At 31.7% G+C, this 60948-nt stretch overlaps 12 protein-coding genes and 2 long non-coding RNA genes across 21 annotated transcripts; 7 read left to right on the top strand and 7 right to left on the bottom strand.

Annotated features, from left to right (window-relative positions):
• Positions 1-2778: 2778 nt before the first annotated feature.
• LOC143190303 (succinate dehydrogenase cytochrome b560 subunit, mitochondrial) lies at positions 2779-3723 on the bottom strand. The gene is made up of 3 exons (XM_076394516.1): positions 3568-3723; positions 3263-3471; positions 2779-3170 (listed from the first exon to the last, which is right to left on the bottom strand). Exons 1-3 carry the CDS (start codon positions 3582-3584, stop codon positions 2884-2886), a joined length of 513 nt encoding a protein of 170 aa, XP_076250631.1. The 5' UTR covers positions 3585-3723; the 3' UTR covers positions 2779-2883.
• Positions 3724-3853: 130 nt separating this feature from the next.
• DNApol-theta (DNA polymerase theta) lies at positions 3854-11388 on the top strand. Of its 4 annotated transcripts, none has more exons than XM_076394506.1 (7): positions 3862-4274; positions 4398-8674; positions 8732-8957; positions 9012-9200; positions 10121-10578; positions 10630-10894; positions 10959-11388. In XM_076394506.1, the coding sequence occupies exons 1-7, from the start codon at positions 3905-3907 to the stop codon at positions 11261-11263; spliced, it is 6090 nt and encodes a 2029-aa protein (XP_076250621.1). In that variant the 5' UTR covers positions 3862-3904; the 3' UTR covers positions 11264-11388. The 4 variants fall into 4 exon arrangements, with proteins under 4 accessions (XP_076250623.1, XP_076250620.1, XP_076250621.1 ...); XM_076394507.1 differs by lacking the exon at positions 3862-4274 and having other exon boundaries at positions 4442-4573; positions 4632-8674; XM_076394505.1 differs by having other exon boundaries at positions 3861-8674.
• A 10-nt stretch (positions 11389-11398) lies between these two features.
• Cdc5 (cell division cycle protein 21) lies at positions 11399-15500 on the bottom strand. Its single transcript, XM_076394513.1, has 13 exons — positions 15320-15500; positions 14976-15226; positions 14728-14921; positions 14469-14668; positions 14238-14413; positions 13987-14184; positions 13785-13902; positions 13550-13729; positions 13338-13497; positions 12961-13285; positions 12132-12326; positions 11834-12074; positions 11399-11779 (listed from the first exon to the last, which is right to left on the bottom strand). Exons 1-13 carry the CDS (start codon positions 15362-15364, stop codon positions 11495-11497), a joined length of 2568 nt encoding a protein of 855 aa, XP_076250628.1. The 5' UTR covers positions 15365-15500; the 3' UTR covers positions 11399-11494.
• Positions 15501-19307: 3807 nt separating this feature from the next.
• LOC143190302 (lysosomal aspartic protease) lies at positions 19308-22849 on the top strand. Its single transcript, XM_076394515.1, has 8 exons — positions 19308-19543; positions 19887-20013; positions 21157-21280; positions 21490-21608; positions 21743-21942; positions 21997-22178; positions 22238-22419; positions 22519-22849. The coding sequence occupies exons 1-8, from the start codon at positions 19476-19478 to the stop codon at positions 22684-22686; spliced, it is 1170 nt and encodes a 389-aa protein (XP_076250630.1). The 5' UTR covers positions 19308-19475; the 3' UTR covers positions 22687-22849.
• A 1058-nt stretch (positions 22850-23907) lies between these two features.
• LOC143190298 (uncharacterized) lies at positions 23908-32258 on the bottom strand. The gene is made up of 9 exons (XM_076394509.1): positions 31805-32258; positions 31385-31606; positions 31203-31328; positions 31046-31146; positions 30836-30993; positions 30584-30782; positions 24608-29399; positions 24417-24545; positions 23908-24353 (listed from the first exon to the last, which is right to left on the bottom strand). Exons 1-9 carry the CDS (start codon positions 32018-32020, stop codon positions 24225-24227), a joined length of 6072 nt encoding a protein of 2023 aa, XP_076250624.1. The 5' UTR covers positions 32021-32258; the 3' UTR covers positions 23908-24224.
• A 49-nt stretch (positions 32259-32307) lies between these two features.
• LOC143190304 (small ribosomal subunit protein uS15) lies at positions 32308-33153 on the top strand. Its single transcript, XM_076394517.1, has 3 exons — positions 32308-32454; positions 32617-32744; positions 32798-33153. The coding sequence occupies exons 1-3, from the start codon at positions 32432-32434 to the stop codon at positions 33100-33102; spliced, it is 456 nt and encodes a 151-aa protein (XP_076250632.1). The 5' UTR covers positions 32308-32431; the 3' UTR covers positions 33103-33153.
• Positions 33150-37579, bottom strand: LOC143190300 (leucine-rich PPR motif-containing protein, mitochondrial). Of its 3 annotated transcripts, none has more exons than XM_076394510.1 (15): positions 37339-37579; positions 37145-37290; positions 36708-37086; positions 36432-36654; positions 36184-36372; positions 35935-36136; positions 35670-35882; positions 35136-35365; positions 34910-35074; positions 34673-34830; positions 34408-34620; positions 34166-34333; positions 33883-34114; positions 33667-33829; positions 33150-33615 (listed from the first exon to the last, which is right to left on the bottom strand). In XM_076394510.1, exons 1-15 carry the CDS (start codon positions 37422-37424, stop codon positions 33488-33490), a joined length of 2895 nt encoding a protein of 964 aa, XP_076250625.1. In that variant the 5' UTR covers positions 37425-37579; the 3' UTR covers positions 33150-33487. The 3 variants fall into 3 exon arrangements, with proteins under 3 accessions (XP_076250625.1, XP_076250627.1, XP_076250626.1); XM_076394512.1 differs by having other exon boundaries at positions 35136-35353; XM_076394511.1 differs by having other exon boundaries at positions 37145-37284; positions 37339-37533.
• Positions 37580-38069: 490 nt separating this feature from the next.
• On the top strand, positions 38070-38904 carry LOC143190294 (60S ribosome subunit biogenesis protein NIP7 homolog). Its single transcript, XM_076394504.1, has 3 exons — positions 38070-38263; positions 38318-38543; positions 38595-38904. Exons 1-3 carry the CDS (start codon positions 38208-38210, stop codon positions 38853-38855), a joined length of 543 nt encoding a protein of 180 aa, XP_076250619.1. The 5' UTR covers positions 38070-38207; the 3' UTR covers positions 38856-38904.
• On the bottom strand, positions 38893-41233 carry mus81 (mus81 structure-specific endonuclease subunit). The gene is made up of 7 exons (XM_076394498.1): positions 40933-41233; positions 40663-40881; positions 39945-40587; positions 39705-39890; positions 39413-39641; positions 39239-39352; positions 38893-39183 (listed from the first exon to the last, which is right to left on the bottom strand). Exons 1-7 carry the CDS (start codon positions 41033-41035, stop codon positions 38938-38940), a joined length of 1740 nt encoding a protein of 579 aa, XP_076250613.1. The 5' UTR covers positions 41036-41233; the 3' UTR covers positions 38893-38937.
• Positions 41234-41620: 387 nt separating this feature from the next.
• On the top strand, positions 41621-43351 carry Smyd5 (SET and MYND domain containing, class 5). 2 transcript variants are annotated; one of them, XM_076394499.1, is made up of 6 exons: positions 41621-41924; positions 41977-42104; positions 42156-42398; positions 42455-42735; positions 42787-43033; positions 43105-43351. In XM_076394499.1, exons 1-6 carry the CDS (start codon positions 41889-41891, stop codon positions 43319-43321), a joined length of 1152 nt encoding a protein of 383 aa, XP_076250614.1. In that variant the 5' UTR covers positions 41621-41888; the 3' UTR covers positions 43322-43351. The 2 variants fall into 2 exon arrangements, with proteins under 2 accessions (XP_076250614.1, XP_076250615.1); XM_076394500.1 differs by having other exon boundaries at positions 41763-41924; positions 43127-43351.
• Positions 42095-44665, bottom strand: Ddrgk1 (DDRGK domain containing 1). Its single transcript, XM_076394501.1, has 6 exons — positions 44387-44665; positions 44219-44320; positions 44008-44167; positions 43766-43947; positions 43372-43717; positions 42095-42238 (listed from the first exon to the last, which is right to left on the bottom strand). The coding sequence occupies exons 1-5, from the start codon at positions 44478-44480 to the stop codon at positions 43407-43409; spliced, it is 849 nt and encodes a 282-aa protein (XP_076250616.1). The 5' UTR covers positions 44481-44665; the 3' UTR covers positions 42095-42238; positions 43372-43406.
• Positions 44666-44953: 288 nt separating this feature from the next.
• LOC143190296 (uncharacterized) lies at positions 44954-45304 on the bottom strand. Its single transcript, XR_013004205.1, has 2 exons — positions 45165-45304; positions 44954-45108 (listed from the first exon to the last, which is right to left on the bottom strand). It is a non-coding gene; the product is annotated as an uncharacterized LOC143190296 (long non-coding RNA).
• A 1423-nt stretch (positions 45305-46727) lies between these two features.
• LOC143190289 (uncharacterized) lies at positions 46728-52268 on the top strand. 2 transcript variants are annotated; one of them, XM_076394497.1, is made up of 10 exons: positions 46728-46970; positions 47028-47337; positions 47392-47470; positions 47759-47933; positions 47991-48586; positions 48650-48783; positions 51262-51533; positions 51642-51703; positions 51858-52046; positions 52101-52268. In XM_076394497.1, the coding sequence occupies exons 1-10, from the start codon at positions 46886-46888 to the stop codon at positions 52191-52193; spliced, it is 1995 nt and encodes a 664-aa protein (XP_076250612.1). In that variant the 5' UTR covers positions 46728-46885; the 3' UTR covers positions 52194-52268. The 2 variants fall into 2 exon arrangements, with proteins under 2 accessions (XP_076250612.1, XP_076250611.1); XM_076394496.1 differs by having other exon boundaries at positions 51606-51703.
• On the top strand, positions 48814-50678 carry LOC143190295 (uncharacterized). Its single transcript, XR_013004204.1, has 2 exons — positions 48814-48952; positions 50648-50678. It is a non-coding gene; the product is annotated as an uncharacterized LOC143190295 (long non-coding RNA).
• Positions 52269-60948: the final 8680 nt, after the last annotated feature.

Raw genomic sequence — 60948 nt, 5'->3', positions numbered from 1 at the left:
CGAAGTTTTGCTTCAAGGTATATTCCAAGATATTTAGAGTTGCTATATGGAATGATAATATTATTTATCGTTATTGGTGCTTGTACGGTCTGATTGTAGGTGAACTGCACATGCACAGATTTACTTTCGTTAATGTTTATTTTCCAAGTTATTTACATTGTCACTTGCCAATCACTATATATGTTGTTATATTGTTGTTATCTCGGACAACAAGAATCGCAGTATCATCAGCAAATGTAGCTATCGTGATATTTTCTATTTATGGTACATCAGATGTGTAGAGCAGGAAAAGATATGGCCCAAATACACTTTCTTGTGGGACACCTACTTTAGCTTATTTTATTGTAGAGTAAGCTTCCTCATGTTTGACTCTCAAACATCTCTGGCTGTAATGTAAGATTTCAATAGCCCAGTGTATTATTTCGGTAACATTTTCTTTAGCTTATGAACCAAGCCGTCATGACATAGCTTATCTAAGGCTTTTACCACACCTAAGAATATAGCTGAACACACCTTTTTACGTTCATAGGCATTTTCACTATACACCTGATCAATGGTCGAAAGTTTGTTAACAAATCCAAACTGATGTGTAGGTATTAAGTTTTTTCTCTCTATTATAGATTTTATCCTTTTCAACAGGAATTTTTCAAATTAACAATTGATAAACATTAATAGAAAATACAAAATTGCAATAAAAGTTATTGTATCAAAATTTTCGCATCAGACGAGATAAAAATAAATTAAACTACTTTATTTTTTGTTCTCGTGGTTCCATAGCTAATTTCACTGCTACGTGACCCATAAATAAATGATTTTTAAGCACAACTATGTGGACCACAAACAAAAAACAATACCAAGGTTCCTGTTAACCATTAGCCATTAGCTCAAGCGCACGGAGCGTTACTGCTATTCGCCCATTCAGCTAATTACAATTATATATTGCATATTATAATTTGTATAAAATGCTCTTATTTTATCACACTGTTAGTATTAATCATTAAGGTAAATATTAGGATTTTTGGGAAAAAAGTTAAATTTTATTTTCTTATTATGAGATAAACATCTTCAAGATCATTAACATTATGCTCCCATCTGCTCTTATTATGAAATAGTGTATTTACCTTTTCACATCTGACAAACGATGAACTTAGTCCATAAAATTTGACTAAAGAAAGTTGATTTAGATTCAAAAAGTATTATTATTATTGAGTCGAAACCATGCTAATTTGGATGAGTGTAAAGCCAAAAAATCAGATCTTTTTTGAGATATGAATACAATTAAGGAATAAAAATAATAAATAAAATTAAATAAATTTAATATTAATTAAATAAAATAAATTATTAAATTCATAGGGGTGCGCCTGCGTCTTAATACGATGCTGCAGTCACCATCTCGTTACTTCCATCCAAACGGTCGATTTTGTCAGAGAAGTTAGTGAAGAATTAGCTCACCTTTCATTCGGAAGATATGGTCAAACCATTGCAATCTAATGAATGTGATCAAAATACAAATTACAAAATACTGTCTCCATGTATTTAAAATATGGATTACAAAATGTTGTTAAATCGTGTATTTGAAATATAAAATACAAAGTACAGTATTTTAACTATTTTTATTTAAAATAGAAATTAAAAAATACAGTCAGATATTAGATTATGTTTACATCTGAATAGTATAATAACTATTCCAACCCAACCTATTAATCCCGATAAAGTCCCTATCCCCTGGCTCAGAAAGTATCATACCTCGGTCTCCAGTTCGACCGCAGGTTCCAATGGTCAGCCCAAATCCAGCACGCTATCTGCAAAGGCAATGGCGTGTACAGTCTTCCCTTCCCACTTCTCTGCAGAAAAAGTAAACTCCCAATCCCCCAGAAAGCGACTCTGCATAAATTGCTAGTCCGTTCAGTCTGCCTCTATGGAGCACAGGTGTGGTACAGGTATGTTTCTGAGAGACATCTTGAACTACTCCAAGTATTTCAATCCAAAAAAGTCCGCGCGTTACTCATTACCCCATGGTTTATGAGGAATGTCACCACTCACCTCGAATCAGGCATTCCGTTCGTGAAGAGTTTCACGAACATGCTCAGTGTAAGATTCTCCCTAGTCGCCTTAGAACACGACAACACCTTGATAAAATCCCTACCCATCCACAAACCTCGGTAGATAACCAAATACGGCAATCCCAGTCGTAACCCAGGGTCTCTGTCGCCCATAAAACACTTCACTATTCCGAACCCGAAGCGACATCAGCAAAAGACCATTTGGTTCCAGCTGGTCATCTTGGAACAGGAAAAAAAACCTATTACTCAGTAAAAGATGAATTTCCTTTCTAATATACTAATATTATCAGAAACTTACTCTGATGTAACAAGAAAAAACAAACAGCTTTTTAAAGGCATTTAATGTGTCTAGAGCTTTTATTTAATTCTATTTCACCTGTTAATAAATCTTTTAAAAAAAACTACAAAAAAACAATCATGGGTGAGTTTACCTATTGCCTCATATTACATCATTCTTAAAGTCTATGCATCAACTTTTCTGACATTAAATATATTATTTATAAAAATTATTTGCATATGTTGCATGGTTTAAAGTTCATATGCTTATTATATTAAAATAATAATGTACAAAATATCACTTTTAGCATTATTAAAATTACATATTTTTTAAATTTCTATATTTATCTATGTCTTTTTACTACTGCATACTTTTATTTTTGTAACTAATTCAATTGTATAAAAATGTGGGTTTTCTAGACAAAAAGAAAAACATATATAACAGATAAGAAATATAATTTTTTACACAGCAAAATTTATACAATAGTTATAAATAATTCTATCAAAATTATAACAAAAATTTCCCAGATAATGTATAAGCAAATTAACAGCTGGATAAAACAATAGCTGATGCAATTGCAACAGCTAGCATAGACCATCCAGTAAGATAAACTTCTTTAATAGATAGAAATCTTCCAGAGTCCCAAAGCAAGTGCCTAATTCCATTCCAAAAGTGATAAGTCAATGGAAATGCTAGAGTAAACTTCATGCCAAATAGACAAGCTGGACCTACTTCTGCACATTGAAGTTGTTCAATGTAATATTCCAATGGACACTCCAAACCTACTGCTGCAGCTCCAAACATCATAGCATATCCTGCTAGAATTATTCCTGGAAATATGTTTAATTCTCATTATGTCCAAATTATGTTTAAAAATATATAAATAACATTAATATTAAAATTCGTATACCACTTGATTTACCTGTTGTTCTATGGGATATTGACAGCATAGATGTTAATTGGGGCTTATAGATTGTTAGATGAGGTGATTGTGGTCTTCCAAGTTTCATGTTTCGTTCATCATGGCCTTCTTTTACTGGTTCAACATACTGGGATGGTTGCAAAGTAACTGGGCGTACAAATTTGTATAATCCATCATTTTGCGATCTTAAAATTTGCCTGCCAGCTAACCTAAAAACATTATATAATATTGAATGATCGAAAATATACTTATTATTTTTAAAATAAATCTTTATAATAAGGTGATAATATTACTTATGTAATTACCTAAATAGAAGTGCCATTTTTAACTTTATTTTTAAATCTTATCACCCAAAAAAATTAACTTTGACAACTGAATCGGCCGATATTCTTCTTAACATATATGCGTACAGCTAGATACTATTTTACAGTTATAGATAATAATAACTATTTCCATAGACATTTTCAGTTATAAATAAGATTAGCTAATAAGTTATCTTTTTTCATATAGAACATCTCGATATTTCTTTAAAATTTAAAAAGAAATTCTATTTAATTCTAACTTCACGTTTATTTATAAAAATTTAAAAGAAACGGTATTTATGAATGTAATTGTAGTGAGTTATTGTAAGAAATATATAAAATGAATGAATCAAGTTTTTCTATGAATGATACTTTTGACAATTTTACATTTAATGAAACAAAAATAGAAGAAAAGAAACAGAAAAATCAAATATTAAAAGAAGCCCAGAAGCAAATCAAAAATTTAAATAAAAAAGAAATAGGAAAACACAATTTAAAGGTTTCAATAAATTGTTCAATTAAGGAAAAATATTCACCCGTTGCCACTGCTAGAGATATTGGCGATAAGAAAAAAAATAAAATTAAGTATGATGCAGATTGTAATTTATATACAGGTCCGAAAAAGAAAAAAATGCATAAGGAATATCAAAAAGATCCTTTAAAAGTTACACAAGAGAAAGATAACCTTTTAGATATAAATCTACATTCAAGTAAGTTAACTATTAATAAAAATAATCACAACTTATCTAAATCTGAGGATTTGGAAAAAAATCAAAAATTACCAGATCATATATATAATTTATCTTCATGGGGTTTACCAGAAAGTATTTTAGAAAAATACAGGTCAAGAAAAGTTGAGAGAATGTTTCAGTGGCAAGTAGATTGTTTGTATAACAAAAAAATTTTGAATGAATTAAGAAATTTAATCTATTCAGCACCAACATCAGCTGGTAAGACCCTTGTAGCAGAGATCTTAGGTTTAAAGACCATTTTTGAAAGAAATAAAAAGGTAATTTTTATTCTGCCGTTTGTATCAATTGTCAGAGAAAAGATGTATTATTTTCAAGATTTGCTAGAAAGTAGTGGTTTTCGAGCTGATGGATTTATGGGTTCATATAATCCACCAGGAGGTATTAATTCTGTTCATATGGCAATTTGTACAATTGAGAAAGCTAACAGTCTTGTAAATAGATTTTTAGAAGAGAACAGAATATCAGAGATAGGTGCTATTATTGTTGATGAAATGCATTTGCTTGGTGATCCTAGTAGAGGTTATTTATTAGAGCTATTGTTAACAAAATTAATATATATTTCAGCTAGAGATAAAAGTGTTCAAATACAAATAGTAGGTATGTCTGCCACTCTACCTAATTTAAGTGATTTAGCTAAATGGCTAGAAGCAGATTTGTTTACAACTATTTTTAGGCCTGTCCCATTAAGTGAACAAGCTATAGTGTGTGGAGATGTTTATGATAATAATATGAAATTAATTAGAAAACTTGAAACAATTCCTGATCTAGGAACTGATACAGATAATATTCTTCAGTTATGTTTGGAAACCATTGAAACTTCATCATCAGTTTTGATTTTTTGTCCTAGCAAGAATTGGTGTGAAAGCTTAGCCCAGCAGTTATCTCTGGCACTTTACAGAATTAGCAATCAAAACAACAAATATGGAGACATTTTAAGAAAAGAAATAAGTGGAAGTCCCATTTTAGAAGTTTTGGAACAATTGAAGTATTGTCCTGTAGGCCTTGACCAAATCTTATATAAAGTTATTTCATTTGGAGTTGCTTTTCACCATGCTGGTTTGACACTTGATGAAAGGGACATAATTGAAAATGCTTTTCGAAGTGGAGTTGTTAGAATTCTTTTAGCGACATCTACATTATCATCTGGAGTTAACTTGCCAGCCAGAAGAGTAATAATAAGAAGTCCAAATTTCTGTGGAAAACCTATTGATTCATTAACATATCGCCAGATGATAGGAAGGGCGGGGAGAATGGGTAAAGACACAATAGGTGAAAGTTTTTTAGTATGCCAAAAAAACGATTATCAAACTGCATTAGAATTGATGTCAGGCAATATTCCTCCAGTTGAAAGTTGTTTAGAAGGGTCAGGAAAGTTAAAGAGAGCTATTCTAGAAGTAATATCCAGTGGTGTGGCGTCAACATTGACAGATGTGCAATTATTTACAAATTGTACTCTTCTGTCTATAACGCGATCAAAAGGAAACAACTTAGAAAATCCTATAGAAGAAGCAGTAAACTTTTTGGTTACTAATGAATTCATCAAACTATATAAAACTGCAGATGGACAAGAAAAATACATGGCTACGTCGTTAGGAAAAGCATGTTTATCATCATCAATTGCACCAGATGAAGGTCTCTCATTGTTTACTGAATTAGAGAAAGCCCGAAGGTGTTTTGTGCTTGAGTCAGAACTTCACATCATTTATCTTGTTACTCCTTACAGCGCGTGCAATTCATGGACTCAAATCGATTGGATGTTTTATTTGGATTTATGGGATAAATTAATTCCTGCTATGAAAAAAGTTGGAGAGCTCGTTGGTGTAAAAGAATCTTATATTGTTAGTTGTACAAGAGGAAAAATTGAAACGAACACCTCTAGGGCTTTTCACCAGTTAATGGTTCACAAACGGTTTTTTGTCGCATTAGTACTGCAAGATCTTGTCAATGAGAAGCCATTAAATGAAGTATGCAACAAATATAACTGTAATAGAGGCATGTTACAGTCTTTACAACAATCTGCTGCAACTTTCGCTGGGATGGTAACGTCATTCAGTCGTCAGTTAGGATGGTCCAGTATTGAACTGTTAGTTTCTCAATTTCAAGATAGGATGCAGTTCGGCGTTAGCAGAGATTTACTTGATCTGATGCGACTTCATTACCTTAATGGAAAAATTGCTAGAATTTTGTACAACGCTGGCATCGAGACTTTAGTAGACTTGGCTAATTCTGATATAGAGACTATAGAGAATATATTTCACAAAGCTGCGCCTTTTGAAAGTACCAAAAAACGGGAGGAAGAAACAAATCACGAAAGTGAAAAACGAAAAAAATTACGAAATGTATGGATTGCGGGTAAGGAGGGGCTTACTGAAAAAGAAGCTGGTGAATTATTACTACAGGGAGCTAGAGATTATCTACAAAAGGAAATAGGTTTGAAGGAAGCTAAATGGAAAACCGATGATAAAAACAGTAAAAACAATATTCATACTTTAATTAATACAACTAAGGAACAATTATCAACTAAGTCTGATAATATTAAAAAGACAAATATAGAGAATAATGAAATAACCAGCGAAAATAATTATATCTCAGAAAAAATCCCAAATACATATAATGATTCTAAATCTTCAAAGGCTATCAATTCGATGAGCACAACGGAAGACATCGATGAAAATATAAGTTTGTCTTTCTCATCATTAGACCTAGAAAAGTCAAATCAGAACCCGATAGAAACAAATGAAACATTTATAGATAAAAGTCACTGTGATAATCAATTAGAACCTAATAGCCAAAATGTATCCAAAAATGTTAATATATCAAATACAAATATAAATATCTCATGTTTTACCAATAACATTGACTCTATAAATGCTACAAAAGAAAATATATTTGGTGAAACCATGTATAAGGAAACTATTTTAACTACCCAGGCAGTAGTTGAGAATATCAGTAAATCAATTAAAATATCAAAAAGCCAAGATATAGATATCAATATATCCGAAGATATAGCTGGTCTTGATGAGCAGATTAATATGTCCTTATCTTCCTTAAATTTAGACGAGTCTTTTAATATCATACAAGAAAATATTAAACAACCTAAAGATAATCTAAACGAAAAAACAATCAGTGTTAAAAATATTAATGAAAACGATAAAACTGATCTAGGAATGAAAATTACTGAAAATACAAATACTACGGATAGCATTTGTTTGGATAGTATCATGGCTAATTACAATGAGTGTATGAACATGTCTCTGTCTCCATTTAAGTTGGATGTTTCCAATAAAGAGATATCTAGTTCACAATCTAAAGATAACATATCAGAATCAAATAATAAAATAGAAGTTGATCTAAAAGTTAGTCAAGAATTATTTCATAATGTAGATTCATCAAATAATTTTTCTGACATCAATTTCACGTCTATTGAAAAAAATCTTGACATTGAAGATACCGAAGCTAAGAAAATAGATGAAGAAAAGCTTGAAATGACATATATAAAGCATTGCTCTGTCGCCAATTTGTCTTTAAGTATACAGGACTTAGCTGATAATATCGATAAATCTGCTGGTGGGAAAGTTCAAGAAGCTGATTACTCAAACATTTTAGAATTACGTTCGCCTAAAATCAATCCAAAAATATTTTTAAGTTCTGAAAATAAACCTGAGAGGGTAAAGTATAATTTATCATTTCGGTTAAGTGATGAGTCAACTCATGAAACAGAACCTATGACAAAGGCAGAAGAGATAGATGGTGATAACCATTCTATCTCTAGTTCGGATAGTTCTTTATTTGATGGAACACCAACGAAGAAGTCAGTTATTTTAGAAATGTTAAATACCCCTTATGTATCCAATATTCCGAAAACATCTTTAAATTGTAACATCAGTAATAACAAAACATCTGAGTTTAGCTTAGCCAACATTGTCTCTATAGATCTTAAAGCGTTAGAACAATTCTTAGAGAATTTACAAAAGCAACGCATTCTTTCATTTAGTTTAGTATGCAGTAAAAGTCCCGTTGTGAAGAAGATAATAGGTGCCGATATAATGGATTTACATAATAACTCGGAGAGACCAAAAAATAATGGAATAAAAATGATAGGAATCGGAATTTATTGGGGTAACAAGAGCATATATTATTTACCTATGGATGAAAAGAACCTCTCCCGTAAAATCTTAAAAGCATTTAAAATAATATTTGAAAATAAAGACGTGACTATAAGAATGTTCAACTCGAAAGAACAAATCAAACTACTGAAGACTTGTTTTAAGATGCCCTTTTTGTGTAAAATTGAAGATCCCAAGATAACGGATTGGTTATTGGATCCAGAAGGCAGAGAAAAGAGCTTAAGTACAATGGTCTGTAACCTAATAAATATAGAGAATGTTTTATTTCTATAATTGATTTTATTACAGGTTGAATTATATACCAATGAATTTGTTTATACATTGCAACTGTTTGAAAATTCTAAAATATTGGGTACTATTTTCTGTGATATTAGAAATTTAGGTTTAGCAAAAAATAGAACAGCTGTTGAAGCTTTTTTAATATGGAACTTAGCAATTTTATTAAAAACAAAGTTGGACAAATGCGTGTGTTCTGGCGGTATTCAGATTCATTCATCATTTCCAACAATTTATGGTAACATTTAATGAATATGTAAATGCTATTATACAATAGTTTAAACATTTTCAGAACTTGAAATGAGAACAGTCTTGTGCTTGGCCAATTTAGAAATATCTGGCATGACGGCTAGTAAGGCAGCACTCCAAGATTTGGTGGACGTCTTGCGAAAACATCAATCTACGATAGAGAAAAAAGCATACTCTCTGGCCGGCAGGCGGTTTAATTTTTCGTCATCTGCTGACGTAGCTAAAGCAATTGGTAAGATAGTATATTTATAGGGTTTTGTAACAAGGGCAAATTGATGGTGAAAAATTAAATGAAACAAACTGGGTTTAAGGTCAATAACGAAATTCTTTTTTCATTTAAAAGAGACGACGCGACGCTACACATTCAAGTGATCCAATTTACGAGTCTGTTGCATTGACCTAGCTGAATATTTAAAGTTCTTAGACCTGTGCTTTTACAAAACACCGTACATCTAATTAAGTCAAATCGCACCATCTTGATAATAAATTTATGTAACCTCTACGAGAAATTACCATACTCCAAATGGTTTATGCAGAATGTTGATCGTGGCGACAACTGTGGATCACCAATCGTCGTCTTGCTGGAACTTCAGATCGTCCACGTTTATTTGGAGAGATGGTCTCACCAGCCTAGTTTTTGAAATGTTACGAACCAAATACTAACAGGTATTGTTACTTGGTAAATCTCGTGTGGGTTAGCTTCAATCCATACACGACAATTATCCTTTTTGGTAAAAAAATCATTTTTTTGCTAAAATTGAGGTATTTCTTCAAATGCTCGGAAGCCCAGTCACCGAACAAACTGGGTCTATAGTGATAATCTTTAAGCACTTAGGTCAGGCCTAACTGATTAATATCTTGTATGAGTTCAGGCCCAAAATTTGCAAAATGTCAAATTGATTTGTTTTAAAAATATTTGAAAATTTTTACATTTTACGTGCAACTCATTCATGTAACTTGTCATGGTGATTTGACGTCAGTAACTCAGTAATAAACAGCAGGTTAAACGTACGCAGCCCAAACAATATACTGCAATCTATCAATATCAACTAGTCCCAATTAAAAAATCCTCTATAAAGTCGTTCATTATATCACATAATAGTATTCCAATAATTAATAAAATATTGTCTACTGAATAGTGTGATATTACAGGCATCTACAAAGGAAAGAGAGTAAGCACAAGAAAAGTAATTCTAGAACAACATGAACATCCGATATCCGAATTGGTTCTTCAATGGCGGAAAATAAATTTCACACAAACAAATATGATAATTCCTTTAATAAGATCTTGTGAAAATAACAGAATATTTGGAACTTACAACAGTCATACCGCTACAGGAAGATTAACTATGCATGAACCTAATATCCAAATGGTTACTAAGGACTTTACCATAGTAAATCCCATAACCAACGAAGTATCAATTATAAGTTGTCGGAGTGCGTTTGTTGCACCGGAGGGCTGTTTACTGATTTCCGCTGATTATTGTCAATTAGAACTAAGGATTTTAACATATTTGTCGGAAGATAAATTATTGTTAGATATTATGAAAAAACCCGGTGACGTATTTAAATACATTGCTGCTCAATGGAACCAGGTTTCGGAAGAAACGGTAAGATATTTTTTTCGAAGTAACTATTTATTTAAGGATGATTAATTTTAGGTTAATGATGAAACTAGAGCACATGCGAAACAAATTTGTTATGGTATTATTTATGGTATGGGAGCCAAAACCTTAGCGGATCAACTGGGGGTTAGTGAAGATGATGCTTTCTATTTCATGGAGACTTTTAGGAATACTTATGAAGGCATTAAACAGTTCACCAAAAGAACCATAGATGATTGCAAAAGAAAGGGCTATGTTGAAACAATCACTGGAAGAAGGAGATATTTACCTAATATTAATAACAATGATTCTTCTATGAGATGCAAGTAGTATCTTATTATTATTTTGATAAAAGTGTAATTAATTCCTAAATTTAATTATATCAGGTCAAGCAGAAAGGCAAGCAGTTAATACGTCTATTCAAGGATCCGCCGCGGATATAGTAAAACACGCCATGGTTGTAATAGAAGATAAACTAAATATTCTCTTCAAGAAATCAAGGCATAAACCTATTCTAACTTTACATTTACATGATGAATTAATTTATGAAGTCCCCGAAAAATATGTGGTCAAAGTAATAAGTATTGTCAAGGAGGGCATGGAAAGTTCAGCACAGACTTTTGGTCATTTCCCAATTAAGATTAAAACCGGGAAAAGCTGGGGGGAAATGAAAGAATATACATCTTTATGACACTGGAATTAGTGTTTAATTTTAGCATATTGTGATCTTATATTTGAACTTTATTGTAATTGGCATTGGTCATTATATATTTGTCATTATGGTCCTTTATATTTTTAATATATATTTTAAATAAACTCAGCATACTTTTAATGAAACCATATACTATGATATTTATTTCCTTATATGAAACAAAGAGGAAATGACAATAAAAATTTCATATTTCCTTAGTAATACAGAAGATTAATTCATTTCCACATCCCCATTTTCATCTGCTTGATTTTCTATACCATTTTCACCCAGTCCATTAATTGTAGAACTACTAACGACATTCTGGTCATCAGTTGCTGATCCTTGAATGGCATCATTGTTATCTAGAGCTTTGTCCATATTTAATTCAACTAACTGATTTTCTTCCAGGTTTTTGTATTTTTCATGCAAATCCCTAATTTGATTCTGAAGATCATTATATCGATTTTGTAAGGACTTTTCGCGTTCCATCTGCCTGCTAACATCTTCGGTCAAAGACTAAAAACTTTGATAAATAAAACTGAAAGATTATTAATAGTTTTTAACACTTACCTGTATTCTTCGAGGTAATGCACTCTTTTCTTGCTCTTGTAAAAATTTAAATGTATTAGATTCCAAATAAGCCTGATCAATACTCTCATATGTATCTTGCAACTGTTTAATAAGAACTTGTGCTTTAGACTGATATCCACCAGTTAGAATTTTTAGTTTTTTCTCCATTTTCGCGGCTCTCTTGGCTTCTTTGGCCATATGGGCACGATTCTGCTCTAAACGTTTCTCAGCAGATTCTAGTCTGATGATGGATCAACATGTTAACCATATATCACTCTATTTATAGCTGTATACTAACCTGTCCTTCTTATTAGCTAAGTTAACTCTAGTATACCTATTCTGGTTGGGTAAAAATAGTACCTCTCTTAAACATTCTTCCCACACTTGAGTGTATGCTTCTATAGGCAGTTCTCCGTGATTCATGCCTGTTTTTACTATCTCCATTTCGTTTTTCAACATACTTCTCGCTATTTCCAGTTCATCTGTACCAAAACTTAAAAGCCCAAAAGCATTAGTTTTATATTGACGAGTATAGAGGGGTTTTCAAATAGGACGGGTCGATGTTGATAGCCTGTGGCGGTCATGTTATTTAAATCCACTTATTAATTAACCACTGATGCTAAATCACCATGGCAAATTACACTATTGAATATTCGTCATGAGGAGTATGGCAGACACGATGGCCTTACAAAGTTGATAACGTCGCTATCAAGCATAATTGCCGCGTATAAAACATCGGTAACACTCAAATGTAATACGTTCAAATGAAATAGAAGACGGAAAACAGTTCAACAGGATGGCACTACGTGACTCACTGCGAACGTCACGATAGTCTACTTCACAAAACGATTGTACGATTTGACGTAGTAGATCTATCGGCAAATACTATTAAATTCAACATAACCACTGAAACTCAGCGTGATATATTAGGCACTAATTAGAAATTGGCCCGATGGCATGAGTAACAGCGGCAGATGTTATATTTCATACATAATAGCACATATGGCCTTTCAAATAAAAGGGTAAATAGTTCACATGCAGCTTCATTCCTGTTTAACATTAACCTACCCTTATTGAAAAACCCTATAGTAATGTGATATATATTATAGCAACTTATATATATCTACCTTTCATATGGATGTTCCTCCAAAAACGCTAATTGTTGTGCTTGCGATTTTGCAGACTGCTTTATAGGATTAAGAATGGGATTTTTCAAATTGTCATATTGCAGCATTGTAGCCATTTCACACTTTATTAATTCTTCAGCTTTTTGAAGTTCTGTTAATGCATAGTTCTCATTAAGTGGTCTTAACATCGTCAAATTTACTTCAAGAGGTCTAGGAAAATCTCTTTGAATAACTTTAGATCTCATTGCAAGCTCTTTCGCCGCTTTCGCTTTCAGTTCTTCTTGATACCTCTTATCTATATCGGACTGATCCTCAATCATCTGGTCTAAAGAGTAAAAAACACAATAAACACTATCTCCAGGTAACATTTGTCTTACCTTGAGCTTGTTCAGGCATTTCTTGGTCAATTTGCTCTGGAACAACTATTTCATAATCATTCTTTGGTTGTGGAAGGCTGCTTAAACCCATTTTCAATTGTTCTTTCAAAGATGTTTGAAACATTCTATGTTGGGCAGGTGTTTCAGCTACCTCAAGTCCCTGAAATTACCTGCACTTAATATAAAGTCCTTTCAAAAAATTAGTATATCACCTCTTCTGGATTAATATTAAGTTTATCTCTTACAGAAGGAGTAAAATTACCACTTTGTCCACCTACTGGTACCAATGCACCACTACGTGGTGTTGAAAAAGTTGTACCAGGAGTAGCACCTCCATCACTTCTTGTAGACCTAAATGGAGTTGCTAAAACTGTATTTGGTGTTGCTACAACCTACAAATATTATTACTTACTATATATTAATTATAAAAAATGGTTAGATAATTACTTGAGCTTGAGGTACAACACCACTAAAATCTGAGTTATGCAGTGGGGTATTTAAACCACCTTTAAGTGGTGTGTCCACATGAGTTAGAGCCATCACATTCTGAGCTTCTTGAAGAATCCTAAAACAAAAAAACAAGTTTTCCTCTTCATTTGCAGTTTTTTTTATCAAAAAATTGTGTTAAAAATAGATTAATAAAGTTTACCGATCTGTCATTGGAGCGGGGGTTCTTGGTGTAGCAGCTGCTTGTGGAGTCACCGTATAGTCATTGAGAAGAGTATCAGTACTATCAATTCCACTCTCTGCAGCTACCTCTCTGGCAACTTCACTTGCTTTCCCTAATTTTACTACTTGATGTAACTCTTGATCAGAAATTTGTGGCTCAGGCAGTACCAGCTTTGACCTGAAATTATAATTTATGAAGTTATACGTAGTTATCCATCTTTTAATAGTTACCTTTTCTTGGCAGGTTCTTGATTTTGCAACATTGCTTGTGGTATATCATTCTCTTTCCTCTGCTTTAGTTTTTGTTTATCCTTCTTCCTTTCCTTTTCTTCCTGTTCACTTCTTATTTCACCATCCAAGGCTTGCTGTGTCATTTTAGAGAAATCCGGTGCCATGGGATCAAGAACCTATAAAATTTAATATTCATACAAAAATAAAAATTCAAATTCAAACATAACATGCCTCATTTGAAGTATCATAAAAGCCAATTGCAGGTCTTTTTTCAAAAGGAATCTCTGCATTGTAATCTACTCCACGTTTCTTCCTTCTTCTGGGATTAACCTCAATTCCAGCAGCACGAAGTTCCCTCCTTTTTTGTAAAGCAGCAAGACGTCTTGCTTCTTCTAACTGCTTTTCACGAGCTTTCCTTTTAGCTTTTTTACCTAAAAATTATGCTTTATAATATATAAATTCCCTTTAGCTTAGCTCATAAAGTATTTGCCTTGAGTATTAGCTAAACGAGCACGAGCTTCAGATAACATTTCAAGTTCATCTTCATCCATATCTTTTGGATCAGGTCTAGCAGGTTTAGTTTCAGGATTAGGATCAATTTCTCCAGGTTTAAGTTTCCTTGGATCATCTGCAGTATCCTCTCCATCTTCTTTTTTCTGAGCTTGATCAAGCAAATATTCATATCTATAGATGTTAATGTTGTTTAATTGTTTATAATATTCAATATGTGTCAAATACCTCTCTAAACATTGAGCAGCTGTACGTCCAATAATTGGTGCAATAGTTCTCCATTGAGTAGGCATCAACTTTGCTAAATGAAGCAATTTCTCATCTTCTTCCCTAGACCATTCTGTCTTTTTTATACTTGGATCTAACCACTCAAACCAACGCGCTTTACACTGCTTTGCAGATTTTCTATGTAACAGTGATGCGATCCTTGACCATTGATTTTTGCCATATTTCATAACAGCCGCTTTAAGAATTTCATCCTGTAATTTAAATTATAACAATATTTATTAGTAGCTCATATAATTTTCATATATATTTATTTCTTTTTACATAAATTTATAACAAGATCTTACTTCGGTGTTTCGCCAAACACCACCTTTTATCATTACACGCGGCATGATTTATTATTGTGATTAAAATTTACTATCTAAAAAGAACAATAAATTGAAGATGGATAATTTACAGCAATTTCCATAAATATTCTATCAGTCAATTTGCCGTTTATAAACTAACAAACATAACCTATAATGACATTTTTGACACATTTAATGTTGCTTATAGCGACATGAAAGCGACCAGGGGTGTGCAACTACAATGCTAAGTGGTGGGGCAAAATCTTGTTTAGTCCAATCATTGGTGGCGCTGACAACGTGAATTTGATTGGTTAGTTTAAAAATATTATATAGAATCCTGTAAGGAAAATAATATGCTTTGATTGGTCAGCCATTTCACGTGACTATTTTATGACGTCACATTCGCTGGCCAATAATATTTGAATGAAAATCGAATTTAATTTAAAAAACTAATTTATTAAAATAAAATCCTATACAAATATACATAAATGTAAATAATATAAATAATAATAAAAAACAACAGAAATATACATAATTGCAAAAAGCAAAAATAAATAAACTACAAAAATGTAAATAAAAAAAATTAAAAGCCCCATACTCCAGACAAAATAATTAAAATACTCTTCTATAACGCCTGCTCCCTTTTTCGTATTTGTTTAGTGCCATCAATTTTATAGGATCTATTAGAGTTCTATCTTGTATTTGTGCTATACTGAAGGTAAACTTTAAGTCCTTCCCTGTTAATATTGAATTAACTTGTTTAACCCAAAAATACAATGAACATTTGACAATAAGATTTAAAATGTGGTCTTCAAAATCGCTATGGACTGGGCAGTTGAAACGTTTAAAATTTATGTGTTTTTTTAAGACATCTCTCAGAATAACAGATATGCTATTTTTATGACAAAATCTAGGTATTAAATAAAAGAGATAGCTTAAAGATCTACAAACAGTATAGTAAAACAGTCTTGATGGAGTTGTTAATTTGGGTCTACGCGGCTGCATCGCTTCTATAAAATCAGTATCGAGTTTTTGATCTGTGGAACTACTTAATGTAGAATGTAGACAGATATTGCACGTTGTCTTTTTTCTCAGAAGTTTTATCAAATAGCCTGAAATATAGACTAACGTGCAACGTTCCACTCTTGTTTTCATCAGAGCAAAGTTCTCTGGAACTGAAAATATAGACTCAACTGGTGATTCTACAACCTCTGGTGATGCTACATCTCCAGTTAAAAAATAATGTAAGTTATCTAAAGCGCCAACATGTTCATCTTCTTCACAATTTGCTCCGGGCGAATGATGTGAAAAAAATGAAGTGATGATAAGTGCTTTAAAAGATTTCTCAAACATACTAGGCGAAGGATGTATGTTTCTAACTCCATGACTTCTAATAGATCCAAAAAAATTTTCTAAGGAATCTTGGTTAAGATTCCTTAAACAAATGTGATTATTTTTAAATTTAGACAAAACTGATTTCTTTAAGGAAATAAATCCCCTTAAAGTAGCAATTAAGTTTTTGATTGATGGCACAGTAACAAATACTTTCTTAACAGGGCAATAAAATTTGGCACTGTTTAAACACATAATAGCTCTACTCCAAAATTCCTCATGTGGTGAGCTTAAGGATAAGGCTTCAAGGAGAGGCCTGAATTCTGGCGCTGTTTTGCTGCTGGAATTGCAACTATCGAATAAACTATCCAAAAAGGCTATAACAGCACCTGTTTGTTCAGCATCGTTCGGAAGATTATCTTCTGAAAACAAGACAAAATTATAATTATTATTAATACATGATATATTTCAGCATACTTACTCCACTTTGAGAAAGTCACCAAATGTGAGGCCACTGTATAGCTGAACACTTGTGTACAAATCTTGACTTTCATCTTGTTTATTTTGCCTGGAATTACATGTTGTTCTGTTAATCTTGGGCATATCCTCATAGGCGCATCTCTATCGATGTAGTACAGATCTATAATATGCTCCCATTTTGCAATGTTTAGTTTGTTATCAAGTTTAATGTATAATTTTTTTTTTAACAAATTGTTCCGAATTCCTTTAAATAAATGAGGGATATCGTAAAGTGGAATTATCTTTTCCCCATTTACTTGAAATTCAGAACAACTTCTTGACTGGGTCAGCAAACTATTAATGGCAGCCTGATTAGCAGACCCTTGGTCGCAAACTGTGCAAAGGACCTTTAAACCTATCTCCCGACATTTTCCAATAACTTTAACAATCAAATGTTTTAATAATGTCGATTTAATTGGTCCTTTTGAATATGTGAAGGAGATAGGTTGTTTCCATTTTCTAAATAATCCTTTCACCATAAACACATTTACATAGTCTGCTATGGCTGCCCTTTTATAGCTCCCTGTATTCTCCAAGCCATCGATACAGTCTTCTTTAATATTATATTGCAAATTGGGAGCCAGGCTCATCTCGTCAAACATCACAATACAGGATCTATTTGCTCATTTAGCCCTGCTCGCATTGGGATTTGCCTAAGCAATGCTAAACAAGTACTCTTTGAGGGAAAAGCAAATATTTTTGACAATAATTTATAGGTCTTGCCGCTTGATTTTAAAAGAGCAATAGCAAAAACTTTTTCCTGAATTGTGAAACGTGTAGATTTAGGTGTCTTCGGTTGATTTGCCAATTGAGAAAAAAAGAAATCTACTGTTGGCTTATTAACATGTTCAAATAAGTTTTTTAGTAATTCTGCACGCAAACTTGAACTAATATTTGCAAATCTGCTTTTGAATGAGGCAACTAATCTCTTATTTCTTGTGACATGTTTATAAGACGTTACTACTTTGTTATAAATATCTTTAACTTCATCTGACAAATATGTTTGACGAGAGGAACCAAATTTCCTTATAATGCCACTGTAGCTTTTACGTGCTAAAAAAAAGCCCTAGTATTAACTATACAAATTATGTATCAAAAGTATTACCTTTTCGTGGAGTTTCTTTTATTGAACATTGCGATTGTTGTTCTAAAAAGTTAAAGATGTGTATAAGAACTACAAATATTTTAAAGATATTCTAAAATTAAATGGTTTTTATTAGTACCTTCTGGCAAGACTTCTTTATTTGGAGATATCACATTGACAGCACTCGAACAACTTGGAAGATTATTTAAATTAATGTTCTCATTGTTACCATTAACGTCTTTATAAATAAGTTGACTTTCTGTAAACAAACAATAAATAAACAAACATATAATAGATATATAGATAATTTTATATGTACCTGATAAAAACAATGTTGGATATGCATTTGCCCTAATACCTGTTCGTGAAGGAAGGGTTACCCTAAATTCTTCACTAAAATGTCTGTGACACACACGATGCCGGTGGTATATTTGCATTGTGGTTAATCCAGATAGTTTACTACTATTAACTTGATCGATCCATTTTTGGAAAAGAGCGGGATCATTCTTCGGGAACCGATGTCTGATTTCGGTAGTAGATTTACACCCAGGTACACTGCATCTTTTACTACACGGATGCATAGTAATAAATTTTTATATTACTCAATAACAATTAATGTAAAACAGAATATATAAACAACGTGAAACGAAGTTATCTTGACTTTAACAAACACCTAAACTTCAAACAACAATGGATGCCCGAAAATGATGGCCTCGCACAATTTGACCGAACCAATCACATTCCGTTTTAGTGGCGGTTCCAACAATTTAAAAACTAGCCAATCACAATTTGCGATCGCAGCGCTAAGGTTGATTGGACTAAACAAAACATTTCCCCAAGGTCGCCTATACCGTGAAATTTCTATTTTTTCTATGAAAGCGACCATAGAAATAAGTAGCGAGTAAATTTAAGTAAATAAATAATAAAATGATTTTAATGTGAATTAATAAAAGGTATGTTTAATGAAATCTGTGGTTAGCAAATATACTAATAATAAGAATTATTTATTGAATGATTAGTTTTAGAGTGTTTATTCGGTTGCATAAGCTGTACACAAAACCATTTATAAAATCATATGTCATTGTGAACATATATATATACATTTTCAATTAATCCTATTAGATCGACAATGAGTTTTGCCGGTTGAGGTACGAGTAATCAGATAACAGTTTTAATAATTATCGGTATTTTGTTGATATTAATTTTGTTTTTTCAATAATAATGGCACGTTTTACTTCATTGCTCTTTATTTGCTTGTTTGCAGCAGTAAATTGCAAAGACTTTGTTAGGTAGGTATTATTAAATATTTCGTTTAGTATAAATTATGAGTAATGCAATACATTTGTTATAGATAATCTAGAATCGAATTTATACATTTTCTTTGTAATGGATTTTTAGCTTTTGACGTGATAGATTGGTTATTCTTATTTCATGAATAATTTGCAACATCATTTCTGTATTTTTATATAAAAACAATGAAAGCAATTATTTTATTACAATTAATGTAGTAGTTGTACATTTGTCTTATCATTGATTACGACTTAAGTCAAGGGTCAAGAATCTATAGATTGTATTTATCCATATAATTACGTTAAATATTTTAATATGTACTTTTACTGGTGATTTTCGTAGGATTCCTCTAACAAAGGGCAAAACAGTAAGAAATAGTTTAAGAGAAGTGGGTACTCATGTCCAGCAAGTTAGATTGAGGTATTCATCTCTTAGTGCAACACCAGAACCACTAACTAACTATTTGGATGTAAGTTTTATTTTTCAAATTATAAATGTTGAAAACAATATCTATTTTTAGTTTTTTTTTGCGGAGTATTTTACATTTTAATTTTAAAGTTTACTTGACTATTAGTAAATATGATTCATTTGAATAGCATTTAACATATTTAACAATGTTTTGGAATTCAAATAACATTCATTTTGGAATATTTATATTGTAAAATTGGCTCATGTCCATATTTTATTTTTATCATATATGCAAGCAATTTGTTTAATAAACAACACCTTTTAATTTTGTCAGTAAGCGTTTTTTAAGCAAACACAAGAGTTCATTATTCTTTTTATTAATTAGGTGTTAATATTTTATTATAATTCCTTGAAGTTAATAAAAAATCATTTTACACTTTTACTTTTCATAAAATGATTTTTTAGCTACAAAATTTATTTTGCAACCTACTAAATGACAAATAAGTGTTCTTAATTTTCCTCCTTGATTATTTGATGTTACACTAATTTGACAATAACTAGATTATAATTGCTTAAAACTTGGTACTAATCTAGAAGTTCCTAAATGAATAATTTGTGTTCGCATATTAATTCCCGTTTTATTAATTATACTATTAAATTAATTTCACTACATAAACGGTTTAGTTTACTTTTTTGTCTGTACTATTTGGAGTTACAGTACTTTAATATTAAAATGGGAGTATGTCATAATGTCTTGTTATGAATCTGGATTTCTTCAATGATTGTCGAAGCATTCAAAGGTCTCGGTGTAAATAATCATTCCGGTAATATCTTGATGTGTTCAGGATACATCTTATTAGCACTTTATTTTGGAATATTTATACTAATATTATAGAGATTTCCTTCTGACTGAACAATTATTTGTCCATATTTCAAGTTGAATAGTTTTGTTGCCTTTTTATACCCATTCAGCTGAATTTTTCGTTAAGATTTAAGAGTTATAAGATTTTAAAGATTTTTACCATTATTACTACATGGGATCATCATTATGTATTTATAGATCTATAACACTTGTGTGTTGTAGTTTTTTAGTTACTTCTTGACTATTGTCTCCAATAGCCAAGTATGGCAGTGTCATCGGCTAATTTAGCCGTAGTAATTACTACCGTATTGCCAAGCACCTATTTTTATTTTTTTATTTCAGGCTCAATATTATGGACCTATATCTATTGGTACGCCACCACAAACATTCAATGTTATTTTTGATACTGGTTCATCTAACTTGTGGGTACCTTCTAAACACTGCAGTCTATTAAATATTGCATGCTGTAAGTATTTATAATTTATCTTTTTTAATCAATTGCAATATTGATGTTGATGTTTTATATATTTACATAAGCATTCTTAGTTTTTTTAATGAAAAGTAATTTGTCTTGTTTGGTTTATTTATTACCCCAAAAAGCAAAGTAAATAATGGTAGATTAATGTATAATACGGATTTAATATTCACTAATTTTTAATATGTTCTATATAATAGTACTGCATAACAAATATGATGCTGAGAAGTCATCAACTTACAAAGCTAATGGTACCGTATTAACCATCACTTATGGATCGGGTAGCCTTTCCGGTTACTTATCTACAGATACCGTTAACGTAAGTATATATATTAGATGATGGAAACAGTATTCAATAATTATATAATATTCGGTTTAAGTAAATTAAATATATACGGACACGTACCGTTTTCTGTTTTTCTACCCGAATGACTATATTTCCTTGTAATGCAGTTAGGAGGTGCTGTTGTGAAGAGTCAAACTTTCGGAGAAGCAATTAACGAACCAGGGCTCACATTTATCGCCGCTAAATTCGATGGTATTCTCGGAATGGCGTACCCCAAAATTGCCGTAGACGGTGTCGTTCCAGTGTTCAACAATATGATTGCTCAGGGTGTAGTTTCTGAGCCGGTTTTCAGTTTTTATCTCAACAGGTACGTGGTTCTATTTGAGTTTTATGAACCTCTATCCTAAATCCATTATTTCAGAGACCCTAATGGAAATGTTGGCGGTGAACTTATTTTGGGAGGTTCCGATCCTAATTATTACGAAGGAGATTTCACCTACCTCAATGTTGATAGGCAAGCCTATTGGCAGTTTAAAATGGACGGCGTGGAAATTAATGGAACAACCTTTTGTAAGGGTGGATGTGAAGCTATAGCTGATACTGGTTAGTGATAATTTAAATTTAGCATATCTGTAATTATGTAACAATTGTGTTTTATTTAGGTACCAGCTTAATTGTTGGCCCCTCTGAAGAAATTGCAGGCATTAATAAGGCTATTGGAGCTACAGCCATAATAAATGGTGAATACTTTGTAGATTGCAAACTCATTCCTTCATTACCAAAGATTGAATTTACTCTAGCTGGTAAAAAGTTTGTTCTGGAAGGAAAAGACTATGTTTTGCAGGTAATACTGTCATTATCATAACATTTATGATTTCAAAAAACCTTTCGCTTTTATATGTAGTATCAATTCCTATTCTATCAATATTTTATTATTTTTAAGGTAAGTGAATTAGGACAGACAGCCTGCATATCAGGCTTCCTTGGTATGGATATACCTGCACCTGCAGGGCCTTTATGGATCTTGGGGGATGTCTTTATTGGGAAATATTATACCGAGTTCGACTTTGGAAACAACCGCGTCGGATTCGCCACCAGCAAATCAAAGTAGATGCTATTTCTAATAATTTTCAATTTTGCTAAATTATAGAACATAAGAATAATTAGAAAACGTTTTTTAATTCTATACCTAGTGATGTACAATTTCCAATATTGCTATGATTCATATAGAATATATACTATAAAATATAATAATTATACAGTATAAGAGTAAATATATAGATGTTTTATTCCATACCTAATGACTATTGGTTACAATTTTAGATAGATTATTTAAAAAAACAAATTATTTTTATATGTAAAGTAACATTGAAAAATATAATCCATATCAATCAACCAATAATTTATTTAAAAATTACTGAAATAAAAATGTATTCTAGAAGTTAGCTATGGCCAGAAGATATGTTTAAATTACTTAAGCTTATTAAACTCAGTTAAAAAATCTTGGAGATAACTTTTTTTTTTCACGCTTTACGACAGAAAGAAACATGTCGATTGAGTGTTACCTAAATAGTTTCGATAATGTATTATAATAATAATGAATTATCTTCTTTCTATTGGATAACATCCATAATGGACGATATGATGGAGTGAAAAAGCAGAAAATAGAAATTGTTTACCATTTTTGGAAAATGTGTTTCCTTAAAGCTAACAAATATATAACGGTCAATTGATGTTTGAAACATAAAGTTTTTCAATTAGGACGAGTCGATCGATGTTGATAGCTTGGTATAGCCATGTGATAACAACGTCTTTTTAACCTGTTGTTTATTATGTAGTTAGTTACTGGTGCTAAATCACCATGGCAAGTTTTACGAATCTACGATAAATAACAAGCGCTACAGAAGGCTGATAATCAATTTTCTTTTCGTCCAACCATAGCACACGGTTCCAACAGGAGGTATAGTCATTTCTCGCAGAGATAATACAAAAGCTACACGACTAGAAGATCGTGTAACTTTATGTATTTTTTCTGAAAACGCATATCATTAAAATCAATATAACTCAGATCATCGTTCAAATTCAGCCGCAGATTAGGCAGCGTTATTGAACGCACATGTGAGTGAATTAATAAGGAAAGCCTTAATGATGTTTTAATTTCTGGAGATTGTAATGAATATTTGCTGCAATATTTCTGGTTATTTTGACAGATTCACTAAAAAACTACACATATAGTAAGAATTGAATACCTATCAAACATTTATTTGACAAATGCGATATAAATAAAATATGAAAAGCTGGAAAATCTCGTGATAAATAAATAAGACGTTGATAGATATCAACAAAATTTGTTTATTGAATTAGAAAAAAAATATGTTTTTATCTTTTTCAGATAGTTAATAACATATAAGAAACTTTATTCATTCAGTACACACTTCAAACATACAATTTTACTTAAGTAAAGAACAAATATTCCAGTGCAATATACACTCATATATTTCTGATCTACTACTCCTTAAAACATATACAATAATTAAATTAATCACATCGTGAATATAAATAAATTTATACGCTTAATTTTACTTACTAGTTAATTAATAAAATTATTTACAACAGAGAATTATAAAACTGTCTTAATTAAAAGGTTTATTACACTACTTTTTGAGGTAAAGAGCTCGAAGATGTTACTTTCTTGCTATGCTTTATCTTCTTCACATAGGCTTCAATTAGACTCCTAATTTTTATGGGATTAATTTCTCCAGATTTATTATGGCATATCTAAATAAAAAAAGTATAGCCAAGTATGAAATGAGAGACATTAAAACTAAGATTATAAATTACCTTGGGAACAGCTCTCCTCATAATATCTTTGTATTCATCCTTTGTAATTTTTTTCCTATTGTAGTATGGTTTTAAAACTAGCTTAACTTCTTCAACAACTCTCTCTTGTCTGTTTAATTTTTTAAGGAACTATAAAAGAGAGTGACATAATCAAATAATTATATTCAGTTAAATTATTATATTCAACAGACCTTGTCTTTGACCTGCATTTCGACCGCTGAATTCGGCAATTCCTCTAAAATCTTAAGACTATCCTCGTCCACCTTAACACCCACATGTTTTGTCTTCGATCCACTCTTCTTGTTTCCTTTCTTTTTCTTATTGAATGTTGGAGAACCGCCAAACAATGCATCGAAATTTGACTGTTTCTGTGAATTGTTGGTTTTTGATTTATTGCTTTTGCTGGTTTTACCTGTGTTCATAGCCGGTTCAGTTGGTGGCTCAAACAGATCTTCATAGTCGCTAGAACCAGGCGAGTAAGGAGAGTCAAAATCGAGATTCACATCCTCCAGGCTCCCACCGTTTTGCGGTCGATTGTTCTTCTTTGTTGCTTTATTATTTACTTTCGATTGCATTGGTTTGATTGGCGTCGACTTAACAGCAGCCTTTGTTGGTGGTATTTTCACTGGGCTTGATTTCACCTGATTTGGTAACACTATTCTCTGAGGTATATTCGACTGCATTGTGATAACGGTTGAGCTAAGGAAATTGATGCGCGATGTCGTTAAACTGTTAGAAGCTGCGGTAGTGGTAATTATAGAACTGGGTACTGAGCTGAATGGCGTTGTTTGCGCTACAGGTTTACTATTGGGTGCTTGAATCATTTGATTAATTACCACACCGATTCTCTGTTGATCTGGTGATTTTGAATCTGAAATCTCTTGGATACTGCTCTGGGAATCAGCAGGCTGAATATCAGCTATAGGAGGTGTTAAAGACTTTATGGCATCAGGCGTCTGTCCGCTGCTCTCCATGTTATTCAAATCAGCTTTACTGTTGTCTGATTCCTGATGGTTTGGCTCGTTTCCTGTACCATTCTGAATCTGATTAGGTTCTGGTGTAGGTGATCTACTTTTAGTTGGTTCGAATGGGTCGTAAGCATCGGGGGAACTAGGTAAAGATGTAGGTGGTTCTTCTGGAGGTGTATTAGGGCCTTTATGCGGAGTATTATTGACTTCATTTTGCATTTCTTCCTCAGTTGTTGCACCAGGTTCATGAAGCGGATTGCTGATTATACGTAATTGAGGTGGTTTTGGAATCAAGGAGAACTTAATGCTGGGTTCAGGAGGTGTTTTTGGACCAGTAGTATAATTCGGTGACCTTTCTGGACTGGCAACTTGTTGAGACGAATCACAAATATTCTGAATGTTTCTATTTTCATTCTCATTGTTGTCACTATCGCTTAATATAATAACATCCTTAGGGGACCCAACAATTTCTTGGAACGGTGACCGCTCTAAATCGATAATAGCCACAGGTTTAATACCGGAGAGATCCTTTTTAGGTCTGTTTCTCCTTTCTTTCTTTTTCTTAGGTTCTTCCGGTGGCAAGTCTTTCCGTCTTCTATCTCTAGTCGTAACATCCCTAGTCTCATTTTCGTTATTAAAACTAACACTAACCAGAATATTGTCTCCAGAAGCGAAAACTTCCTTTGATGGGGGCGGAGTCCGATCCCGTTCCCGTCGTCTCTTTTTCGAAGCTACGTCACGCTTATCTTTATTACGTTTATCCTTTTTTCGCTTTTTAGCAGCATCATTGTTGAGGATTACTGTCAAATTTTGGCTTCGCAAAGTCTGAGGATTCTCAACTCTCGGGGGTGTCCATGACGGAGAAACATGATGAATTTGCGGGCTTGGGGATCTGGAAAATGATGGGGTCCAGTCTCTGCGTCTTCGCTTAGGAGATACCGATCGAGATCGTGACCGAATTTTGCTTCTACTTCTGCTTTTGCTGGTACGGATACGTTTCTTGTTCTTGTTCGGCTGTCGTTCCTTCGACTTTTTTCTTTTACCACTTTTGCTTCCCGATCGCTTTCTCTTCTTATACTTGGACCTATCTCGTCGTCGTCTGCCACCTGATCGTGACCTGGATCGACTTGCTGATTTACGATTACGCGATCTGCCCCTCCTCTTACTGGTCTTATCTTTAGATTTGGAGCGTCGCCTAGACAGTGATCTATGACCTCTTGATAATGATCTAGTCAATGATCTAGATTTCCTTTTAGACAACGATCTGCGACTGCGAGTAATGGATAGGGAACGTGATCGACCAACCAAAGGTGGTGTGTAAGAGACAGACCTTGAATGACTTCGAGATCTGGAAGCGGAACGACGCAAATCTCGACCGAACTGATCTTTTGGAGGCGGTCTGGGTTTTTCAGCAATCAGGGCACGCACGTTGTAACGTTCTATCTCTCTACGTTTTTCTTTTCGTTTCTTTGTTTCTTGCGATTTATCAGGCGACTTACTTCGTGAACGGTCTCGTGATTTGTTCTTACTTTTATCTTTGTCCCTGTAATTTCTATCTTTGTTAGTTTTGCTCAGCTTTTTAAAAGCTGATTGCTTATTTTCATTTTCTTTATTGCCATTCTTGTCTATACCATTTGCATCCTTATCCTTACTTTTAATCTTCTTCTTCTTCTTAGAGTCATCTTTCTTGTCACTTTTATCCTTATCCTCTGCTTTTTCATTATCTTTCGTCTTTTCAGGCGCCGAAACTTCCTGTTCTGCTGATGTTTTATCTTTATTTTTGTCAATAATTTCTCCTTCTTCAAATTCCTCTGGCCTTGTGAAATCCAATTCCGATTCCTTCGCGTTTATCTCTAATGCATCTCCATCAGAAATGGTCTTAAGTTCATGAGACTCGTCGAAATCATTTCGATCCTCGTCTGAAATCAATTCTGTGTCGAGACCCTCTAATCCTTCTCTATGCTTGTCATTGTTCTCATCTAACAAGGGTGTGTAACTGCGCTCTTCTTCACTTAGAATATCTTCTGTCATATCTTTTATATCAGAAATTCCAAACGAATTAGTATTTTTCTTAACGATGCTTTCATCTTCTGAATCGCTGTATAAAGTGCCAGTATTCCATGAAGTAGTCTTTTGTGGCTCTTTTTCAGGACTTTCAGTGGTTGAAGTGTTGCTCACATTAATTTTTTCAACCAATGGTTCTATTGTAACACTATTTAACTCACTACTCACAGTAGCATTTTCAATTTTGCTTACATTAGTTATAGATTCAGATTGTGATGAGCTTCCAGATATGCTACTTTCCTTGATGGAATTTGATGAATTCAAAGTGATATCAGTAGTTAAAGCAACACTCTTGCTGGTTCGCGAGTAAATACTGAAATTGGGGCAGCGATCATTTGAATCTTCATCTTCATCCATTTTTTCCAAATTATCATGAGTTTCATCTTCAGCATTATTCTTTGTAGATTGTACTGTTCCCGACTGAATTTCATCAGTCACCATTAACTGTTGATCTGTTGATTCATCACCAGTTGGTCTTTCTGGGCTGTAAGCTTCTTCTCCGGGACTATCAGTGGGTTGACCAGGACTGTAAGAAGCTCGACCTGGACTAGAAGTTGGCCTTTCAGGACTATATGCTTGCTCTGAAGTATTTTCCACAGTTGAAGTAACAGGTTCTTTGTTTTCATCAGAGACCTTTTCGGTATCAATGACCATACCAGATTCTGAGTCATTATCCTCATCAGTATTTGGTGTATTGTTTTGAATTTGTGCCATAGGAGGACTAGGAGGTGAAGGAGGTTTAAAACCTTCTTCAACTTTGCTAGTTGAAACAGTTTCGTTTTCAATATCACTATATATATCAACATCAGATTCACTTCCCGCGGACCCATTTTTCTTATCTTCAGTATCTTGGAGCATTTGAGCTTCGCTTAGCGTTCTCTGTGTATAATCTTGTGGGGCATCGTTCAATTGCTCGCCAGAAGCAACATTGTTAGTACCCGAACTATTGTTGCTTTGATTGTAACTTGAACTAGAAGCAGAATAATAAGATGAATCTTGAGATCCCATTGACCGATACATTCGAGAATTGGACCAGTTCTGATTTGATGAGTAGCCGCTGCTGCCGGTGCTTTTCCGATTGCCATAAGGAGTCTCTCTTACAGTGTATGAATTTAAGTTTGGTTTATTTAAATTGTTGTTGTTCAGAATGGAATCTTTTTTTTTCTCGATTATAACCTTACCCGTTGAATCAACCGACATCACGGCGTCCTTTGATAAAAACTTTTCTTGTGAACTCATAATACTGCTCAAAACATCAGTAGAACTAGAAACCGTAGGAACTTCAACAATAGCAGCCTTACGACGTACGGTCCTTCGTAGAGCTATGACATCAGCGGCATTAGGTGCTCGTCTTGCCATTAATGTTCTCGTGCCAGAGAGTTCATTTTCATTATATATACCTTCATCTTCAGATTCTGCAATGTATTCGTTCAGGTTATACCGAGACCCGTATAAGTCGATATTGATAATACCGGCATTGTAACGATTCTGGTTTATATTATTTGTATTTGTTGCTGTTATACGAACATCTGGTAGATTTTGAGGGACGTTTCGTGGGGCACATATCCCTAATTGTGCTGCTAAACGAGCTTTAACGCTTTTCTTTAACATTTCGGCCGGCGACAAGTTCTTCTTTTTTCTTCTTCTATTCTTCCTTTTTCTCTTTACCAGCTTTCGAACAGGAACAGCTTCGCCTGTCACTTCATCTAAAACATAAACCGTTTGATATTTCGGTTTCAATCGTCTCGGTCTTCTCTTTCGTTTTCTCCTTTGTCTATTTTGATCTGTACCGGTAGTGCTGGAAACTGCGTTTGACCGTACTCGAGTTGATAAATCCGATGATGTCGATGGTATGGCGTCGCTTGTACCGAACGATTGACGTTGTCTCTGTATACGACTATCCTGAATCCTCCTCCGAACACGTTCCGATTGTCTGGTCCGAGGTATCAACCTGTATGAAACGAAGAAAAAAACATTTTTCATTGCCACCGCTATTAAATGTTTGCCTCACCTGTATTATCAATCCAAAAAAATAAAAACCTCATCTCTATAAATGTAAGTGAGTATGGGTCACTAACATATAATTTTTAAATGCAATAATTAAAAGAAATATAAATTAAATATAATTTACCAAATGTGATCACCTAAATAATAAATACACTTTATTAATTAGTATTTGTTACAAAGCAGTGACATTACTATGACACCTGATATCGATGATTTGACATCGGTAACTTTGCAGGACTCTAGATTTAATAACTTTTATTCAACAAACGACTTTATCGTAGAATTTAGAATTTTTAAAATAATGTTACATTTTAATAAAACACTGGTGAAAAATAGTTATTAATAAAAATTACAATTATTTTTTGGTTAATATCTTTAAAAACCTATTGAAATGATAACTTAATGTAAAGCAAAAATTAGACTTATATATTACTTATCTGTTATTATTATCAACACTATTATATAGTTATTATTAAGTTACGGCAGCGCTTTAAACAATCAACAGAAATTGTAAAAGAATTCTTAAATTACATTCAAACAAACGTGCCCGCCTAACTCACTTATACTTACCTGACAATGTCATGATTAATAATGTACAACATATCTTGAAATGTCTTTTGGTTTTGTTTAGTTCAAATATTGCAGGGGTATTAACATGAACCAAATAAAATAAATCTATGTCTTTACACATATTGCAAAAGAACAAAGCATGAAAATTGCATTAAGTATATGTAAATAACTCCATAAAGAAAAAGAGTGTGATTAAATTTAATTTCTTTAATTTTGTGATGTTTATAAAATATAATATACTGTCATTAAAAATTACAAGAAAATGTGTCAATATTTTTTACCAATTTATTGAATTCAATATCTTTACAGATGATAAATAAAAATTCAAAGTAATGGCAAAAGCTCCAATCTAAATATGTGAGCTCAGTTTTTTTTGTTATTATCAGTTCAATTATTAAAATTATGTTAATATCACAAAGGACAATTACTGATATTTTGCAAAATATATACAATGATACTTGAAGGCACTTCAAGAATGAGAGAAATGATGGAGAATAACAAAAAGTTTATCTAAACTAGAGCTTTCATGTAATTAATCATATATATTAATTAAATCACCTATTAGAAGTTGGTCTCCTATGTCCTAAAACAATATGGCTGCCAAAATGTTCCTCTGCATCATCAAATAGCCCCGCTATTTCTTCCATATCGATATTCACATTGACACTTGGGCCACAATCATTACAATACCATGATCCTTCTGGAACTTCATCTAATGGTGGTGTAAGACAATAAAGGTGAAAACCAAGATCACATCCTAAAAATATATATTAAAAGTTTTCTTCACAAAATTTTTTATAAATTGTTTACCATCACATAAAAGAAGCCTATCTTCATGATCATTAGATCCACAAATTTCACAAAATGTTGGGTCTTCCAAAATAACCATTTCATTCTGAGGTTCTGGTTTCCCTATGGGAATTGTTCTTAAGATCTTTCCTTCACATGATTCTTTGACTGTGATAGAACTAAAAAATTTAATATAAAATAAGAAAACTTTAAGAACAATATTAGACCTACTTAAATTCTTTTCGATCAACAGGGCATGTATTCATATTTTTTGACCACTCTTGAATACATTCTAAACAGAAAGTATGTTCACAATTTTCTGGTAATCCAACCTAAAATTGTATTTTCAAAATAATAAATTGAATTTTTGTTTATACAATAAACCTACTTCTTGTAACCGAAAAGATATCAAACATATTGGACATTTTTCTGATTGACCATCACTTGAATCTGAGTCAATGGACTTTTCAGGTACAGTATCTTTAGATGTTTTCATAACTTTGGATGTTGAAGCCTATCAGAATACATATTAAAAAAAATATATTTCTTTTTAATTTATATTTAAAATACCTTATTTTCAGGGTCAGAAAAATCGCTTTCCCATTGACTATCACTGTCTGAATCTGTCATTGATAATGGAGCTGTTCTATTCCTTCTCACAGGTACAATATCTGAGTCATCTGAACTGGAATCTGATCCACTTATTAATACCCTTCTTGCATTTCTATTTCTAGCTGTTATTATGGGACTTGAGTCGTTATCACTGACTGAATCAGAAATGTTTGAAAGACGCTAAAAATAATAGAATTATTAAAACTGAGACAGCATATATTTAAATAGCATTTAATGAATTTAATTTAATGAAAACATAACAAAAGCCTCAATTCACGCAAAATAAATATAAATAATGCAAAATATATGTAAAACCGAAATGACAACCAACCATAAACAATCATTATTTTATATCTATGGGTATTAGTAGTTACATACACCAACTTTTTTCCTTTTTATAATAATATCAGAGCTGTCACTGTTTTCTGAATCGGAGGAATCTTCTACTATTAGACCAACATTGCGTCTTCTATATGATGTACCTCCTATAATAGGGCTTCCGCTAGAAGTACTTGCCGGGCTGTCATCAGGCAAGCGACGTATTTTTCTTTTACGCTTATGGCGAGAATTAACTTCACTTTCATCACTACTCATGTTGGTTTTCTGCGGTATGACCGACTAACTGAATCGAATATCATGTAAAACTTATTAAAAAGAAATATTTTGCTAAATCTACAGATTTAAATTTATACTAATAATCAACGAAAAAACCGATAATCCACAGTTACTACAGAGAAGCCATCAATTTTTTTGACATTATACATTTCCCACGAGCGAAAATTAAGAGTAGTATTCGAAACATGCTATCTCAACTAAACCGCAGACATAAAGTGAGATAGAATGATATCCGGTGTTTCTTTGACAACGACATACGTTTCGTCTCGTAGAATCTTGACATGCGCAGTAATGCGATAATGGCAACTCGTAGAAAATTTGTTGACAAGTAGTTCTTTTTAGCGTATCGGTCATTCTTCTTGTAGTGGTTTGAAGAAAAATATCATAGAAATGGGTCGTATGCACGCGCCTGGGTAAGTATTTCAAATAATCCGTTTGAATGATCTTTAAACAAGTTGTATGTGTCTAGAAAATAAATTTTTAATATGGAATATAAATATACACAACCCAGAGGTTAGGTTACCTCGTGGTTTACGTGTTTTCTTTTATTCTAAATGTGAATTTTAATTTTTCAGTAAAGGTATCGCCCAATCGGCTTTACCTTACAGAAGAAGTGTACCTACGTGGTTGAAGGTAACCCCCGAAGAGGTAAAAGAACATATCGTTAAACTCGGCAAAAAAGGTCTTACTCCTTCACAGATTGGTAAGTGATATTTATGGAATATACTTTATGGTGCTTATAAATATATGTCTTAGGTGTTATTCTTAGGGACTCCTATGGAGTTGCACAAGTACGTTTTGTTACTGGTAACAAAATTCTGAGAATAATGAAAGCAGTTGGTTTAGCTCCCGATCTCCCTGAAGATTTGTACTATCTAATCAAAAAAGCTGTAGCTATCCGCAAACATTTGGAAAGAAACAGAAAGGATAAGGATAGTAAATTCCGTCTTATCCTGGTTGAATCACGTATCCATCGTTTAGCTAGGTACTATAAGACCAAAAATGTTTTGGCACCTAACTGGAAGTATGAATCAAGCACAGCATCAGCTTTAGTTGCTTAAAGATATGGAATTTTGTTATATATAAGCTGGAAAATAAATATAAAAAGGAAACATTGGTATTTTTATTTGCACAGGTAGTTTCAGTTTGATTTTTTATTTACAAAGTATTATATCCACAGAAGTTACAGTTAAAGCCTTTAAAAAATAATTCCTTTGTTCAAATTAGTTTGTAGAGTATTGTTTACTTAATTCTATTTTTGATAAAGGAACTTTTTAGTACATCCTGTATATGATTTTTATAGAAAAACATTTAATTATTTAAAAATCATTCATTCATTGATCAGAAGGAAAAGCCTGATAATTAGCATAAGCCTAGTAATCCAGATGATCAAAAATTGGAGGTACAATTTTATGTTAGAGAAAATTTATTAGCTTTTAAACATTATTAGCTATTTTGACTAGTACTGGTAGAGTTTATGTTATTAACTTTATTTTTTAAACTGGGAGTTCTATAAGTTTCTTCTGGAAGGTTATTGTAAAAGTTGAGGGCTCCAAGATGGTCATTTTTAAGTCCTATAAAAAATCACATTATAAAATATTTTCATTATTGATGTTAATTCTTACTATATACGTCAACAATGCACATATAGATATAATTTCTGCTGATAATTAATTCTGGTAATCCATCAAATGCCTCTGCTAGACAGAGTAATGGTTCAAGTTTACTTTCTTTTACCCACCTCTCACAGCGTCTTTCTAATAATTTTTTAATAGGGACAGTTAAGTTCTGAAATTAACATTATTATAAATCATACTAATTTTTAAAACCAGTGTATATACCCCTAAAACACTTCTTAATTTATTTTTCTGATTGTTTTCAGCCAATGCAGCTATTAAACCAACACGAGCAGGCCCTATCCCATGTACTTGTTCAGTTGCCTGTAATACATCTTGTAAAGAAGTGGAATCTCCATTATTTAAAATAAATTTTAAAATTTCCAATTGTAAAGGAGTACAGGCATACTTATTTGCAAACTCTATATAAGTTTCAGTCACTCTTTTCACGTCAGAACTGTAAAATATCTCCTTATACATTATCTTTTATGTTACACACCAAACAAACCTGTTCAGATGACAACGAATAATTGGTCCTAAAATCACATTCGTAGGTTTGCATAATTTATTTTCTAAAAGCAAATTAAACATTTTTCTTATTTGATCAGCATCTTTGCAAGCACGTAATAATTCCCAGCAATTTCTTTCAATTAACTTTGTATTTCTATATGATTTTCTAAAAAGTACAGAATTTTTTCAGATAGTCTTACCCATTTCTAATAATATTTTTACATAGAATTTTATTATTACCTATTTAAAAATGACGTTTTCAAAATATGAAAAGCTTCATCAAACCTGTTGTTTTTTAGCAATAAAGTTGCTAAATCAATAATTTTAAAATCATCCAACTTATAACTGGATGTAGTAGTAATTTCTGAGTAAAGTTGAAAGGCTTCTTGAACATGACCACCCAAAATTAAATTGTGCATTATAACACTTTTCATCCCAAATGAGATTTCATAACTAATAGAGAAAATAATTAATTTAATAGCCAAAGAAATATTGAAGGTCATACCCCAATTCTGTAAGTTTTGTTAATATTTCTTTTACTCTTTGTAAATTGCCTTTTTGTGCATGTTGCAGCATTAGTTTCCTTAGAACTCCTCGGGTTTCCATGTTTTTTGACTCTAATTCTATTAAATGACATTCTAAACTGTCAGTATCCATATCTTTCTGAAATATTTATGAACTTTAACTAATAACATTATTTGTAAAACAATTATATAATTTGCAATTGGATAAAAATACTTACTGGATGGGGCAGTTGAATGTCATCATTAAACTGTTGATTAAAATCCACAATTGTATTGATAGAACTAAATAAGCTGTTTTCTAAATTTGTTTGACAAGACTGTATTAAATGCTGTAAATATCCTGCTGATTGCAGACTAATAGTTAGCTTATTTTCTTTTAGCATCTAAACAAATTATTAAATATATATCATATTATAACAGTGTGTTTATTTTTATGATTATTACCTGAACTAATTTAATGAATTCTTGATAATCTTTTTGAGATTTACATTTTTTTAAACACCCATTCAGAAAATAACTTACAGCATCAGTACAATTTTTGTTACATTCACAGTATTTCTTCAATATATTTACTACAGATAATAACTGTTTGGTATCAATCCAACATTTACTAAGCAGTGTTGGAATTGTATTCCCACTAATGGTAACTTTGTATGAATTACCTAAAATTAAATCTTCAATACATTTTTTATAAATATTTTAACACAAACTATGTTTTAATTATTATGTCTTATTTAATTAAAATTATACTGGTTGGTACAAAAATACTTTTAATGTTCACAACTATATTATTATGCTTCTACACTACTGTTTTTCTTTTAATATTTTATATCATATTTAGATTAAATTACAAAGTTTTTACATTTACATGATTTTATCAGCAGCAGATTTCAGTTTAGATTTAATTTTGCACATAACTAGAAAATTGAAAGTACTTTGTTGTCAACCCAATATTTTAATCCTTAAATAGATATTTACATAACATTAATGCTTCTTTTAAATCATTTCTTTTCAAAGCATTTACCATAAGTGGGCTAAGTGCTTCTCTAACACTATACCCAGCATTTTGCATCTTTTGAATAAGCAATCTCAAGTTTGACAAATTACAAAATGGATATATATAATTTTCCAATGTTTCTTCATCAGCTTTTAAATTATATTGTTTCATTTTATTCAAAACATAGAATACACCTTAAACAACACTAAATAATATTTGCCCTTTTGTTATGTATAGTAGAAGTACCATTTTCCTTAGTTATATTACCATAATGAATAAACAAAGGCCAAAAATAATGAGGTCTCTTTATATTCAATGCATTAATCAAAGCCCAAGCTGCCTCTGTATATTGTAATTTTAAAGTAACTTGTGTTAAGGCTTCAAGAAGATATTCACTCAAACCACTCTTCTCTAGTTTCTGGGCCATAGGTATAATTATGTCAGTATCCTGAAGAAGCCTTGTGAAAAAATAATAACTTAAACTTAATAACTTACAATTTTACAATGCAACATTTCCTTTAAAAGCTTATATCCATATAATTTCGCTGGAATAGGTTGTATAAATTTTTCATATATTTTCATAGCTGATACAGGCATTTGCATATGTATCAAATGAATGCAAACATTTTCTATTTTCATTTCCATTTCTTGTGTTACTAGGATATGTTTAAAATTATTCTGAATCTAAACAAAATACATTTTATTTACATACAATGCTTTAGTTCAATATATTAATTTGTTACCAAGGAAAGCCAATCTTCATTGCCCATTAACCCCAACTCTTTCAACAATAACAAAAATTCATCACCTGTAAATTCAAAGTTATATAGCTCAGAAGCAATTGTGAAATCTTTAAGATCTCCTCTTTTAATCAATCCCCTCAAAATAGCTATTTTTGTCTTGTTATTAGGATCTATTTGTGCTGATTTCATTATATTCAAAATAATCTCTGATAATTTCAAACCTCTAGAATATTTAATAATTATCTATAAGTATAGTAATATAATCAACATACAAACCCATGGATTGAATTAGCCAATGCTAAATTGTTAAAAATTTCAATGTCAATTGGGAGGTTTTGTTTTTTCATTATATCTAAAATAATAAAAGCGTCTTCTGCCTTTCCTAATTGACAAGAATTTTCTATTAACAATTTGTATGTTTCTTGATCCGGAAGACATTTTAGTGTTGATAAAAATTCATTATAATTAATATGCGTATTATTTTCATTGCATATTCTGATATAACAATTGTATAAGTCAATATTAAGATTATTGGCATTCTTTAGACCATTAAATAAATTTTGACATATGCTATGTCTGGTTTCACAAGATGAATCGGGTACATCTGCACCACAACATTTCAACAGTAATAGAGCTTCATCAGAAGTTAGTTTAGCTATAAAATATACAAAAAATAAGTCTAATTAAACAATAACTTTTTTGCATTAACTCACTGAAGTCAATAGTATGAAAAATGCTGGTTAACTGTTTTAAATAAAACTCTTTCCCCATAGTAATATGATGAATTAAATCTTTTAGTGTAAATTTAGTCCTTGTTACATCTTTTTGGTGAGATATAGACTTGCTACATTGTCTGCAACTTCATTTAACATTATAACATATTATACAGCCATTTTAATCAACTTACGGAATGGATATTTTAGTTAGACTATAGGTTTGTTTTGAACTCAAAAGTTTGTTTAATATATTGCGAAAATTATTGTTATAAAACATTTTAAAGTTAATATTTTAAAATCTTTATATATATATAAACAGAATTATGGTTAGATCTGCAAAATATATATTCATAGCGTTGGGAACTATCGACTACAGGCAGTCGAAGCAGTCGCAGAAAAGTTGAAACAGTAACGAAAAAATAGTCGAAAGTCAAAAAACTAGAGACCGAAAATAGTAATTACTAGCGTTGGGAATATCGACTGTTTCAGTCGCTATTTTAGGTTCGACTTATTTTACTACTTTTTGCCAGTAACTGTTTCAGTCGACTGTTTTCAGCCGCTATTTCCGGTCCGACTGATTTACTACTTTTGGTTTTGCTTGTTTCATTTTTACCGAATTAAATTGTATTTAATTTATTCTGAAAAAATATTGAAAAAATTTCTACTAAAATAATATCGATATAACGGGCAAAAAATATCACCCAGAAATATTGATATTTTCTGAAAAAAATATCGATATATCGATACTTCTTCAGCATCCTTAAATCATACATTCCAAATTATTCTTTTAAATAATACTTTCAATCAGGGGTTTCGGTCGTCAAGATAAATATCGAAATTGTGTAATATCGACATATGAATTGGTGGCCAATATCCCTAATCTTCTGTCTGTTTTTCCGTGTAACCAGTCGCGAAAGAAGAAGTGTCCTGATATCACCACATAACCTTTATGGTACCTAATCGTAGAAAAGAAAAAATAGAAAGGATCTCAATTCTGTATTGAATTAAAATTTTGTTTCTGTGTTTCTATTTAATTTTTTTCTGTGATTTGAATATTATAATGAAACGATTATCAGAAGAAAGAACAAAAGTCCTGTTTGAGAAGTTATCAAAATAGTAAGTTTTTGTAAATACCTTTTCAAGAGATTTAATATAACTCGTGTTTTTAAGTATTGGTCCGAATATAAAACTGCTTATTGATAGGCCAGACGGTTTGTACTGCTTTAGAGAGCAAAAAGATAGAGTTTATTACGTATCTGAAAATATATTAAAGCTTGCAAATACCATACAATCAGAAAATATAGTATCTGTTGGAACATGTTTTGGAAAGTTTACAAAATCAGGAAAATTTAGATTACATATAACAGCTTTAAACTACTTGTCACCATATGCTCAGGTAAAAGGAAATTTATGATAAATAAAACATTTTATCTAACATGGTTTTTAGTGTAAAATATGGCTGAAACCCTCAGCGGAACAACAATTCCTTTATGGAAATCATGTGTCTAAAGCTGGTTTAGGAAGAATTAGTGAAAATTGTGATAAATATCAAGGAGTCTTAGTCTTTAGTATGTCTGATCTTCCACTGGGATTTGGTGTAGCTGCTAGATCAACAGCTGAGTGTAAACTTGCTGACCCTGTTACATCAGTATGTTTTCACCAAGCAGATATTGGAGAATACATTCGATCAGAAGAGGATTTACTTTAATATAACTGTACAATATATATTGATTAATAAACTACACTTCTTTTTTAAATGTTCTTTATTTGTATGAACTTTTGAACTTGATTTAATAATATGCAGAGTTAAAAAACTGATAAATAATCTTGCTAAGAACAATTCCAATGCTCTTTCCCGAACTTCCAAATTTAATATTTGCCAGTAGCTTTTCCCCCTCTACTATTGAAAGCTCTGTATATTTTTGTTTTAGAACTGTTGGTGTTGGGAATATTTTTGTAATTGCTAAAGCTCTTTCAACTGACATACCTTTAACCTGAATCAGCATTTTCGTAAATAAATCAGTTACACTCACTCTCTAAAAATGTAAATAATTAACTTGGTGTTACTATAAACTGTGAACTTATAACAACCTTATTCTTAATTGAAGATTCATTAAATTCCCTGAATGTCATTAAGTAAATAGTGTTTTGATTCATGTCTAATGCTGGAAGAGAATCCTTTTTACAGCTTTTTAACATTTTCCCCTAAAATACACAAGTAAAATTAAGCTAATAATTTATACTACAAAAAAATTTATTAAGTACTTTGTAAGTTTTCTTCAACATTTCTGAGAAAATCACAAGATATTCTATAGTATCTTGAATATTCTCTGTGTATTTGATAAAGAAGTTTTCTTGTATGGCAGTATAACTTGTTGCTTGGTATAAAGTTTGCAAAGGTATGCCTAGATTTTTATTTTTACCATAACTTTCCACTAAATAAATTAAATTTTCTATACCAGATTTCTTCAACCGAAATTTTTGCTCATGGTATCTGAAAATGTAAAATTTATGAATGTTTTACTTAAGTAATGAAATTTTAAGTGCTCAGTTTAACCTTTTATCTTTTATACTTGATGCAAAGTCATCCATTCTTTTTCTTTCGATAATATAAGGAAGTACTAGTTCATTATTTGAATTCGGTCCTCGGCATATCCAGGTGAAGTCACCCACTTTTAAATCCTTTACTTCATATACTATATTTTGTTTTTTAAGACCAGTTAATACTTCATTATGTTGTTTCCTAAAAGGTTGAAGAATTACATATAACTTAGCTAAAAGTACTACATATTATTACCCAGCAACTTCTTTCACATCCACAATTAAAATTACATCAAATGTATCAGGTAATAATGAGTACTCTTCAGTATCTTTAACTACATCAAGAGCAGATGAAAACTTGAAGAGAGTTACTTTTTTTGACAAATTATTTGAAATAATATTGGATTCAGATGCAAATTTTTTTATAGGTTTTTTTATACATTTTTCAATTCCTTTATTTCTTATTTTATTATCTTGTTCTAATGTATTAATCACTGAGTTTATATTTTCTATAATATTACAATCCATTACTCTATTATAACTTGTAGTTTCTTCTTGATAATTATCTTTAATAATGTTGTTTTCCACTTGTATACTTTTTTTTCTATTTGTATATAATTTAGTTGCTAAAGTTGTACCTTCACTTGTTAATGAAAATTTAGGTGGGTGGCTAACTTTCGAAACAAGTTTTTTATTAATTAATGTCTTAATAGAAGACCATGCAGTATATCTAGATCCAGGGTATGGTTTAGTAAAGGAACTATTAATAAAATGAGCTCCATGTTGTATAATCTCAGATTTTTTTAAAAATCCTGGATAGTCAGGTAAAATGCTTTGTGTATAAAGTGCCATTAAAATAGCATAACATCCACTGCCATACTGAGGCATATATCCTACATCTAAAATCAGGGTTTATTAAATATTACATTTTTAAATGTAAATCATTATAACATTGAAATATATAGTATTTTTACCGATATCTTCTTGTGTTTCTATTATGTTACAATGATTAATACTTGCTATATTATTTGAATATTTCAACTTTTCAAACTGTGTCAATTTTTGATCAAGCATTCTGCACAATTTATTACCAAAACCTATTAAAATCTTACAATCCATACCACTTTCTAATGGCAATGGATATTTGATTAAGGATTTTAATGCAGTATCAAATGTACGTTGCATTTTTGAGCCTGAAATTAATTATATTTAATCCAGTATGAGTTATATATTGTTTATTGTACCTTTTGCAGCGGCTTTCTCTCTCCATTCTGTTAACCATTGTTGAAATAACGGGTTTGGGCATTTAATTTTAATGGATATCCTTTGAGGTTCGTTTAAATTCATTGGAAAATATATATATTAAAAATAATTTGAAAATACTAATAGGTCTTTTAAAGTAAAAGTAAAACTGTCAAATAAAGGTCATAAAAATAAAATTGATTTAGCTTGGAAAATAAAATACTCAAAATAAAACGCATCATTGAATATACGTATAAACATACTGATTACTGATAGAAACATAGTATCATAAAAAAATAAAAATACATTTGAGGTAGGGATGACTAAAAAGTATCGAAAGCAAAAACGTTCTATCGATATCATTATTAGTCGATACCATATTTTTTCAAAAAAAAAATTAAATATGTATACTTTTTGAAATATTTAGGATATGTACATATTTTTATTTTCCCCATTAAAATATAGATATATCGAAATTATTCATGGTGGCCGATACTTCTAATTTGAGGACATCTTACAGTTAGCCAGGCATAACCGCATTGTATACTGGATATAAATATATTGTTTCTCCCACGGACTAATTATTATTATTTGTCTAATAGAGACATTTTAGGTAAGCATGTCGGCCACGGAGAAAAATATCTCAATAATGGTTTCGATATTTTTGTGGAATATCGAACTTGTTCACTCACAATTCACTAGAAGAATGAGTGGAGATAGTCCAAAACTAAAGTTCGATACTATCTTTCCGAAAATCTTAAGTTTTTAATATCGATTGCAATTTTTTTTGCATCAGAAAGAAAAACTATCGATACCGACCCTTAAATATGGATATTTGAGAATTGCCTTCATTTTCCAACATGTCTAATTTGAGGTTAGGTTTTTTTTTAAGCGAATCAATACAGTTATTCATTTGATTTTTATCCTTCTTTTTATAATAATTTGTTAATGTGTAAAAATGAATATTGAGGTCAGGTTGATAGATAATTCAAAAGTAAGGTAATACTAACATAACAAATATTAGATTTCATGTAGGAATTTTGAAGGGCAAAGGGATATTTGCAACAAGTTATATACCACAAGGATCTATTTTATTTGAAGAAGAGCCTCTTGTGGCGTGCCAGTTTTCATGGAACGCTACTTGCAAATATGAAGCATGTGATCACTGTTTAAGGTGGTATTTTATTATTAAAATATATTATGTATATATGTATTTAATTTGTAGACCGCTTGAAACAGCTCAAGATAATGTAAGGAGACTTACTGGAATTAGTTCTCTGGAACTGCCATATCCAGATTGTTGCGAAACTAAAAAAGAAGATATTACTTTCTGCAATTTATGTGCTGTAAAATATTGTTCTGAACTTTGCCGTGTTCAAGCATTCAATCAATATCACAAAGTTTTATGCATTCAAACATCATATAGGAACAATGTACACCCTTTAGAACAGTTAGAAGATGCATGGAAGTCTGTTTAATATACATAATGCTTATGTGAATATTATCATAAGCTTGAGATTTTAGGAAGATCCATTACCCTCCAGAGACATCTTCTATTTTTTTAATTGTCCGATTGCTAGCGCAAACTTTACAGTCATCAAATAAGGAACATTTTACTGCTCAGATTTTAAACTTTTGTCATAGAAGTGTCAATGAAGATGCTGCACTGGCCCATAAATTTTTGGGTGAAAAATTTATAGGACAAGTTGATAGTTTAAGGGAATTATTACGTAATGCTATTCCAAACGAAAATATTGAACACTTTTTAACACCAGAAGGTTTTCAAAGTCTTTTAGCTCTCATTGGTAAGTATTATTAATAACATTGTATAGTTGCTCTTATATTTGTAATTTAAGGTACTAATGGACAAGGTGTAGGAACCAGTCCTTTTAGTGTCTGGCGTGACAATGTGTATAAACTAAACTTATCCACTCAGGATAAAGAAAACATTGATAATTTTATTGAGAAAATTTATGATGACATGTTCTCACATACTGGAGACTTTCTAAATAGTGAAGGAGTTGGCTTGTATAAGTTACAAAGTTGTGCTAATCACAGTTGTGAACCAAATGCAGAAATTCAATTTTTGCACAATAACTCAAAGTAGGTTAAGTTAATTTTATGTCCATGAATATAAAAAATTATATAGGAATCTCATCATATATTATCTTCAGATTATCTCTAATTGCTTTGAAGGATATTGAACCTGATGAAGAAATATGTATTAGTTATTTGGATGAATGTAATATAGAGAGATCCAGACATTCAAGAAGAAAAACTTTAATGGAAAATTATCTTTTTGCTTGTGAATGTCCAAAATGTTTATCACAAATTGAAGATCCTGATGTTACAAGTGAAGAAGAAATGTCAGAATGTGAAATTGAAGATTAATTTGAAATAAATATTTTTTATGACTCAAAATTAAAACATTTTAATTTAACCTGTAATATCTTATACATTATGTAGTTTTCTTTTTTCATGTAACTGATGGAACCAAGTTGATAAGCTGATTGCTGTTTTCTGCTAGTTCTGCTATTGAAACTCTGCCCCTTTGTCTTATAAACTTGGCCACAGCTTCCATTTCAGTCTGAGACACATAAATAAATTTGCCTCTATCATCTATTACTCCAGTTAGGATATCATCCTGTTGCAAGTCTTTTATCCTGTCTATGCATGCTTGAGTTTTTAGTTTGAATTGTGCAGCTAAATCTTCAATTATAACTACTTTATTCTGTTTTATATAATTTACAAATTCTTGTAGAAGATTTTGCTCATCCTCTTGTTCACCTAAAGAGAAAAAATATTATTTCAATAAACAGCAATATATAATAATACCTTCTTCAAAACCCTCCTCTTCAACAGAGAATGCTTCTTTCATTTTTAGGTATTCTTCATATTCTTTCCTTTCCTTTTCTTCTTTTGCTTTTCTTTCTATTTCTTCCCTTTCTCTCTCTTCAGCTTTCTCTTTTTCTTCCTGTTTCTTTCTTTCAAGTTCTTCCAATTCTGCTTTCTTTTTTCTATTAAATTTTTTAAATTTTATGAAATTCTTAATAGTAATTATTCTCAAATAAACTTACTTTTCAACCCTTAGCAGTTCTTCAGCTTCTCTGGCAGCTTTTTTTTCTGCTTTCGCTTCCAATTTGGCTCTTTTCTTAGCACCAATTTTTCCATCAGGTAAGTCTATATCATCTTTTTCATTTTGTTCTATATTTTCCTCTACCTCATCTTGATTTTGAACTGCAATTAATATATTGGTATAAGATCAATATATATATCATATAAATATACCATTGGCACGTAATCTTGCGCCTCTATTTCTAGCTAATTGAGCTCTTCTTGGAGCCCCTTCTCTTGGCCTATTTGCTATCGGTTGTCGTATTTCATTGTCATCTAAGAGGGTTATTTTGTGTTTTAATAATTTGTTATTTAGAAACATATGCTTATATAAATACGAACCTTTAACTTTGTTATCTGGCCTAATAAAATACACCAGTGTAATAATAACAACAACTATAGAAGAAGCTATAGCTAGTAAAATTGGTATGTCCATTATTCCAACAAAAATATTTATATTTACAGACAAGTTCACACACTACTAACGTCCAACTACTGACATTTCATGCAACTATTAGCTATGACTATTAGTAATTTTTAGCGTTGGGAACTATCGACTGAAAACAGTCGATAGTCAAAAAAATACTAATTAGTATTTTCAGTCAAATGCACGGTTCGACTGTTTTTTTTTTTCATTCGTGATGTCAGACGACGATGTACGAATTTTTGTCTGTATAAAATGTGAGATAGGAAAGGACGGAGATAAATGCTTGGAACAGTTAATATTAAATGTCTATATTCTCCAATGGTACTATAAGCGAGACAGGGATAACCTTAAAAAAAAGGAAAACAAAATTACTAATTTTTATTATCATGTAATAAATAAAATAAATTTAAAGGAAGTAGGATTACATTTATACTGAATGTTCTGTGGATGTGTAAAAAGGAATGGAATAATAACACCACAAATGTTTTAATATATTAATTGTTATTTTTAAATAATAGCATAATCAATATAAATAGTACAACTTAAACCCTAACAACTAAATATTTTCCATAACCATAACTACTAAATAAAATGTAAACGTATACCTAATCATTAAAAAATCTAATCCATGATGAACCTAAAAATGATCATACAATAACTACCACACCCTTTTTAAATAAAAGTTTTATTTACTTTTGAACGGAAATATTTTTAAATTACTGTGTTATCATGTTCAACTTTTCTCCCGTGAGGCGATTTCTTCGATCTTTAATTATTTGCCCATATTTTGAAAAGACTCGTTCCCAGGGGACAGATGTTGCAGGTATAGAGGAATATTTTATGTGTAACTGATATAATTCAGGTAGTTTCATTTTATGGGTTTGCCAAAAATCCAATGTGTTTTCTAAAGGCGTAATAAATGGAATTTATTAATTTACTAATCTGTAAAGTTGTTGCAGTACTTGGAGTAATCACTTCTTTCATTCTAGCCATTTTTTATCAATATATCTCCAGATGTCAATACATTCTTGGTCAGTAGTTTTGTCTTTAATTCCGAGTTGTGGAACTATATTTGTATTTTTTGAAGTTGGAATGGAAGTTACCTCTTTTGTGATACCTTTTTGTATCGCCACAGCATTATTTGCAAAACCAAATACTGCTTTTTTAAATTTAGTATCTAAAAATGTGGATTTCCCACATATATACATATTTATTTCTAAAATTGCCAGTCTTTTATTGATGACATCTAATAGATAATTTTGTTATTTTTGCTCCGTTCACTTGTTAATATCCTGGATTTGATGGAATGTTGGAGTCCTCTTATTAACCATATAATTAAAGACATCGTTGGGATATCTTTCTCCAGATAACTAGGAGGTCATTATTTCAATGGGCTTTAAAAGTTGAAAACATTCTGTTAAGATAGTCCATTCGTTAACAAATAAAAACTGTGGTGCTCTTCTTAAGAGCCAACAAAATAAATTGTTGAATATTAAAGTAGAATTTTCCTATCAGAAAATATATTTATTACAAATATTTAATATACTTTATTCACCGCTTTACGGTTAATATTTTTAAAAGAAATTTAACAACTGCTACTGTAAAAAAAATTTCAAATCTTTTGGATCTATGCAATTTCTGAAACCTTTGGAACCTAATTTTGGTTTTCAAGATTTTAGGAAAAAAGTTTCGACAAACAAGAGGCTTGGGCAAAAATCGTGAAAGTTTATCAAAAAAGTATTACCTATTATACCAGTCCAAATTATTACCTACTATGCCAGTCAAAAGTATCTTACTATTTATCATTTACAATTTAATTTTTTTGCCCTCGAAAACTAGCGTTCCAAAATGCTGCTATAGTAATTTGCAATATATAGTTATTCACAAGCAAACTACAAGAAAACATAAAACCACATATATTACATATGAATCTATATAAGCATAAATTCGGTGCATTACTTTCAAGGTCGCGGCTAGAACGGAAGGCCACAACGTTAAAAATCAGTGGAATGAATTAGTAGAACCGAAAATAGTAACTAAAAGTAAACGACCAAAACAGTCGATAGTAAATAGTAATAAAATCAGTCGGACCGAAAATAGCGACTGAAAACAGTTAGTAGTAAAAACGGTAGAATCAAAAATAGCGACTGAAATAGTCGATAGTAAAAAGTAGTCAGTTACTGAACAGTTGATAGTCGATTGTTCCCAACACTAGTAATTTTGTTATTTAATTTTAACATTAATAAAAGGAAATTTTATTGAGCATTGACGGTTCAAGTGAGAGTTTTGACAGTTACCTAACCTAAAAATATGAGGATCATTTTGTGATTATAATTATATACATATTTTCCCAGTGATAGTTTTCACTTTATTTTCTAAAATAAATAATATTTAAAGTGTTTTAAATATAATACATGCTAATGGATGCAACTGTTAATGATTTTTTAAATGAAATTAATCAAATAGCACCAAAGGAACATGTTCCTATTGCTACAGCAGGTAAATAAGTCTTATTTTAGTTAAAATTATTTTGTTTATGTTTTTGTGATTAATTAGAATGGCAGCAGTGTTTGGACGAATCAACGGGATATTCATATTATTGGAATACAGCAACAGATCAAGTTACATGGACTGCTCCTAAGACTTTTCAGCCAGCACAAACTACTGAGAAGAGAAATATGCTTTTCAATACTAGTTCTTTAAATGATAGAAAAGTTATACCACCTAGGCCTGCTTTAATCCCTAGTTCTAATGTTAATCAAGATGGTATAATTAAAATATATTCTTTGCAGGAAGATTTAAATATAAAGCCTAGTAATAATGATATTAAGAAACGAAAACCATCATTAGACACATCTGATGATGAGTGAGTATTAAATAAATATGACTGTTTTAAATGCTCATACCTAATATTCTCTAGGAAAATAGAATTGATAACTGAGTATGGGAATAACAGTGAATCAGAGCCAGAATCAAAAATGAGACAGGAAAATGCCTCCGTAAGTATTTTGTTTATTTTTTTTTACTTAATAACCTAGTGATGAGAAAATGTATTGATCTGTTATATGTTTATTAACATTGACATGATTCATAAGTTTTCAATCTGAAGGTTGCATTTTTTATGATGAATTATTGTTAGAGTTCTCCAAATCTCTTTGTTAGAATATACACATTCTAATTGAAGATTATTTTGTTGAGAATTCACAGTTTCTGATTATATATATTTTTAATTACTTATTGAATCTGTAATTTAGTAATAAATTAGTAAGATATCAAACTTATTTTAGATAAATGATAATACAATTAATTCAGATGAAGATGATGATGTTGATCTTTTGCAAAAAATTCAACAGAAAGCTAGAGAACTGAAAAAATTAGGTGGTGAAGTGCCAGTTGAAGTTAAAAACATTATTCAAAAAAAGGAGGAGCCAAATAAGTTGTCTGCAATTTCTCTTGTAGCAGGTATTTGTTTCGGGCAAGTATTTTTTGTTTAATTTTATTAATAGAGCTTTTTTACAGGCTACAACAGTGACTCTAATAGTGAAGATGATCAAAATGAAGATGTTTCTGTTAAACAAAGTAATACTTTGCAAAGAGCAGAAATTGTAGGAGTATCTCATAGCACTTTATTTCCAATACCTGAGCCAATTAATTTGAATGATTTTACAAGTCCTTTACAAGAAACAGAAACAAAATCTCAAGATAGTATTTTAAGTGATTTTCATAATAAAGCTTTTCAAAGGAAACGTCGAATTGGAGTCTCATTGATGAATAATATTAAGAAAGTGAAGCAGGAAAATGATGAAAACAATGAATATAAAGGGTTGGGCTTTAAAACTGAAAAAAAAGTAGATTGTGATGAAACTTCTGTGACCGTTAATACACAGGCAAAATATCCTAGTTTTCAAAAAGGCGGAGTAATGTTTGTAAAATCAGATATACTACATGCCTCTGTTGATGAAAGTAAGATGCAGACTGCTTCTAAAGAAGATGAGAAAAATGTTAATAAGAAAAATACTGTGTGTAATTATAACATGCTTAGGGAAAAATTAAAGTTCTTAGGAGAAGGAAGAACACCTGTGTTACCAGTACAAGTTATGTTAATCCAGGCTGAGGTAACTGATTTTTTCATATTATATATTTGTATATGTTTGTTATATATTTGTCATATCTTATAGACTCTTTTTCTTGCAATGGAGGAAAAAGGATTAAAGTTGTCATATCTGCATAAGTGGTTAGAAGAAACTTGTTCAGAGCTTACCAAGTTGGAGAAAGAAGCAGCACCAGAGGGTTGGCTTTTACAATGGGATAGGTATGGGAAATATAATTTTATATTTGGTAGCCCCTCTTAAAATTAATAAGTATCCCAACTGTTTGGAATGTGTCCAGTATTTCCTATTTTTCCAAATATCCAACATTCTCTAGTGTTTAACTGAAAATCTCATGCAGTTTTACAAAATGGGGACCAAGCGGCTATCAAGGTGAGATTTATTTTTGTTTAGTTAATAGGCATTTCTAAATATACATATATATGCACATACAATTTCCTTTTTTGTATAAATAAGGCTTGTTAAAATGATTTTGCTTATTTGTTTAAAATATTGGGACATTAATGAAGAATTTGATTAATTTTTTTATTTTTAATTTGGTGATATTAAAGAAAACATGAAAACCTCAAATATCATCGTTTACTGTACAAGGTGTCTCAAAACAGAGTTTTTTACATTTGTTAGCTTACCTCCTAAACACAATAAACATCACGCGGAAGGAAGGTGTGTGGGCCAATGAATGGTGAGTGGAATTGCTGCATTGGAGTGTAACATCTAATGCAAGCATCGGAAACAAACCTGTTTATTCTTTTAAAGTGAATGTATGGACTGCGATGTCGACGTCTGGATTAGTGTCGCGAACGCGAGAGTTCACATTTACTTTTTTTTTTTAAATCAATACCAAAATGTAAACTTTCTTTTGAGACATTATCTTTAATTATTTTTTAAATAAACTTATTATTTTAATTATTTATCTTTATTAATCAACTCATGTCGTTCATTATATTTGGCAATGCAGTTTTTATCCTCATGGATCTCAATCTCATTTTGTATCAATATCGAAGCATAAATTAGGTGAGATATCGCGAGAATAGCGAGATTGAGTGGTAGCGGGCTTAACACACGTTGAGTTTGATGGTTCGCAAGCCAGAAGATCTGGAGACTTCACTGTCAGAAAAGCTGATCTATATCTAGCCCTAAGAGAATTATAATTGTGTTGTTATATTTGAAAAGTCGCTATAATTATCAAGATAATTTGAAACTATTAAAGGGTAATGAAACTTTCATATTTCAAAAAATTATATAGCAGTCCTGAACAAACATGTATAAGACAAAGATGAATTGCCCCTTATATTGATTAAAAATTATTTGAATTTACGTTAAGCTGACATTGACTAATTACTGCACAAGAGGAATAAGGAGTTTTAAGGGCATTTCTAAGCCACATATTTTAGTACTCTGTTAACAGGTAGTCTAGATGATCCAAGAAATCAGATAACAAACTATGCAACTTCAATTACGTTTTATTTTTCCGAATAAAAACAGTTTTTTGTTTTATAAGACGTGTTTTAAAGTATCTGATGTTTCGATAATTTTCAGCATTTTCGCCAGATTGAAAAAATTTGCGAGACCAAATATTTTACATCTCGGTTCGATATTGTATTCCCTGTTTATCACATCCTTCTTTAGAATTAAAATAGTTTTTAAAAAAATCAGTATATTAAAATAGGAGATTGTAATGTGCTGAATAATTGAGAGTATTACAAGAAAATTAAATAAATATTCTTCCAACTATAGCTATTTGTTTTATTCGATATATATATATAATCACAAAATTCTGCATTCAAATATAATTTTTTAATGGATATTAATGTTGATTCCATTTCATTTTAAATCTATTTGACAAATATCATTATTCAAATGGCGGAATATAAGATACATCTGCATCAATTTCATTTGATGATAGACCTGTACTGGATATTTAATATTAGTGGCCATTTTAAGAATCCTTGTACGAATCTTTCCATAAAGTGGAATCATGAATATGAAAGGTTTGTAAACATATCATTTTTACATAACTAATCTTGTATTATCTCATTATATGTATTAACACATTTTTATGTTTAGGATGAACTCGTAGAACCACTGCTGAACCAAATCAAGATTAAAGAAAATAAGGATTGTTGTATTTTATATTTATATAACATTCCATATTGTTGCATATATATTTTATTTTGCAATAATTGGTGTGCTCACAGGTATAGTATGAAAGAGGCAGACTCTTATTATCAAGTTTCCTACTATGTTATAATTGGAGTCATTATTTGATACCAGTAAGGATGACAGTTGACACATATAGGAAAGGAGGAAATATAAAACATTAATGTAGATTCTCTGAATTAGTTTAATATACGTTTAGAATATCAAACACAGACGTAAATTCATTTAGAATTATTTCTACTACACTGTTGTAACTATATTTTTGGTTTTCACTACTTGTAAGGCCTTTAAAAGCAAGTAAAATTTTGTAAAAAAATCTTATATTCTTATGAAGTTATATATGAAAATAAGCGATAACCTATTATTTTGAAAATTAATTATTAGTAACTTAAAAAACAAATTATTTGATACAATTATGTAAACACCTAGTAGTTGAGAAATAATGACAAATTCAAATGTTAAGTTCGGTTAATATTCATTTTCAATTCTCTTTATGACACCTTTATTAATGAATGTTTTAGGTCACACAAGCGGTATTTCTACTTAAATCAAGTTACCAGGGAAAGTCAGTGGGAATATCCTCAACCAGACATAACTCGTTGTGACGATGCTATGGATATATCAAATACACCTCCACATCATATTGAAGATACAGAATCACTAACTGTAGATAGCGTAGAAACTGCAACATTTGGACCGCAATTGCCAGTAGATCCCCCTTTACCACCATCCCCACCAAAGATAAGTGTCCCTACACCGCCACCACCGCCTGTAATAAGTGTAGATAAAAAAGGTGCGTATATCTGATGTTTATGAACTAATATATTCATTTCATTGGTTTTCATTGTAATTGTTCACGTTTTAGATTCGACATCATTAAGTAAATGTGTTTCTTCCTTAGAGAATATCGAACCTTTACCACCTGGCGTCGAGTCGCAGGATTTGTCTCATAGAATGTCTAAAGTAAGAAAAAGTTATTTTTATTCAAAGTTTACTAATGTTAGACATTTATGAAGGCGTACAAATTAATTGTATTCGATCGACTTTATGATTACAATATTAAATATGTTTTCTGCATTTATTATTTTAGTAGATTATATAGGTCATTCTTTTTTAGACTAGCGAGAAGAAATCTAGCGATGTACTCACTTCTGCTTTAGACTCGTTTTATTCAGAAATAGCTGGGGTGACAGAAAATGCAAACTCAAACTCACCGGTGTGTGTACAAGTTTCATCGAGTGTTTCTGAAGAGATTGAAACACAACCACCCATGTTAATGGACCATCTGAAGAAAAAGAAGAAAAAAGTAATACTGGTAGTATAGTGATAGTGCTTTTCATAATCAATTTGTATTTCTTAGGTTAAACTAGCTCAAGGTTTAACTATGAAAAAGAAGGGAGTTTCTGAGCTTGTTGAGAAGTGGAAAAATGTCCAGAAGTCCTATGCAGATTAAAAAATTATTATACTCAGTTAAGATTTTTTTAATAAAATCTAGAAAATAAATATTTATACTGGCCTTATTGGTTAACTTTGGTTTTTTATTTACAATTTTATTTACATAAGTGAATCCATTAAGTCCAATACATAACTGAATTAAGTTTTATGCAATTGTGGTTTAATGATGAGGGCAGTTTTAGATTATGAAGGGAGAAGTTTTATATGGGCCTTTTTTAACTATGACATGGGGGAAGATTTAGAGTAAGTGGCTGTTAATCATATATAACGGAATTGTGATTTAATGCATATTTTATTTAACACTTTATGTTAGTTACATATAAAAATCATCAACAATTTATACAATTGTTGATTATTACTTTGGAATTAAATTATAATTGATAAAAATTTCAATATAGAGATCTTTTTTTGTAGAAATATTAAATATAAAACTAATGTACAAATGCATGTAAAGTAGACTATTTTAAATAATTGGTAAAATATTTGATTACATGTATAAGTACAAATTCCGGGCTTTAGTTAAATATCAAGGAAATGTGACATTTGCATTAATAAAACGGTCAATAGATTGTTGTGTAAGTTTTATTTTCGATAATATACCCTTAGAACCCTTTTATTTTCTAGATCCTCCATTAATAGAGAGCGATTTGATAGAAAACGGATGTATATTATTAAGCATGATTTAAGATAGTGTCGGGGTTCGTTTAAGAAAGCTATCTGTACGATGGGCATTGAATTCGCATAATGAAACAAAATATATTAGAAAGTGATTTTAACAAGTATTATAGAAAGAATAATTCTTCAGAATAGGTTTTAAACCAAATTAATGATTCTAAAAATGGATGAAACAAAAAGGTGTAATTATTATTGTAACCTAGTGGGCCAGTTGGATTCAAAGATTTGTGAGCAAACAGTTTACAGAAGAAAAGACAACTAAAGTAACATTGCCAAAAAACTATCGTGAAAATCAATGATTAAAATAGGACTTGTCGCAACATCTTTCATATCACTAGATTTAGTTTTTTTAAACTTTTTTAAACTAAAAAAAAAATGTATGCCGTGAAACCATTTTTACTAAGTCAATATGTTCTATCTGCTGTGGAAACGTATTTCGATATTCGTCCTGATTTTTATTTGAATAATGGGATCAATAATTCAGAAAATCAGTACAGCTAGTTCAGATGGATCATATTGGAATAAAGGAGTCTATTTTTTTTGTTCTGGCCTAAAAACCAGGCGGTGGAATGCATGACGCATACCTGGTCGCGGAGACTTGCCCTGGAGTGACAAGTTGGACCGGGTTATGTGGGACTGCCTCTGGGCTTACCAATACACTAAACCGAAACCGCCTCACAGTTGACCCCTGTCGATCACTACTGCTACTGCATTAAATTTGGGGATATGGCACCCGCTGATCGGGCAGCCGTTATTGGACACGAGGGCCCGGCGATTCTATTGATTCGCGAACCTGAGTTAGCACACAACTGGGTACTGTTGTATGGGGGCAAAAGTTAAGACTGTAGCGACGGATGAGGTCGTTTCAGCCTGGAAAAGGGGGGAGCTTGGCGGTGACGCGGTGCTAAGCTCCCAGCATGTCGACCAGCTCGCGAACAAGCGCGTTTTCGGAAGAACTTGAGCTGAGTTGTTGTTTGTGGAATGATTGAGATATGAAGTGCTTGCTTTCTGGAGTGTCAGTTTGAATCCTATGGAGTGTCAGTCCCTATGAATTTGATTATTTCTGACAAACCATGGAGCGTTTAATATTCTCCTGAGGAGTTTATTTTGGAAAACTTGAAGCCGTTTGACCTGGTTGGGTGTAACAAACTTGAAGTAGACATTAGATCCGTAGAGGAGTACGGACCGAATTAACATCTTGTAAAATAAGCATTTGATGGAGATGGGAAGTCTGCTAGAAGGGCAGATCAGAGAAGAAAGCAGGTTTGCTATCCCCGAACCTTTGTGGATTGCTTTCTGGATTTGGGAATGCCAACCAAACCGCCGGTCGAAGTGAAGACCTAGGTACGTGATGTTATCCAGCCATGGAATTATTGCGGTGTCGATCTTAAGTTGCGAGACGCGCAGTGCGTAACGTTTCTTATGGAAAATGATGGCCTGGGTTTTCAGGGGGTTGATTTGCAACCTCCAGAATTTGAACCACTTGACCGCATGATCGAGCTGCTTCTGTAGACGTTCATGAATTGTAACTTCGAACCTAGCGGCCGTGAAGAAAGCAGTGTCGTCAGCGTAAAACGCGACGTCAATGTGCTCTTTTCTCGGCAGATCTGAAATAAAGAGGTTAAATAAGGCTGGGGCCAGCGGGGAACCTTGAGGTACGCCAGTATCGATTTGTTTACGACTGGAAAGTGATACCCTGATCTTGACCTGGAAAGATCTGTCCGAGAGATAGGACTTGATGAGAGCGGTTAGGTCTTCTGGGATGCCTAACCGCACGCACTTTGCGATCAGTCCGTCGTGCCAGACCTTGTCGAAGGCTTTGGTTAGGTCCAGAAGAACTGCTCCAAGCTTTTTGCGTTGGTCAAGAGCATGATGGATGTTTGCGGCCAGACGGGTAGCCTGATGGACGGATGAGTGGTGAGCGCGAAAGCCGAATTGTTCATCTGGAATGATGTTGTTTTCCTTTGTGAAGGAGTTGAGAGCGTAGAGTATTGCCCTCTCGGCAAGCAAGGAAATGGCGCTGAGAAGGCTGATAGGCCTGTAATCAGATGGAGATGATTTTGCTCCTTTTTTGGGTATAACCGCTATATGTGCGTGTTTCCAAGACGCTGGGAAGTGTTGCAGCCTCATGATGGAGTTAATGATGTTTGCCAGTTCTGCGAGCTGCTTATGCGGGAGCTTTTTTAACTGGGTAATCGATATTCCGTCGAAACCTGGAGATTTTTTGGTTTGAAGTTTGCCGATCATAGTCTGTAGGGACTTTGGAGACAAGAAATGGTTGAGAAGAAAGGCTGGGGTTACTGGTCTTTTGACGGAGTTGGATTCGTTGATGAAAGAGTTAATGTATTTAGCTTTAGTGTTCTGTGCGGGTGGGAGGCATTTAATTTGGGGTTCTTAGGTCTCTGCAAGGAGCTCGACTTTTTCTTGGTCAGTGACTGCGAAATTTCCTGCAACTGCTGACTTCAGGGGGGGATGACATTGTGCGTTTTCCCCACGAGGCATTTGGAGACACGCCAGAAGGAAGGGTGGCCATCCAGCCTTTGGTCCGCGAGAAATGAGTTCCATTTCATTGCTCGCCAAGTCGAGACGGCCGCCCCTACCCTCTTGCATGCTCTGTTCGACTTCCTTTTGTCTGCAGCATCAAGGGTGAATCAAGCTAATCTGCATAAACCATTTTTGATGCGAATTTCACGTTTAAGAGAAGCGGGAAGGTTGTTTTTCCACGGCTGGGGTTGTGATGAAATTTTGACTGTGGCAGATTCGTGAGCAGACTGAATATCGCGAGTTAGCTTGAGTACGGCTTCCTCGAGGTGTTCTGGTGTGTTAATTTTCGGAATTGGATCGGATTTCAGGAGAAGAGATTGGTAGTTTTTCCAGTCGGTTTTTTTCCTGAATCTTGTTAGTGGGACTTGAGTGGTGGCGCAGTTTTCGAGTTTGAGAAGGACCGGACGATGATCAGAGTCTAGTTCGTCAAGGATTCGAACTTCGGAATGGCCATTTACGTCTTGAAGAATAAAGAAATCAAGGATTCTTGCTGCGCCTTGAGAGACTGTACTAGGGTGATGGGTGGGTTCATCTGGCAAGGCAAGACCGTAGCCCAGATCTGCACTTAGAGCTACGATGGCGTTACCTGCGGGATTCGCTCTTGAACACCCCCAGATGGGGTAAAGGAGTCTACTACATGAATGCAATTCATCATAAAGGAATTACAATAATCAAAATATCTCTCGTAGATTCGTTCAATTAACAGTATCAATTCAATTATAATACTATAAATATTTAAAAAATAAATACGATGTTTACATTTCAGATGAAAGAACGTCTGGTTATTATATGAGTACTTTTCTATATTGATCAAAAATATTAATTTTATATTGATATCAAGACCGCAAGATATGTTTGATATATTTTTAAAGCATTTCTCTAATATGTCTATATTTTTATTGTCTGTTGTGAAATTTTTAAATTTCTTAATTTACACCATGGTAGAATTATGTAGTAAGTTGTAATTATTAAAAATTAATATTTATTAATATATGTTTAACAGTGACAAAAAAACAAACTGTCAATTTGTGAATTCTCCGAAAAAAACTAGGTACTTAATTAGTTTTGACTAAATTAGTCAAATATTTTTTGTTTTAGGGGTTGTACTTAATTTTTTACATTATTCAATTGCCTAGTGTAACACGCCATATCTTAAATTTATAGAAACAATATTTTTGTATATCCATGCATTATAGCTTCCTTTCGCCTAAATTCAATGACCAAATTTAATTAGGGAATGAATTTGAATCACTGCATTTAACACATATGTGACATATTCAAATTAAGATGCCGCCTGACGGAGCTGTCGAATCGCAAGTTTGATGTAAATTAATAATTAACGTCGGTAACTGTACAAAGGAAATGTTGGGCTGTTCTTTGATAGGATTAGTTTTGGTTTATTAAGTAGCTTGAGAAATACCTCTTACTAGTACGTGCGTGATTTCCAATTTCCATACTATTAGCGAACTTGATGGCTTTCTAACTTAATCTTTAGGGTTCTCCGCTGTGTGCGTGTTTAAGAAAAGGGGAGGAAATCTTATGTCTTCTTAGGCTGGGACAGGCGGCCTTGATCGATAGGACTATTATGTTCAAATGTTATTTACAGTGTTTTGAAAATAATAGAGTTTCAAATTATAGCCAATAATGACTTTTATCGGCTAGCATCAAAACTCGGTTTGTTTAATTCATAACGCTATTAAATATTTATTATTTCTAGGATTAGTAAATATTGTTTTTAGTTTTATAGGTTTAATGTAATATTCTCTGCTGAACTTTTAAAAAACCTTTTTGTTATTCTTTCTTTTTCGTTATATTTTAGAGAGTTAGAGGCTCACAGACGTTATATCGCGACTGTTAAGCCTATAGTGAAAAAGACCACAAATTTAAAAGGCGAAAAACTTATTAAGACAATTCTTCTATTTTACGACGATTTAATACAAAACGAAAACAACAAAACCATTTATGATGTAAACTATCTAGCAGACTGTAAGATACAAGTCAAACCCCCAAAGAAAAATAATAGTATTCTCCAAAGCACAAACTGCCAACAGCTTGGGCATACTAACATTATCTGCAGTAGGGAACTTAGATGGGTGAAGTGTGTTGGCAAACATCACACAAATCAATACAGAAAGTAACGGAATATCGTAGCAACATGTGTACTATGCGATGAAAAAGGACACCCTGACAAGGATGTGTAGTATGCCAAAAGAAAATCAAAGAATTTCAGCCAAATAACACTACAGCCGTAAGACAACTTGACAAAAGTCAAAACTCTGCAAGGCTGAAATTGAAAAATCTGAAGAAACAGTAATGGAATTTGCTTAAAATATAAAAGATAATAAAAAATCTAGCGATAAACAAATTGGAATAAAAACGCAGGAAACTGTAACCAACGAGCTAACTATCGTAGACTTAATGAAATTGCTCAGTGAATTTCAGATTGATATGCAACACAATTTCAGTCAGTTAGCAAACAGGATAGAAATTAGAAAAGTTAACTCTCATAATAACTCTCATATCGGAGACTCACTTTTCAAAAAAAAAATTACATTAAAATACGGGATTATGATGCCTACTGGACACTACACCACAGCGAACGCGCTCGAGACGGAACAGCTCTAATTATAAAATAAAATTTGCAACAAGATAATATCAAAAAAGAAGAAATACAAGCTACGATAGTTAGCATTGAAAAGAACGACGCTGAAATAAATATAGACATAAACACAACAACAATGTAGAGATTTATTCCCAAAATTAGGCCCAAGGTTTATTATTTCAGGGGACTTTAATGTTAAATACACAGTTTGGAGTCCACGATTAATATTTAATAAAATTATGAAATGTAATTAACAGGTTAATTCAGAAAGTCCCGGCCTGACACATAGATGGCGCTACTAGAATTACATTCATATGATTTTTAGTTAATCCTAATCCTCAAAAGATGCGTGTATAAATTTGACAGCTGTCGGATCATTAGTTTCTGAATTATAGCATTTTGAGTGAAACAACTTTCGTTATTGTGAAAAAAATGGATAGAAGGAATAGGAATTTCGACGAAAAAACGAAAACGTTTGAAAAATCCACAAAATGATTTTGAATTAACGTAAATCGAAATTGAATGAAATAACAGACACTCTAAAGATATTAACTGAACATGTACATCATATCATTCACGAATATTTGGATATGATAAAGCTCTGTGCAAAGTGGGTGCCGCGCGAGCTCACTTTTGGCCAAAAATAACGACGAGTTGTTGATTTATTATATTCTAATATAAATGAAAGTTTATAATGTAAATAATTCTCATTATCTTTTAAACGAAGGACTTTTTTAATTATTTCGTTTACTAATTACCGGTGGCCTAGCAAATGTACGACACTAACATTTGGTTTCAGAAGATGACAAATATGTTAGTGGTTGTCGTCTGATGTGGCCATTTCTTAAATTTTAGTTAGTAGTAACAACATTTTATGTGTGTATCGATTTTGTAATTTTAAAATTCATATAATTTACGGCCAAGTATATCTTAAACTATTTAAATTCTTCGTTGGTCATCGGCATTCTTCATAGGCATTGAACCATGATGCCTCTGGTTAAATTATAGTAGGATAGTAGTAGAATAGTACTATATATGACATATATGATAGTAGTATCGATTTTAGTAAGAATTCTATTAATGAACAGATTAGAGGTGACCCCTTAAGATTGTCGAACAATTAAATGTTGAAGCAGAAAAATTCGTTGTACATATCCAACAAGTTGCTTGGAATAATACTCCAAAAATTAAGAATTAAAACCGAAAATCGAGAGCTACGAAAACAATGGCAATAAAATAGAACGCGCGAAAATAAAACTATTTTAAACAATATAACCCAAAGGTTAAAAAAGAAAATACTGCAAATTAAAAACAAATCACAAGGAAACAGATTATTCGTTCTGGAAAATCTCAAAATATCAAGTACTTAAAACAATTATGTCTATAGAGTTCAGCTATAAGAGACCTACATGGAAATTGGACACGCAGCAATCAAGGATAAGCATAAGCATTTGCTGATCATCTAGAAAAAACCTTTAAACCAAACGAAACCGATATTGGCTATAATTTTCTCAACATAGAGTTTGAAAATTCGATGATTCATTTAATCACACCGAAAGAAAAAATTGACATTAATCCAAGGAAATCACCAGGCCATGACTTAATAACAGGACAATTTTTTGCAAAAACTATGGAACCAGGAAAATACAACGCCGAATCACATATTTTAGAGATTTATTATATATTATAGATAGTGTTGGGAACTAACGACTGAAAAGAGTCGAACAGTCAATAAAAATCTACCGACTGAAAATAGTAATTACTATTTTCAGTCAAATGGTTCGACTGTTTTTCCTTATAAATTGTGAGAGAGGAAAGGATGGAGATAATTGCTTGGAGCAATTAATTTTATATGTTTTATCGAATTTTAATATGTTAATTTTCAAATGATATACTATAATAAATATAGACAATACAATAGAGTTTAAACAAAACCAAAAAACTAAAGATGTACAATAACCATATATACTAAATAAAAATTAAACATATACCTAATCATAGAAAAAAAACTAATTCATCACACAATTAAAAATGATCGCATAATAACTACTAGAGCTTTTTAAATAAACTAAATGTTTTATTTATTATTGAATGGAAGTATTTTTCACCAAAAATCGAGAGAGTTATTACCTATTATTGACATAAAAACAGTAAAAAGTATTTTACTATTTATCGTTCAGAATTTTAATCTTTTTAGTTCTCAACAGTAATTATAGACATATTTTTTAAATAGGAGTTGGAACGTACTATAGAGTCGAAATGAACCATAGAGTAATATATAGAGTGTTAACTTAATACAAATAATTTCAGAATTGTTCTGAGTGGTCTCAGCAGAAAGGCGCTGAGAACGTCATTTCGCTGAATTTCATTGGTTAGTTTAAATTATGATTACAGGTATCTGTAATCAAATATTTTATAAGGGTGCATTTCATTGGTTGACGATTTCATACGCATCACGTGACTAACCTCTGACGTCACATTCCACTGACCAATTAAATTTTAAATAAAACCAAAATGTAATTTTTCAAAACGATTTATTAATATAAAATTTTGTACAAATACAAATCTTATATAATATCAAAAAGCTATATATAATGAATATAAATAAAAAATAATTAAATATGGATATAAAAATTGCCTGCAACCTAATTGAAAACATAACATATCTCATGACAAATATAATCAAAATTGTTTATAGCTCTCCCTTTTTTATATAGTTTTAGTGCTATCAATTTAAATAAGATGTATTAAAGTTGCTATCTTATTGTCCCCTCATACTGAAAACAAAGCAGTACAGCTGAAAGTCTGTCTCTGTTAATATTTTACCCACTTGATCAACACAAAATTGAATTGTATTGAGGCAAGTTAGTATTATTTTTACAATGTTATTGCGAAAATTATGGAATGGATAATTAAAACAGTTAAATCGTAT

This window comes from Rhynchophorus ferrugineus, unplaced genomic scaffold (genome assembly GCF_030347505.1).
Source record: "Rhynchophorus ferrugineus isolate W39M unplaced genomic scaffold, kcgeb_rfMv2 rfM2, whole genome shotgun sequence".
NCBI classification, from domain to species: domain Eukaryota; kingdom Metazoa; phylum Arthropoda; class Insecta; order Coleoptera; family Curculionidae; genus Rhynchophorus; species Rhynchophorus ferrugineus.
Note: the sequence above shows the minus strand (reverse complement) of the source record. Positions and strands in the feature narration are given on the sequence as shown.

What these genes read in the sequence shown, in the direction of transcription:
- LOC143190303 (XM_076394516.1), bottom strand. An exon ending in AATATCCCATAGAACAACAG is followed by an intron (nt 3,171 to 3,262) that starts GTAAATCAAGTG and finishes ACATATTTCCAG; the next exon opens with GAATAATTCTAGCAGGATAT.
- DNApol-theta (XM_076394505.1), top strand. Translation starts at nt 3,905, where the DNA reads ATGAATGAATCAAGTTTTTCTATGAATGATACTTTTGACAATTTTACA. An exon ending in AAAAGAGCTTAAGTACAATG is followed by an intron (nt 8,675 to 8,731) that starts GTCTGTAACCTA and finishes ATTTTATTACAG; the next exon opens with GTTGAATTATATACCAATGA. An exon ending in ATCATTTCCAACAATTTATG is followed by an intron (nt 8,958 to 9,011) that starts GTAACATTTAAT and finishes AAACATTTTCAG; the next exon opens with AACTTGAAATGAGAACAGTC.
- Cdc5 (XM_076394513.1), bottom strand. Translation starts at nt 15,364, where the DNA reads ATGCCGCGTGTAATGATAAAAGGTGGTGTTTGGCGAAACACCGAA. An exon ending in CCCGCTCCAATGACAGATCG is followed by an intron (nt 13,903 to 13,986) that starts GTAAACTTTATT and finishes TTTTTGTTTTAG; the next exon opens with GATTCTTCAAGAAGCTCAGA. An exon ending in CATTACCTCGAAGAATACAG is followed by an intron (nt 11,780 to 11,833) that starts GTAAGTGTTAAA and finishes CAAAGTTTTTAG; the next exon opens with TCTTTGACCGAAGATGTTAG.
- LOC143190302 (XM_076394515.1), top strand. Translation starts at nt 19,476, where the DNA reads ATGGCACGTTTTACTTCATTGCTCTTTATTTGCTTGTTTGCAGCAGTA. An exon ending in CACTAACTAACTATTTGGAT is followed by an intron (nt 20,014 to 21,156) that starts GTAAGTTTTATT and finishes TTTTTATTTCAG; the next exon opens with GCTCAATATTATGGACCTAT. An exon ending in TCTATTAAATATTGCATGCT is followed by an intron (nt 21,281 to 21,489) that starts GTAAGTATTTAT and finishes TCTATATAATAG; the next exon opens with TACTGCATAACAAATATGAT.
- LOC143190298 (XM_076394509.1), bottom strand. Translation starts at nt 32,020, where the DNA reads ATGAGTAGTGATGAAAGTGAAGTTAATTCTCGCCATAAGCGTAAAAGA. An exon ending in GTTGATCGAAAAGAATTTAA is followed by an intron (nt 30,994 to 31,045) that starts GTAGGTCTAATA and finishes TAAATTTTTTAG; the next exon opens with TTCTATCACAGTCAAAGAAT. An exon ending in TGAGGAGAGCTGTTCCCAAG is followed by an intron (nt 24,354 to 24,416) that starts GTAATTTATAAT and finishes TTTTTTATTTAG; the next exon opens with ATATGCCATAATAAATCTGG.
- LOC143190304 (XM_076394517.1), top strand. Translation starts at nt 32,432, where the DNA reads ATGGGTCGTATGCACGCGCCTGG. An exon ending in GGTCGTATGCACGCGCCTGG is followed by an intron (nt 32,455 to 32,616) that starts GTAAGTATTTCA and finishes TTAATTTTTCAG; the next exon opens with TAAAGGTATCGCCCAATCGG. An exon ending in TCTTACTCCTTCACAGATTG is followed by an intron (nt 32,745 to 32,797) that starts GTAAGTGATATT and finishes TATATGTCTTAG; the next exon opens with GTGTTATTCTTAGGGACTCC.
- LOC143190300 (XM_076394510.1), bottom strand. Translation starts at nt 37,424, where the DNA reads ATGTTTTATAACAATAATTTTCGCAATATATTAAACAAACTTTTGAGT. An exon ending in TAATATAACTAAGGAAAATG is followed by an intron (nt 35,883 to 35,934) that starts GTACTTCTACTA and finishes GTGTTGTTTAAG; the next exon opens with GTGTATTCTATGTTTTGAAT. An exon ending in AAAAGAAGCATTAATGTTAT is followed by an intron (nt 35,366 to 35,669) that starts GTAAATATCTAT and finishes AATGTATTGAAG; the next exon opens with ATTTAATTTTAGGTAATTCA.
- LOC143190294 (XM_076394504.1), top strand. Translation starts at nt 38,208, where the DNA reads ATGAAACGATTATCAGAAGAAAGAACAAAAGTCCTGTTTGAGAAGTTA. An exon ending in TTTGAGAAGTTATCAAAATA is followed by an intron (nt 38,264 to 38,317) that starts GTAAGTTTTTGT and finishes CGTGTTTTTAAG; the next exon opens with TATTGGTCCGAATATAAAAC. An exon ending in ACTTGTCACCATATGCTCAG is followed by an intron (nt 38,544 to 38,594) that starts GTAAAAGGAAAT and finishes CATGGTTTTTAG; the next exon opens with TGTAAAATATGGCTGAAACC.
- mus81 (XM_076394498.1), bottom strand. Translation starts at nt 41,035, where the DNA reads ATGAATTTAAACGAACCTCAAAGGATATCCATTAAAATTAAATGCCCA. An exon ending in AGAAACACAAGAAGATATCG is followed by an intron (nt 40,588 to 40,662) that starts GTAAAAATACTA and finishes CCCTGATTTTAG; the next exon opens with ATGTAGGATATATGCCTCAG. An exon ending in AATCTTCAATTAAGAATAAG is followed by an intron (nt 39,184 to 39,238) that starts GTTGTTATAAGT and finishes TTACATTTTTAG; the next exon opens with AGAGTGAGTGTAACTGATTT.
- Smyd5 (XM_076394499.1), top strand. Translation starts at nt 41,889, where the DNA reads ATGAATATTGAGGTCAGGTTGATAGATAATTCAAAA. An exon ending in GCATGTGATCACTGTTTAAG is followed by an intron (nt 42,105 to 42,155) that starts GTGGTATTTTAT and finishes TTTAATTTGTAG; the next exon opens with ACCGCTTGAAACAGCTCAAG. An exon ending in AAGTCTTTTAGCTCTCATTG is followed by an intron (nt 42,736 to 42,786) that starts GTAAGTATTATT and finishes TTGTAATTTAAG; the next exon opens with GTACTAATGGACAAGGTGTA.
- Ddrgk1 (XM_076394501.1), bottom strand. Translation starts at nt 44,480, where the DNA reads ATGGACATACCAATTTTACTAGCTATAGCTTCTTCTATAGTTGTTGTT. An exon ending in GAACTGCTAAGGGTTGAAAA is followed by an intron (nt 43,948 to 44,007) that starts GTAAGTTTATTT and finishes AAAATTTAATAG; the next exon opens with AAAAAAGAAAGCAGAATTGG. An exon ending in AGAGGAGGGTTTTGAAGAAG is followed by an intron (nt 43,718 to 43,765) that starts GTATTATTATAT and finishes TTTTCTCTTTAG; the next exon opens with GTGAACAAGAGGATGAGCAA.
- LOC143190289 (XM_076394496.1), top strand. Translation starts at nt 46,886, where the DNA reads ATGCTAATGGATGCAACTGTTAATGATTTTTTAAATGAAATTAATCAA. An exon ending in TGTTCCTATTGCTACAGCAG is followed by an intron (nt 46,971 to 47,027) that starts GTAAATAAGTCT and finishes GTGATTAATTAG; the next exon opens with AATGGCAGCAGTGTTTGGAC. An exon ending in TGTCTCATAGAATGTCTAAA is followed by an intron (nt 51,704 to 51,857) that starts GTAAGAAAAAGT and finishes ATTCTTTTTTAG; the next exon opens with ACTAGCGAGAAGAAATCTAG.